The sequence below is a fragment of the Micromys minutus genome, assembly GCF_963924665.1.
Source record: "Micromys minutus genome assembly, chromosome: 16".
In the NCBI taxonomy this organism is placed as follows: Eukaryota; Metazoa; Chordata; class Mammalia; order Rodentia; family Muridae; genus Micromys; species Micromys minutus.
The window spans coordinates 20313646-20385734 of record NC_137985.1 but is presented as its reverse complement, the minus strand read 5'-3'; the positions used below and the strand labels follow the sequence as shown (position 1 = coordinate 20385734).

Below are 72089 nucleotides of genomic sequence, written 5' to 3'. Positions count from 1 at the left end.
CTTCTCCTCTTATCTGTGAAAAGTAAACAGATTCCAGATTCATCTGGCTTTTGTTTCAGAACAACAGGCCTTGGAGCATCTAAGGTGGCTCTTTGCTCCGGTGTAATGAAAGATAGAACTAGTAATTAGCCTCGTGCAAGGCCACAGTTAAAGTGGCCGATCTCCCCTTTAAGAGGACCAGCCTCTTAGGCCAGCTACGAGATTTATTCTAAGAGGTCTAGTGGGGTCTTGTTCTCAGGTTTCTTGCACTCTACCTCCTTTTAAGCTAAGAGGCTAATCATTCTGCATTACAATAAGCATCAAGTCAAGAAAGGAAAGCTCTCTGCACTCACAGCACACACCTCAGCACATCAGCCGTGTACCTGCGTGAGCAAGTTTGTCTGTGTGTTTGTGTGTCTACGTGTGTGTATCTGTGTTTATGCTGTGTGTGTCTATGTGTATGTCTCTCTTCCTCTCTGCACACACGTGTGATTGATAAAAGGTTGTTGTTTATATATATTGGTTAAATATGTATTTATGACTATATTTATGTTACATAAATGTATATTTATATGTAAATACATTCATATTACATAAATATATTTATATTAAACTTGTTTCACAACAAGATCTCTATTTTCATCAAGAGTATTCCAAATCCCTCATTTCTTCTAAATTTGTAGTTAGTCAGATCTCAATACATATATATACATATCATATATGCTATATATTTATATTTTACATAGTCATCTTATAATTTATATTATAAAATATTAATATATATACATTTATAAAATTTGTCTTAGTTAGGGTTTCCATTGCTGTGAAGATACACCATGACCAAGGCAAGTCTTGAAAAGACCTTTAACCTTTAATTGGAGGTAGCTTACAGATTCAGAAGTTCTGTTCATTATTGTCAAGCTGGAAGCATGGCAGCATCCAGGCAGGCATGGTACAGGAGGAGCTGAGAGTTTACATCTTGTTCTGAAGATAGCTAAGAGAGGGGTCTCAAAGCCCACCCCCACAAGTATGTACTTCCTCCAATAAGATCACACCCACTCCAACAAGGCTATTCTTCTTAATAGTGCCACTCCCCAGGTCAAGCATATTCAAACCACCACAATAATTATATATACATTTATATGTATACATATATAAAGACTATATTAATATATGATTAACTACATAATATAATTGATTATCAATAACAGTATTATAAGTTTTACCATATATAATTATATATTATATAGAATATATTATATACAAATATATATTATATTTTGTATTATATAGTATATAAGTAATAGATACAAATATGCATTATATATTTATGTAATAAAATTGCATATTTATATATTTTGTATTTGTGATATATAAATATGCATATACATTTTGTATATAACATATTATTTATATATCTACATTTTATACATGTTAATATATAATATTTAATACTTATTATATATTGTTACTATATAATGGCACTCAAGGTCTAATCTAGATTGTAATTATACACATTGCCATATAAAACATTATAAATATGTGGCTTGGACAGCACCCCCCTCATGCCACAGTTCCTTCCTACTCATTGAGGGACAAGGTTATTGTGTTTCCTTAGCTGGTTGGTCTCTACTCTTCGGCTTCCACCTTGTTGCTTCTGGTTGGAACGTAAACCAGTTTAACTACCGTTCTGCAAGACTTAATTCCATGCCTAACAAAGGCTCCCCATTTCTCCTTCTTTCTTGGCTGTAACATCAAACTTTCATGTGTTTAGAAAGTTTTAATTCCTCAAAAGTACAGCGATGTTGGAACAAGAACTGAAACAGAGAACAAAGATCAATAGTCATCAAGGTGTGTGTCTGGGGAGCAGAAGTGTGTCAAGGTGAGAGTTTAGTGAGTTTATTAAAAGAGTTGTAGACAAATGGAGAACATAGAATCCTGTCCATTTTTTTTGAACCATTGCACAGTAATAGATCCAGAAGGTGAAAGATGGCAGAGGTGGGGGAGGGGGCGAGGGGCTACTTTGAGGAAGCGGAACATGCCCAACTGACTGCTGTCATGTTAAACGAGGAGCTTATGGATAGCGTTTGTTCCTTGAAGATTTGATATCAAATAAGAAATATGTCTGCCTTAGAAACCAGAAGATTTTAGCTCTGGGTCCAGCACCTTTGGGTAGATCCAAGAAATACACACCAAATCTGAAGTCTTCGTGTCCTTGGAGACCTTGAACTCCATATAGAAAAACTACTGTCTTAAAGAATGTGGCTTTTTTCCCCTGAATGCTTAAAATAAATAAATAACAACTAAATTCTATTAAATTCTTTTAAAAATATTTCCGAGTAATTTTGTTTGTTAAAACCAAACCCCTGAGCTCTGGCGTCAGGACTGCCGCTGGCTGATTGCACCGGACTGTGGGCTGCGACATGGACTGTCCTGTGCAGCCCGAATGGAAGCCTCGTTGAGCCCGGCACACCACAAGCTTTTCACCAAAATGCCCTTCCAAGCATTGACCATGTATGTGTATTATGGGCCATAGCCCCATGACCAGGGTGGTCACCACGGTCATTGTCATCCTCATCACCATAGCTGCCCTGGGGGCCTTGGTTCTGGGCGGCTGGTGCCACCTTCGGCTGATCAACCAGTCAGGGGATGAGGAGAACAAAGGAGCCCTTTCCTCTGGTGCAGTACTCTGCCAAAGGGCCATGTGTAGATGACCGCCAACAGACCAGAAGTGCATGGCCGAGCTGCGCTGCGAAAAAGCAGACATGCTGCTATGTGAGAGGGGTTGACACTTGCTGCCATGGTCTCCTCAGGCTTTGTCATCGCATGCACTGACTCTAGGTCCCAGCTCTTCTGGCTTTCCTCCTCAGCCTTCTGGCTGGCTGTCCATTGCAGGCAGTGGGCAAGCCTGACCCTGCTGGGCTCATGGCCTTAGCGCTTTCCTTACTTGAATGTTCTAGCTAAGCCTGTTTTTGACGGAGCTACTACTGAACTAACCAACCTGTGAGCTGTAAATAGGCCCAGAAGCAGGTGCTTAAGCCGTTTTGCCAATTTTTAAAAACTACCAGAGGGAGCCCGCGGACCAGCTTGACTGTACTCATGCGGGCTGAGGTGTGACCGTGGAGGGTCTTCCACTGATCAGACCGCAATTGCTCTTGGCAGGGTACACTGAGGTCTTAGCAATGCATGTAGAAAGGAGGTGAAAGGCTAAGAAGCTGGGGGTGCTGGGGTAATTTCAACTTGCTTAGTCATGGAGGAAAACCACAGCTCTCCCTTTAGTTTCAGCTTTGTTAATAGCAGTTTGTGAAGATAGATGGCAGATACTTCAATGAAGCTGTTGTACTTGCTTGGAAGCCTGTGAAGAACGAGACCTTGTGAATCCTGAGGGTTGCCAGGCAGCTTAGCAGAGCAGCCTCTTGCCCTTTGGTTTTGAGCATGTCCAGTACACCTCTTGAGCACAGGCTTTGCAGAAATTGCTCTGGTCCTGTGGAAACACCAGAGCCTGTGGTCGATACTCAAAGTCTGAAACCCAGTTGGCCGAAGAAGGCAAGGTTTTGTTTTTGTATTTAATGTTTTGTGCACTGGAATGGGGGTTGGGTGTAGGGGTGGCTCTTTTCCCCACCTTTTCACAAGTGAGCTTCCTTTCTTCTTCAATGGGTATTGGGTTTCACTTTCATCCTTGGGGCTTTGTAGACAGAGCTCCCTGACCCAGCTCTTAAGGCACTGTGCACCACAGACAGTCATTTCTATGTGTGCACATAAGCATTTACAACAGAGTGGGCAGGAGTTCAAGTTCAGGGCCTGGTTCTCACAGGTAAGAGAGCCAGCAGCATGTCTCCAGGATATTTCTTATGTCTATAAACTTGCTCACATGTTAATCCCACCACCATACTAAGCATTTTAAACTATCATGAGTAACCCTGACTATGCTGGCATCCTTGGTGACAAGTATCCAGCCGGCCCTGACAGCAAAGAGCTTTCGGCTAGTCTGGAGACAGTTTTAAAAAGCATTTGAAACTAATCCATGTTCTGGAATCCCAAGGGAGGGGCTGTAGAAACACTTCATTTTGGAAGTGTGTACCAATGTGAGGTTGGGGAGGCAGATGTTCAGAGACAGTCTAAAGTGAGGAGGGACAATGAATAAGGCCATGTGTGAAGCTAGGAAGAGAGATGTCTCCAGAGGGCTACTCTGGGAGAAACAGCTAAGGAAAAACTCTCGAATTCCAGTGAGATAGCTAAGCCACATAAGAGGAAGCCAAGGATGGAGTGGCCATGGGCAGAGGCTGCTGAGGCTGGCTTGGATGTGTGTTAGACCTGGAAGCAGTGACACTGTAGGTCTAGGAGGGGAACAGAGGGTATCAAAGGATCTGCCCTGGGGTTGGCTGCCCTGGATGTCTGACTCATTTCCATTCCACATCCTTTCTACCTCAGCTTCTTGCAGCCAGCAGCTGATCAAGGCCAGCTTGTATCTACACTGAAGTTTGTGTTTCAAACAGACATCATTACATTCTTATCAGTTATACTTTTCTGGAGCTTCCCATCACCCACTTCATTGCCAGGGGGGTCTTTTAAGTTTGAGTCAGTCCATCCAGAGGGGAATGAGTAAGTTCAGGCACTGTGGGGCACTAGCGGGGGTCACAGGGAGAAGAATAACCACCTATAGAACCATTGACCAGCCATGCAAGTCTTCCCTGTCCTTGGTTATCACTGGTTACTTTTTAAAGTGTGCACCAGAGCCATACACTCCGATGGTTAATAAGCTATAACTTCTCTTCAGATTATGTCCCAATAGTCTAAGGATTGTGGACAGGTCTTCTGATGAAGAAGGCTTTCATCCGGGGAGCACGCAGAAAGTCTGAGGCTACGCCACTGAAGCAGAACTGACTCTCCTAGATCTGTTCAAACGGACTGTGCTACTCCTGTGTCTCAAAGTCACCAGTGTGTGCAATAAGTGGAAGGGACGTCATCCCTGATCAATAAGTGCTGAATGACATTCAAGTTCATTTTCTAGACCACCGAGTAAACCTTTATTTACAATACATTTCAATAAGATTTGCATAGCTATATCCCCCCCAAAGTCCTATAAAGTAGAATTTACTTGCTAAAAAGTAAAGTTTATTAAATTTATTTCAAAGTGAAATTATATGTACACACACACACACACACACACACACACACACACACACACACACACACACACATCACCTCCATGTGAGGTTTAAAATAATAAGATCCCAGCAAATGATCCTTAGATAGCCCAGCAAATGAACAATGCAAGAAGCATACAGTCACATTAGGGAAGTCACTGGCCCCTCATTGGCGAGGTGGTTACACTTCCTAATCAAGCCTTCAGAAAGGAAAGCACATGAAGACTCTAGTAGGAGCAACAGGGGTTCTCTGCCCCCTCCGGCTCCCCCACCCTCAGTTGTCTCCCTCCTGTCTCTGATCATTGCCAATATTCCAAATCCTTTTTAGAGTCTCAGAGAACTGGGTTACAGGACCTGAGAGGCAGCCCAGGGTTCTAGCCACCATCTAATAGCCGAAGGAACTACAGGAAGTGGGGGAAGGCAAGGTGTTGCTCCTAGGTACCTTTAGGCACTTGAAATCCATTGCTATAGCTGGTTGTTTTACATGGCAAAGGGACAGCCATCTCAAAGCCATAGCTAGAATTAGGTTTTGGGGAAACTGAAGAGCTGGAGCCACACAGACTGAAGCTCTCAACTCAGGAGGAATCCCATGCAGCCCGTGGGACTGGGCTGAGTGCCCAGCACATCCCACTTAAGAACAATTCACAAACATTCGCTACTTAGAAGGTCACTTTACTAATTAGCCCTGCTTTGCTAATTACACTTTACTGATTAGAAACAATGCTGATAATACCGAACTTGCTGTGAGTGCTAAGGAGGCCCTTTTTAAAAGCTAAGACTGATAATGGTGACTGATCTCTATGCCCAACAACTGGGCTGTTGTTTTTAGGACCATTAATTTGCTGTCCTGTAAAAAGTGTAAAGAAACTGAAGATGGGGTGCTAGGTGACTCACAGTCTCTCTCTCTAAACTAATAACTGGAATCCTTTCCTCATTGATACCCCTTGGGATCAAGAGAAAACTTGCTGGCCAAAGTATAGGAAGGTCTTTTGAAAGCCTGAGTCTGTGGTTGTAAAACCATTCTGCTACTAAGTAATCAGTAAAAGCCATGGGTGTGTTTTGAGTTCAGTCTTCCAGGGTTTTGGTTCGTTTAATGTACCCACTGTCTAATCAGGTGACATACGTGCTGGACTTCTTTCTATCCACTTTACAGCCATGACCAAGGAGGCACCCAGAGATGAAGGGATCGACCCAAGGTCACACAGGTCCCAGCGAGACTGGAGTAACCTTAATCCAGTCAGTGGTAGAAGCCAACATCCCAGGCCACCACTCAACTTCTCCATTCCTCTGTCCCCCTTTTAAATGAGAGGGCGGGGGAGGGGCGATGTGAAAAAGCCGGAGTTCTGCCCTTTTAGTCCAGCGCTTAGGAGGTTGAGGTAGAAGAATCGCCTTGAGTTGCAGGCTGGTCAGTAACGCCTCAATCTTTTTATTCTGATGTGATAGTAGCAGTGCAAAAAAATTAAACACTCCAGGAGTATCATCTTCTTTCATCTTTACTAGCTGATGCGGAATATCCCTCGAGACCCATTTTTCAGATAAGAAAACTGAGTTTCAAAATAGTTGGTGAGTGGCCTCTACCGTATAGAACTGGGAAGTCAGACGAAAAGCTTGGAAATCAAATTCCAATAAAACATGGGCCTGTGGAAAACTGGGTAGAGGCGATAGTGACCCTTTGTCACAATACCCCAGAAGTGCTGCAGCTGCGACAGGGACCCAACCCCCACCCCGCTCTGTGATAATGGGGGTAAAGCTGGCCGGCGCCATCCTGCAAGCTCAGTCTGATAATAGCCCTGATTAAATGGCGGGGCAGCCAGAGGAAGGCCCCGCCGCCGCCAGCGCCCGGTTCCCGCGCCGGCAGAGCAGGGACCAGCGGTGGCAGAGGCTCCGCCTCGGCGTCTGCCTCCCAGCCCCAGGGCCACAGCAGCTGCAGCCCTGGGCGTAGTCCTTGGCCTCTGGTCCTGGAGGAAAGGCCATGGGCCAAAGGTGACCCGGGTGCAGACCCCAAAAGAAGATCCTAGGGACTTCCGCAGCGCTGGGCTGGGGCGGTCAGCGGGAGCCGGACCATTTAGAGCTTCCCCATCGCGCCATCAGCACCAAGGGCTGGATCGAGTCTGTTTGGGACCCGGAGCAGATGCTAGGGATAGAGAGGAGGGAACCAAGGCCTCTCCGAGCCAAGAGGAGGCTCGGGTGTCTGCGCTTCGGGGAGTAAGAGCAGGTGTGTACGACCTGCCAATCACGGTGCCAAATAGCTCGCGCCACGGACACACCGCAGAGGGGTGCCCGGCCTTGCACAAGCCCTGCCCACGCCGGACCACTCAACCTTCCTTAATTGTCAGTGTGGCACATTTAGGGGTATAAGAAGATTCTGTGGAACTGATGAGGGATGGCCAGCATTACTAGGTAGTAACTCTCAGAAAAGAAGTACCAAAGCTGTAGAGGTTGACGGTCCATGGTTCTCCCAAGTTTCCGCACACATTATTTAGTCTTTCAGGAATCGTTTCTTTCATGAACCCAGGAAGCTAGTATGGAAATTGATAAAGGCTAGGGGCGACCATCGAGCCCACGGACTGGTCACATTGACTAGGTTTCGGGGTACATCTTACTGCACCCGTGCCTCGGGCAAATGACTTATTCAGTCATTGCAAAAGGTGTAAATAGATTTATTTTCGGACTCATGGAAAAACTGGTACAAACATCCTCAGAGTGTGAATTAATACATGGTAATCCAGTGAAGAGGCTGTGGTCTGCAGCCATTCTAGCACGGTGCTCACAGCAACAGCAGCTCTCTTGGCTTCTACAGGAAGCCGCCCTCTCCACCTCCAAGTTCCTGAGACCTAGCACACAGAAGTCAGAGCTTCACCCAACGCCTTAAGTGTGTGGTTGGAACCCTGGGCTCTTGAGCACATCTTTTTGATAAGATTTGATTATATACTTTCTAAATCAAAAAAAGGAATATGGGCCAGCAGGAAAATGTATGAAGATCCTTGATCACACACAAGATAGACTTGGCTTCCTTTAATAGCTGGTGTATTCCAGCAGTTTCCATATTTGCAGATGTGGAAACAAAGCCCTCTCTCTTCAAGGGCTTGAAAGCTGTTTATTTGTTCTTTGATGGAAATGTCACCCCTATTTTCCATATGGATGTTTTAAGAAGCTGAATTCTCTAAGTTCTCCCTTAGTTTCCCCAAATCACTCCTACAATTTCTCTCTTTCTCTAGTCCTTGTCCTCCCCTCCCCCTCTCCTTCCTCCTTCTCTTCCTCCTCCTCCTCCTTATTTTCTATTTTGTTTTCAAGACAGGATTTCTCCTTGTAGCCTTGTAGACCAGGCTGGCCTGGAACTCACAGAGATCCACCTCCATCTGCCTCTGAGTGCTGGAATTAAAGGCTTGCACCGCCAGTGCCCAGCCAAATATTTTCTACAATTTCTATATGTTATATGATTATTGTGTGTGCTTATGATCTGTGTCCCATATTGAGTTATACCGAGGCAAGACCTTTAAGATTCTGATCACGAAGCTTGACACAGTAACCACACAAAAGCAAGCTCTAGGTATATTGCTGAATGAACAAACAGTGCTTTTCGTTTTGTTTCATTTTGTTTTGTTTACTAGATGCATAGGCATTTGCTCCCTGGTGTTTGCCACAGGCTGTCTGAAGCCAGTTAACCTTAACCGGTGACTTTTGTCAACTCCTGGGGGTAGGGTTGGGTCTTCAAACAGTGGCTTCTCCAGTGTCTTGCTAAGGTTTGTGGAAGAGACCTTGGAGGCTGGTCTTCACAAGGTGATTTAGAGAAGTGGAATCTATTGTAACTGAACAGCTCTTTTGTCTTCCTGACTACTGCAAAGTGACAAATGGGAGAGCGCTCCTCCAGCCACCAGAAGGGGCAGTGCACAGTTGTAGCAGCAAAAGGAACCATCTGAACCAATTGGATGGCTTGGAGTTTAACGGGGTACCATCTCCCAGACTGGCCCTACTTGACAGGGAAATGGCTCCACGAGGCAAATGTGGCTGCTCTCTTATATGCACTTTGAATTTGTTTCATTTTAAACTCCCAAGAAATCGCAGCTTTGGAAGGATTCTCTGGCTGACTGTTGAGACAGCCATTCACCTCTGGCACCATGAGAGGATCTTCACCAAAGGCCCCGAGTGCACTGATCCTGTGTCTGTTCCCCACTAGCTGCTGAGAGGGGGCACGACTCTTTCAAAGCTGCACATTTGCGTTCGCTCTACCGCTTCTTGTCAACATCCTTTCGATTAAATTCTTAACCTTTCCGACAAACTTTGGGCCAGGCGAGACCCCCAAATGTAGAAGTGACCCAACCTCAGCAATCAAGCAAAATTTTAATGTGATTTTTAAAAATCGAAATATTTGAAATCCCTGACATTTAACTAGCAGCCAGCCTTCAGGAGCCGGTAGTGCGGTGCCGGGGGTGATGCAGTTCGTAGAAAACGGAGTTGGAAGATGCAGGGGTGGAGTGGATCCTGAGGCCACAGGTCTAGAGGCGCTGCGGAATGGGGCCAGGTCAACACTCAGACAACCCGACGACCTGTTCCAGGAGGACACGCGTGGACACGGAGGCTACAGTCTCCTTGGCTGCTGGATTCCTGGCGCCTGCAGCTAAGGAAATATTCCGAAGCCTCTGGTGCTTTATCTCCAGATCACATGGTTACTGAAGATGGACAGGACAGCAACTGCCTAATGTCCCTGCTACGTCCCTCTCCTTCCAGCCTAGGCTGGACAGGAATGCCAGATCCCAGGTGCGCATTCACTCAGCTCCGGGAACAGAATGGTGACACATTAAGAAGCCGTCTCGGCTTTGGCCTTAGAAAGGGAGCTTGGTGCAGTAGCCCCGCAGAGCTACCAGGTCCCCTGCAGATCTGGATGTTTAGGGCCACGTCCTGTGGCTTTTGCTGGGACCTCCGCCCTGGCTTCCCACAAACCGAAAGTGTTTGAAAAGACCTAATGTTTTCTCCTTCCTCCCTGACTGCAGTCTGACTGTTCCTGGATCGCTCCTTAACCAGCACCAGGCAGCGCAATGCTCCCGCGTCCCAAGGAATTCTCCTCAGGGGCCCTTTAGGGATAAGGCCACCCTGCTCTCCCGCTCTGTTTGGGGTTGTCTTCCCTTTTCCGCAAACCAAATTTACTAATCCAAAGGCTCGGTGGCCTCTTACTGTCCCTTTTAACTTGTCTATCCCGAAGGACTGTAAAAAAGATCGGGGCAGGACTTCGGGCCATTATAAGAGGGCCGTTGCCTGATTACTGAGAAGCTGATGTCCCTATTGCCCTTGACTTCGGCCTCCCAACCTCAGCTGCGCGGTGTCACCCTCTGCTTGGTACCTGGCCAGAAGCCCAGGCGCAGCTCTTACCCTCTGGGCCTGTGGACTGTCAGCTAGATCTTTGCAGGATCTGCCCCTGCAGCTCCGGACAAAGCGTTCACAGAACATTCGTTAAGTCAGAAACCTTGGCAGAAAGCAGGTCGCCGATTACTTCCTAGACAGTTGTAGGGAGTGTAGGGAGCTAAGTTCCTAAGCCCAGAGGCTATAATAAAGCATTTTCTAATGCGTTTCTTATATTAGGGGGCATTACCCAGGACTTCCAGACAATATCAAAACCTTAGATGGCTCGGCCATCTGTGATAGTACGTGGTCTCAATCTTAGGTGTACATTACAGAACAATCTGCTATGTGACTAAGAGTATGCATGCAGCTCAAATTCAAATAATTAAGCAGCTGCATCGCTTCGCTTCTGTGGGATAATTGTGGTTACTTACTGTAGGGTGCTTTTCACACATGGCACAGTTTTAAATTCACAAAGCCCCTACCACACAGCAGTAAAGTATTAGTCCCATTTTAAAGTAGATGATGAAACCGAAGCTTTGAAAGGCTTGGGAAGTTTACAAAACCACAGTGCTAGCGAGTGTTAAAAGTCAAGACTCAAAGCTTTCCTCAAGTCCAATGCCTTTTCCAGTATCTGAAAGCAGCCTGAACACACAGCCTGTCATCAGCCTGGGCAGGGTTGAGGGAAGTGTTAATGTGATTGCTTTGTTCTAGCTCCACGGGGTGGTTTTATGCATTAACCCTTGCTCCTCCAGGGTTTTTGAAGGCACCCCAGAGCCAGTTACCCTCAGCTTCCCTAGGCAGGAGTTTTGGATTACCTTTCTGTCAGCACTGGCTCCCGGTCTTATAGCAAAACATTGATTTGCACAGGCAGTGGATCCAAGAGGAGAGCAGCTCACCAGGATAATAACCCTGCAGTAATGTTTCACCTTTCCAGTAGTTTCAATGTCAGTAAGACGCACAGCTTAGGAACACCAAGCGACTCACCCCTGGTCTATGGGTTAGTTTAGGTGCTTCTTTAAATGCCTTTAGCTTGCTGGCTCCTCCCACTTGTTCACCCTCTTCTGCTTTTGAGTGATTTTTCTGCCTACAAACGTCTCAGAACTGGGATACAGTGGTACTTGTAAGAAAGTGGAAATTCTGTTTTCCTGTGGTTCCTTCTCTGGAACCGTTGTATCTTTCAGGATGCCATTCCAACTACAATCTAAGCCACTAAGGCAGTAAAGATAGTACCTCCCCATATATAAGATGGAATAGCATATTTTATTAATTGAGGTGTAGTGACACGGTGAACTATTGAAAAGTAGATCTAACAAACAAAATCTGTAACATTAATTGAAACTTTATAGCAAGGTCTATATTAACCTTCTCTCTCTCCCCCCCCCCAAATAAAAACCTCACTTCTTTAAAGAAATCCATCTTCCTTGACAAACTCTAAAAATGTAGACAAGAAGCAAACCAGTGTGAACCTTACAATAGAAAGAGTACATTGCTTTGATTAGGGCATTGTAGCTAAGGCCAGGAGAGATGGGTCTGCAGCTAAAAGCACTTGCTGCTCTTCCAGGGACCCGGAGGACTTCACTTCCTAGAACCCACAAAGAGGGCTCACAACAGCCTGTAGTCCCAGCTCCAGGGGACCTGATACTCTCTAAGGGCTTGCACTTGTATCCGTACATTTGCTAGTCAGGGGAAGGCAGCTTCATGACTCAGAAGGGTAGTCACAGGGATGTGTATGGAGAATAGGGTATCACCTTTGATCCTTTAAAAAGTAGTGTCCCAGACAAGAAGGAGGAGGAGGAGGAGAAAGAGAAAAGGAAGAAGAAGAAGAAGAAGAAGAAGAAGAAGAAGAAGAAGAAGAAGAAGAAGAAGAAGAAGAAGAAGAAGAAGAAGAAGAAGAAGAAAAAGAGAACACCTTCTAGTATGAAAAGTCTGCAGTTTTACTAATTTCTAATTTCCCCAGTATTGGCATTTCGAAGAGAGATGTTGAAATGAACAAGCAAAGAAAGGATAGCCAGGCCAGCCTAAATCAGAATGTCCTTAGATGCCAACATTCTGTTTACACGGGGATGTTCTTAATAGTTACTCTGTAGCTGGATTTCACCACAACTTTGTTTCAAGCTTTGTGAAGAGGATGCACTGGAAGAAGAAAGGGAGATGTCTTTTTACACCCACACCCCAGCATAAGACCCACCAAGAGGTTCCTAATCGCCAGACCAACTGGCTGGAAAGGAGAGCAAATATTTACAAGTATAGCTTGAGTGTGTGTGTGTGTCCTCTACAGTTTACACGGCTGCAAGGGAAGCGGATTACCCTGTGAATTTGGAGAATTCGAGTTATTTAGACTGAGCAAGGCCAACAGAACTCCCTCTGCAAACCCGTGGGAAGTCCCTAGCCCAAGTCTGCAGGGCAGATGGATGGTTCTATGTCCCGGAAAGCCAGAAAGCTGGGAAGGTCACACTCTCCGTGTCACATGGTCCCCCGTAGAGCTCCATGTCCTGACCCTGCTCTTTGCTTCAGGTCACTGTCCTACTTTTCAGAGTCTCCAGAATAGAAAACTCAAACTAGAAGAGAAGCAACCACTGCGCAGCAGCAGAAGGCCAGGTTCACATAAACAAACAAGCAAATAAACACATAAATACATAACTAAATATATAAATAAAGAATAGATAGAAAATAAATAAGTAGAAGCATCCTTTCTACAGGCACCCTGCAGCTCAGAGTTTCTTCCCAGAGCTGTACCTATCCAGCTCTCTGTGAAAGTAGATGTGACCATCAAGTAGAGGAGCTAGCACTGGGCACTGGGCAGTGTCACCAGGTTAATGCCTCTCAATGATGAGGGATTTGCACTACTGGGAGCTTCTCAACTATTTGGGAACTTCTGAGCTGTAGTCCGAAAGAGCGAAAATAATAGAGGAACTCAGTAAGGCTTCCTCTGGTGACATTCGGTCCTGCGCCACGCGCTGATCTCTGGTTCTGGGTAGCAGTGAAAGTGCCTCTCCAGACAGCGTATGCTCCCCTTCTGCGGGATCTGAGACACTGGGCTCAGGTGGTAGCGCTAGCTGCGCCAGTCTGTTAGTGGCACGGTTCTCTGTGCGTCACCTCGGGCTCTCCACCGGGAGCGCAGAGGTAGGAGGGTGCCGTGCCCTAGGCTCTCCCTCCCGGCGCCGCTCGGCCCCGCCCCGCCCCGTTCAGCCAGGAAGTGGTGACGTGAAGCCACTCTGACTGGCTGCTGTCCGCAGAGACGGCCACCGCCAGCAAATTAAGGCGCGAGGCAGCGGGCGCCTGGGCACAGTTTAGGTAGCGCCTTGCAGCGCTCTGCAGAACGGAGATCCGACTCTCTAGTTTCTGCATCCAGTGGAGTCCCAGGGCCAATCGTCACCTCCCCGGGACCGGGGCCACTCCGCGGTCCCAAGCAGGGAAGGGAGGGAGAACTCAGCGTGAGTGCTGAGGACCCCGCGTTTCGCTCGCTGGGCTTACACACAGTTTTGAGTTCCCGGCAGGTCCCTACCCTGCTTTCCTGCCGGTTCGAAGTCTCTGCGGCTCCCCTGCTTTGCTCTAGTGGACTGGTGAGGTCGCCTTAGAGCCCTAGGAACGTGGGAACGGACTCTTGGAGTCCCCAGTTCTGCTCTGCCTGCTCTCGGGAATTCTGAGCTGCGTTTCGGGTCTTTGTCTCCCTTCGGGGAAGCTGGACCGTGGTTTTGGCAGGCCAGGTCCCTGAGCAGGACCGCACGCTGGGAACCATGGAGTTCACGGCGTCGCCCAAGCCCCAGCTCTCCTCCCGGGCCAATGCCTTCTCCATCGCCGCTCTCATGTCCAGCGGCGGCCCCAAGGAGAAGGAGGCAGCAGAAAACACCATCAAACCCCTGGGTAAGTCGGGGTGCTAGGCCGTCAGTAGGGGCTGTTAATCTGTTTCCTGGGTGCGGGCGGTTAGCTCCGTGGGAAGCAGAGGTGGCTTTTTCATCCGGCCGGATCCAATGCTAAGTCTAAGACTATGGACCAGAATTCGGTCCTGGGAGAAAGATTTTTTTCCTTCTCCTCCCAAGTTTTCTTTGGGGGTCTTCAACATCAAGTAAAGATCGTGGGAATCTAGCTTTTGTTTGTAGTCGTTTTCCCCAGTTTCCTGAAATCCCGACATCAAATAGATAATAGGAAAGCTGTACGAATTTGTTTGAATGAAAACAAATTCAAGGGCAAGCAAGGGTTAAGATGCGGTGCATATAACACCCGAGCCTGCGTTTGGAATCAAAGCCACTGAGCGACTTCACTAGAAACCAGTTTAATTTTTCGATCACAATAAACAGTCTTAATATGTCTATAATATAAAGGACTATAAACTAAGGAGCCGTTTTTTTTTTTCCCCTGAGGAAGGGCGAGGCTTGTCAGGAACCCCCATTTTATACTTGCCGGTTTTCAGTCGAGACTGTCAAAGCCTCCCCAGATCCCTAGCTGTTTAGCTACATTGCCTTTGGAAAATCGGTTTTCATTACCGAGGACACTAGGCACAGATTAAAAAGAGATGAACGGTGAGGGCGAGGTCTGCTGAGCTGTAAAAAGGCAGGGCTTTCGGGAAACCCTTACAGCCAAGGGGAAAGTTGCCATCTCTCTAGGAGGCTCAGAGATAATAACCACGCACCCCAGTCATTGACTATTCTTAAAATCAGAGTTAAAGAGCTAAGTTAAGGCAATCGATAAAGAACACCACTTTTTCTTTTTCCTATCCCTTCCTAACTCTAATACATATCGCATCCAAGATAACAGTAGAGAAGAAACCTTGAGGCGCTTGGGAAACCAAGGAGCTTACACAGGGACAGGAGATTACTAAAGTCCCAAACAACAGTGATACCAAGAAAGAGCGGTAAGACCACGAAACTAGTGCCAATAAAGGCTCCCAATTTCTAAGATCCCTGAAAGCAATGTGAGCTAACTAACAAATTCCCACTCTCTAAAAACAGCATTGGCTACTGAGGCCGAAGCTAGACCGCTGAGGCTTCCACTCATTATCCATTTCACTTAGGGAAGTTCATACCTCCATCTCATTTTGGTGCCCAATAGTAGGAAAAGATCTCAGGGAAGCTTGCTGGCTCCCTGCTATCATTTCCCAATCAGTTTTCTCGAATTTTCTAAACAAAATACAACAAAACAACAACAACAAAAATTCTGCAATCGAAATTACAAATGCTAAGCCAATCCCTAGTTCCCCTCACCCCTCCCCCTCCAATCTCTGAAAGGAACCTGTTTACCTGTTTTGTTTTCCATTTTATTCTCATCCCTTACACTCACCAGCCCAACACAGCACAATTACTTAATGTATGTCTACATCAAGACTCAAACGCAAACACCCAAAGGTTCTGTTAAGATAGCGGGTTGTTGTCATTGCAAACGGTGGCTTTCCAATGTGTCTCAGGAAGCCCCGTCACTCGAGTTTGTTAATTCTACTCCATTAACCTCCTGGGCAGTTCTGTTTCTTTGGAGTCCTCTATTTCTGTGATGCTTTGAGTGATACTTAGAGAGCTTGCCTGTCAGTGCTTGGAAAGGACGTTTAGATTGTGTCCCAATTCCCAATAAAGATGTGGTGTGCATATGTTTCCAAAAGTGTTTCAGGATGTCGGTACAATCTGGTTCCTTTGATTTCAAAACAGCCGTAGTTACTTAATTAATTAAATACTTAATTACCGATTTGTGAAAAGGACATTTATTTTCTGTTAGCTGCACATTGAGAAGCATGAGAAATAAGAAACCATTTCATAGCATAAACTCAAGTACACACCACACAGGTGTGTGCATGCGCGCAGCTTGAACTGGTTGGCTTTCTAGAGAGCAGTTAGAACATGCTAGTTTGATTGGGGCTCGGAGGGGAATTGAAGTAGTTTCTTTTCAAGAGATAAAAGAAAATTGGCAGGGGAAATAAAAATAAACAAATCAACACCCTGTATTGCCCCAAAGTTAGTGTAGCATCCAAACTCTTAGCAGTTGGGCCCAGGCGATGTTTGGTTCATAGGCTGCGATATTTTAATCTACTAGTGGGTGGCAACACATTTTCCTCTCTTTCATTTCCTGCCACTCTGGAGTTGCAGTTGTTTCCCTCATTTCCAGGGTTATTTGAAGGAAAAACAGTTGCATACACATTCACTTCACGATTCGATTCTGTCCTTATCTTTAAGAAACAAATCCAAAACAAAAAACAAAAACCCCAAAAAAACCAAAAACCTGTTCGAGCCCACTCTTGTGATTTAGCAAGCTAACGGCTGGTATTTTTTGAGTGCCACCCTCTGCAGCTGCAAAGTCTAGAATTTGGGATGATTGTTCTAATAGTTACATTTTATCCTTCAAGACCACAGCCTTCCCTTTCCTCCTAATATCTTGTTCTTAAGAGAACTTCAGCCACTTAAGTAACAAATCGACCCTTGTTCTAGATAGACTCTGCTCATTTGGTTTAGCGGCCAGCCACCGGGCCAGGTCAATTTGCGCAACAATGGGTCATGCTTTTCTGCCCGGACTTTCCCAAATCCAACTGCGTGTTTTGGGTACTCTCCCCAGCTCCTTCCTGCAGTGTCCCTTGTTAGCTAGTGATAGCAGTCAGTCTTCTCATTTCCTCCAGAGCAATTTGTGGAGAAATCGTCCTGTGCCCAGCCGCTGGGTGAGCTGGCCAGCCTGGATGCTCACGCGGAGTTTGGCGGCGGGGGCAGCAGCCCTTCCTCATCCTCTCTGTGCACAGAGCCACTGATCCCCACCGCCCCCATCATCCCCAGCGAAGAGATGGCTAAAATTGCCTGCAGCCTGGAAACGAAGGAACTCTGGGACAAATTCCATGAACTGGGCACGGAGATGATTATCACCAAGTCTGGCAGGTAGCTGACGTGGGCGGGCGGGCACTGAGCAAAGGGTACCCGCCGCACTTGAGCTGCCTACGGTCACTGGGTTTAGGGATCTCCGCTTCCCAGCAGATCCCTTAGAAAAGGGCCTTGAAACTGGAAGGGAGCAGGGTCTGGCTGCATGACGCCACACGGAGATGGGCACATTGATGCGCAGCGCGCTCAGTCTTTGCTCCCGCTTAGGCATTTTGGGTTATGAGCAGGAGCAGAGTTTGGCTAGTGGCTACAGAGAGGTGGAGGAGGAAGAGGAGGAGGGAGAGAGACTCCCCATTATATTCAGTTTGCTGATGCCTGATGCCTCCCGCTTCCTACGAAAACTCAGCTGAAAACCCGGAACTCGGGGTTGGAAGGAGGCTGGGATGGTGGCCTGAGCCTGTCCGCTCCGGAGAAAGGCGGAGAGGTTGCTTAAGGTCTACCGGTGGTGTTCTAGACCCTGGGCAATTCCTGTCTGATCTTAGAATCTGACTCTACGAATCCCCCCCCCTAAGGAATGCCCGGGACTTTTGGTGAGTTGGAGAAAACAAAACAAGCAAAATTTTTACTCACCAGTAAAGGCCCCTGTTATAAAAGAGTTATAAAATCATTTTTATTCTTTTTTTTTTTTGGAGAAAGTCATGGTTTCTCTTTTTTTTTGGGGGGGGGGGCGCATCTCTGCAGGTTCATAAAAAAAAAAAAAAAAACAAGCTAAGCAAGCAAACAAAAACCAAGAGGGAAACTGGGAACTACTTGCGAGCGGTTCCAACCTTCTTTCTTTCTCCCGGGTTCAAAGAATGAATCTGGCCTCTGTCTTTCTGTCAGGAGGATGTTCCCCACCATCCGCGTGTCATTTTCTGGAGTGGATCCCGAGGCCAAGTATATAGTACTGATGGACATCGTCCCGGTGGACAACAAGAGATACCGCTATGCCTACCACCGGTCCTCCTGGCTAGTGGCCGGCAAGGCTGACCCTCCCCTGCCAGCTAGGTTTGTGACTCTGCACTTCTTGCATAGTAGAGTGGTATTAATCTTTCTGATTTATGTGAATTTTAAGCGAGTTGTTTTAAAGCACCGGTTAGTCTTCAACAAAGGGGAAGTTTGTTCATAAAGGAAAGGTTGCCTTTAATTTCATCTTTCATAATTAAACCTAGACATTGGTGAAATTTTAGTTTGAATACGAGTTAGAAATGTGGCCCTTCTAAGATACATATGTATGTGTAATATTTCTAATAGGCTACTCAGAGTAAGGTTAAGTAAAAGTGTTGAAAGTGCCCTAAAATCTTCATGAACATAATATATTATAGGGAATTGTTAACAATGTGATTATTTCTGTTTAAATTAGCACCATTTCAGCAAAACTGATTGGTTTTAACCCACAGAAGATTCACAGGTTTTAAGCATTTTCTTCCTCTCTCTCCACAATTTTGATGGTTAATCATAATTTAATAAGTTAATATTCCTCTACATTAAACATAACTAACACATTGGAGACAATCTAACTTGTTTTTTTGGTTTACCTTTGCTAATAATTATTTTTCTGTGTGTACCTTGTCCTAAAATGTCTCTATGAACGTCTCTTTGGAGAATTTTATTCAAAGAAGCATTCAGGAGGAGTTGGAGCAATAGTGGAGGTGACAGGGTTCTGTCTGTAGATGCTAATGTGGAGCATGGAGCAAGTGACAACTTCATTGTTTTGAATAAGAAAATGCACCTTTCATGACTAATTTTTTGGCAATCGATTGAAAGTTAGATCACACCCAAGGATTTATTTTAACTTACAAACTTAAGTTCCTGGGAAGTGTTTCAAAGATGTTACAAAGATGTGTCCTTTAAGATGGGTCCTTGTAAGGTCTTGTCTGTAGCCACTCCCTTAACAGACACAGTGTGATGGCTATCAGTGGTTCAGAAAGAACATCACCTTCACAAGTAGTGGGCACATAATTGGCTCTGTAGTCTCTTAAAGGCACCAGGAGGAAGATAACAACATCTTTGGCTTTCTGTTCCTAAAAGAGGCCTTACCAGATGGCCACCTTCCAAGTCAGCATATTAAACAATTAGGAGGGAAAAAAAAATACTTGTAAATTGCAATTTGTTGTTCTAAGTGAAAAAGTGATATTTCACAATAGATATTAAAATGGGTAGAATTTGGTGATTTTTATTATTTACTTCTGAAAAGCCAATTCAGTTTCGTTTATTTTCTGAGATAGTCTTACCATATGGCTCAGGGTGTGCTCAAACCCATGCTTCTCCCGCCTTCCTTTTAATGGTTTACAAACGCTCCATTTTCAATTTCTCTTTGACGCTGATTTCAAGAGCTTGGGGTGTGAATTTGATCAGATTCCTAACCATTTTTGCTTTTGCACACATTTGTTTTTGTTTTCTCTGTTCTTTCTTTTTCTCTAGTTGTTCATTCTTATTCCTACGTTTTTCTTCCTCTCTGAAGGTATGAGAAAGTGATGCAGGCCAGTAGGGTTTCAGAAATATGACATGCTGGTTTCTGTTTCTAATCCGCTCTGGATAGAGACAGAAAAGTGCCTACCAGGCGCTATGTTAACTGAAGCATGTTAAAGCAATTGATGGAATTTTAGATCAGGAGGCTGGGGAGGAGGAGGAAGGGTTTCCTGTATGCAGTTTCATGTATCCCCATTCAGTTTATTTATATTAATATTAGATAAAAGCATGAAATGGAAACATTTTAGATAATACATGGAAATTTCTGGTTGTTATTATTACAGGAAACAGTTTGCTGCATTTTTCACCTGCATAAAAGGGGGAATCTGGGAGATAGGGATGCTTAAGATGCTGGTACAAAGTGAGTTTCTACAGAACTTCTAAATCTGAGAAGACTTTTCTCAGACTGAAGTCAGTGATTTCTAATTAGGAAGAACAATACTTGCTAATACTATTTGGTAGTTTTAACAGGCACAGCATCATTCATGGCCAAAAGTAGCATACTGCTACATTTTCATACTACTATTGTAATCTTTATTTAAACAAGTTAATAGCTATGCTAATGAGATTATGGATAGTCAATATGTTAAAGAATGAACTTGTCATCGATTTCTAGATCTTTTAGTAAACTGGGATTCTTAGGAGAACAGGATACCGTGATACCCATTAATAAAATAACTACTGGATTTTTGCTTTTGAGAAATAAAACCTGAGGTGCTTTTGTATTTGAATTACCAAGGGATGCTATAATTTACAAGGCAGTTATGAGCACCCTCCTGAAAATAATTTATCATACCTTGAGGAGGAGGCCTGTAAAGTTCCTTTGGGGCCAGAGAGGACTCTCTGGGCTCCACTCCTGGCCTGTTTCACACATTTCAGCATGGGTGCAGATGCTCAGTCTTTTTGTTTGAAAGACAGTGGCTCAGATGTTTCATTCTTTACCCAAATATTTTGGAGGAATGTTGCTTTTATGACTTTCCCCTGACTTTTCAACTGAACTATTTATAAATTCCAGCTATAAGGGTCCTGTGTAAAATTGATTTATAAATATCCTGGTATATGGGTAAAGGAAGAAGAAAACAAAAAAAGAAAAAGAACGGGAAAATGTAATTTGTCTTATAAAAATTTTCTTTCTTTCTTTTCATTCATTCTGTATCTCACTCTGGTTTTGAGAGATGTGATGGGGGAAGACAGGGTTAAGATTTGCAACGTGCTGTACTTCAGGCAAGAGCAGAAGTGAACAAGTGGGTGACCTTCACAGTGAGACCTATTCCTCCCACATAGCAGCTAATCAATAAACGATAGATTTTACTTATCAAAGCTTGCTTGCTTAAGCTATCTATACATAAATCAATTTAATAACCAGAGGTTCATTTAGCTTGTTTAAATGCTTCTTTAGAAGCCATTGGTCCTGGGAAGGGATGGCATGGGGTGGGTGGTGGAGAAGCGTCCTCATAGAAGCAGGGGGAGGGGGACGGGATGGGGGCTTCTGAAGGGGAAACCTGGAAAAGGAATAACATTTGAATATAAATAAAAATATTCAATTAAAATGCTCTTCTAACAGGTACATAAATGGCTGGTAACAGAGCTGAATGCTGGTGGTTAAAGTAGGCAGGCTGGTGGGCTCTCACCTCTGACCTATGGACGAGTAAACATTTGCTATGCCCTGTATTGAAAAGTAGCCTACCATTGTTTTCGTAAATTAAATTGAGTCACTTTTAAGTTTAAATAAGTTGATTCTCTAATACTATTTTCTCATTTAAATAGTTTCTTTTTGTTGCTTTACAATAAAGCCTATATTGGAAACATAGACATTACCATGGCAGTTTTTTTTAAATACTTCTAACAATAAGATTACATATTTGATAAATGTAGACCAGTAGACCAGAGGTGAAAAAATATGAAAGAAACAACTCATTTTTGCAAAATGGCTTGCTCATCAGATGATAGAAAATGTATTCATTACTCCTAAGATCTCAGGGACATGAAGAAGTACGTTAGATGCTTTGGAGTTACCTCAGGATTTCCATTGTAATCAATTCAAGGTACATGGGACAAATAAAATGTCCCCCTTCTACGACACTTATGTGTTCCTTTAGAATCAAAATGTCTAAAATAAACACTGAATTTTATGTGTGTATTTGATTCAGGTTCCCACTTTGCAGCCAAAACTGGCCTCGAACTCTCAATCCTGCCTCAAGCCTTCTGAGTGCTGACATGACACACGTGTGTGCCAATAAGCCTAGTTCAAGACAGTTTTGTTAAATCATGTCCCAATAAAGCTCTCCAACACTCTGCAGGCTTTATGTGCATCCAGACTCCCCCTTCACTGGCGAGCAGCTCCTCAAACAGATGGTGTCTTTTGAAAAGGTGAAGCTCACCAACAATGAACTGGATCAACATGGCCATGTAAGTAGAACCTTGGAGCCTCAGGTTCCCTTAGATGGAGTGGACACGTTATGTGAATTATCTTCTCTCCTCTTCCCTTTATCTTTCCCTCTCCTCCGTCTTTCTGGCTTCCTGCTACCTCTGAGTCACTCTATGAGAATCCTGACTGCTTTTGTTAAAGATGCTCCTGTGGCTCTTTTATACAAGGGGTCTGGCATCTTCTGTGCCAAGGGCTCTTCAACACTATTGCAAACCCCATTTGCCAACAAAACAAAGACAATGTGCATGTAGGGAGGCCAGCAAGCCTATTTGGGGCTAAATATCTTACTTCTGTTAGTATATCAGTAACACTGCATAAAGAAAGTGGGGCTAGACCTCCTGTTGGAGTTTCCTAAGTGTGTTCTGGAGAGTACGTCACGTGAAGTGCAGCAGAATGCAAGGGCCTTATTTCCAAGTAAATCTACGGAGCTGCTGATCAGGTGGCATGTTGCTAGGCAGACTGGGTGAAAGTCTGCAATGCATCCATCAGGGACAAACCAAATGGGTGGGGCAACCTCTGTCTCAAGTTAATTCTCCCCTTGGCATGCAGGTGTCTCTTCTGAATACCGAAGGGTTATCTGAAAGCCAGGAGGAAGGTCCTGAGGTACTCCTCTTAGAGGAAGTCTACTTGGGAGGTAGCTCAGAGTTCCTATGACCTTGAAAGCTCTAGATGAGGTCTGGCATTCCCAGCGACCTCCCTCTGCACCAAATTCACCAAACACACCAAACTGTAAGATAAAGTTGTCCTTTTTTTCTCCCTAAAAGAAACCCAGTTTTGGGTGCACTGATGGTAGTTTTTATGCCCCCTATTGGGAGAGCTGCATAGGTGCTAAGACTGACAATCTCTGCAATTATGAACAAAGGGAGTATGGCACTCACCTGTAATTCCTGCAGGGGAAGTAAGGCAGGAGGAGGCTAACGTGGTACCAGTGACATTTGCCAATGACATTTCCCAGTAACACTCAAAAAACAAAGTAAACCAAACAACAGCACATTTTATTTTGTGTCGGTAAAGAGTTCATTGTAATGTGAATTAGGGGAAAAAGAGAGAATGTATTTCTGAGCTTCTACCAACAGTTGATAGTGTAAATAACCACTAACTAAAGGACCCTGGCCTTCTGCTAATTTTCCTTGTTAAGGCATCATTGTCTTTGATGTGATTGAACGTGAGTGTGCGCGTGTTCAATGACATGCATGCAGTGTCTTTCTTTGCCTCTCTTCACCTTATTATATTAAGACAGGATCTCCCATCCAACCAAAGCCCACTGTCTCAATCAGGTTAACTGGCAAGTGAGATCCTTGGATCCTGGTATCTCTGTCTTTTAGTGCTGGGTCTGCTGGTCTATACAACTGCCATGCCAAGTTTTCACTTGTGGATGCTGAGGACTTGAACTTAAGACCTCTTGCTTTCAGGGCAAGCACTCTTACTCACTGGGTCATCTCCCAAGAAATGTATGTGCAGATTCTCTTGTAGAGTTTATGTGAGAAAACTCAAGGTAGGATTGCATGCTCCTTTTGAAGAAATTATTTCTGTGTTTTTGCCTTTATTGCCAGAAAGAACATGGCTATTTCATTGTTTCTCTCCCTGGCTTAAAATCTCTCTTATTTTCTTACTAAATATGACTCTTTTGACTTTAAGGCTTAGTGTGTATTGGGTTTGCATCATAGATAAAAATGGCTCTAAATAGACAATCAATGAGAACATTCTAGAGACGGTTTCAAATGGCAGGACTTGGAAGTGAGCAAAGGACTTGTGGTGTCCCTTCCTCATGCTCCCAGACCTTCTTTGCTTTCATGACCACATCAGGGCGACCAGGCTGCCTTGTGACTGTGAGCAGCATTGGAGAGACACTGGAAATGGATTAATGAGCTTCCATTGTCTGACTGGTTGGAAAGTTAGTAGATCATTTCAATGTTAGCATAATTTAACTTTAAAAAAACAGAAGATACTTAGGCTTAGCGGATCTTTTTTTGTCATACTAAGATTTATGAGCTATCTGAGATATTCTTTGTAGGTCAGTCACCAGTCCTACTTAATGTGATTCGTTATTCATATTAAAGTATTTTAGGTTCCAGTTGAAATCTTTGCAGGGAGAAAGTACTTAAAAAATTCGTATTGTGTTTTCTACATGTGGAAGTTTAAGAAATATTTAGGATTGTCCAGAAAGACTTTATACTTCAATAGTAGATTATTTGCCCAGACTTTAAGTGTTTTACTTATTGATCAGCTTTAGGAGTAGTTGAATTTCAGGAATTCTGAGTTCTAGCCTGATTGTGTGATGATCTGACCTTGTCAAATTGTTCAGTTGTCAGCAGCTGCTTTTACTTACTGTAGCCTTGAAACTTGTATGGTTTAAAATGCCCTTTGTCACCAGAATTATCGTCCACTGAAACAGAGAAAGACAGGTTAGGTTCTTAGGTTCTATGATATTTAACCAGCTTCTTCAATCAGTTTGACGAAGGTTCTCTTTTATCATGGATGTACTGTTTAGTCTCTGATAGGAACATCAGCTATTCCCAGGAAGGCATTTTTCTAGAAGAACACAGTGTGCTGTTCTGTTGGTAGTTCTTAGCTCCATGAGGGGCAAAGCAGGCCTTGGAGTCTGAGGTTGTTCAGTGCCCCTTACCAAGGATACTGGCTGGAAGGGTTAGGAGTAGGAGGGGTGTTATTTAAAGTTTAAGATTTGAAGTATGTTTGTTTGTTTTTTAAATTTTGTTTGTCATGTATATACATGGATGGAAATGCTATTTGAAAGTTTTTATCTTCTTAGTGGAACATAAAAGGAATGCTGATAAACACATATATTGGGAGACAAATGCATGCTTTTGCTACTTTGAGTTGGCTCCAGATCTATATCAAATCTCATTGTCTTGAATTCCTTGGAGGAAGTACATTATACACAGAGAAATGATGGTACTTTTAAAAGCTTATTTCAATATATTTGGAAAAAAAAAATCTCTTTTTCCTTAGTTGTTTCTATTTTAGTGCTAGACCAAAAAAAAAAAAAAAAAAAAAAAAAAAAAAAAAAAAAAAAAAAAAAAAAATAGGTGGCAGGTACAAAAGTTATTTCCATTCAGTGACTTAGGGTCAACAGGTCAGAAAGTTTAGCAGAAAGACTCTGACTGTGTGGTCAGTTGTTCTTTTATTTCTATGAATATTAGTTCTAAGGTGTCTTAAATAGAAAAACCATGGCTCAAGTAACATATAAAATGGAAACTAATGATGTATAGTTTCCTCGATATTGTAAGTAGTATGTAGGCTACTGGTAATACCTACTTGGATGCAAATGTTATGTGAATAATTAGTCTGAATTATTTGGGAATAAAGACGAGGAAAAGTATAAATGTTCAGTATAGGTATAAAATTTCTAATCTAAGGTATTTATTTATGACAGTTTTTTTTTCCCGTGTAGTCCTGGTTGTACTGGAACTCACTGAATAGACCAGAGTGGCCTTGAACTCAAACTCACAGAGATCTGACTGCCTCTGCCTCCTGAGTGATGGGACTAAAGGCGTGAACTATTATTATACCTGGTTCAATTTAAGGATGTTTACATTTACAGAGGCACCACTCAAAGATGCAGATGTTCACGGTGTATCAGTTACCCTGGTGTTTAGTGGATAGTTGGTAAATGTCTTCAGCAGAAGCTTCCCTCCTGTAGTCTATCAATTCACATTAGCCAAGGAAACAAGGACTCCTTCAGCTGCAGTGTCCGGAGAGTAAGCATCACCTAGTGGCTCATGCACTGCTTACAGGGAGCTTCCTGAGAATTGCAAAGTGTTTGAGGACAGATACAGCTGAACCCTCAATTCCAAAAAGGCAGAACAGCTCTGTACATCCAAATAGCTGTCTCTGTGTTGGTGGAGACACATGGGAGACATTTTATACCTGAAAATGAATTACATTCAGCCCAAAGTGCCATAGGTCATACCTGTAATCCTAGCACTCAAGAGACAGAGGCAGGAGGATTGCCAAGATTTTAAGACCAGCCTGGGGTACAAAGTGAAACCCTGCCTGGAAATAAACAAAGCACCGAGCTAACAAGAACCAAAGGAAAATCCTTTGGTCATGTTGTACAGTGGCAAACACATTTTACTAAAGGAAAAACGAAAATACTATTTTTTAGCTGTCTTTTTAAACTAAGGGATAGTTATGGCTATGAGCTCGCAACTTCTTTTGTAACTACAGAATAGAAGATGGCCATGACAGTGATTCAAACTTAGTCAAAGAAACTGTCACAACACAGCTCATGTTTTTCAACCCTTCTTAGTTCCTGTGTACTTTCCAAGGGGGCAAGCTGTCCAGAGAGCCCAGCAGCTGAAGGGCACTTGCACTCTGTTTTGAGGATCTGCCCTTAGACACCAGCACTTTTTGTCAGGCAGTTCTCAAAGGCCTGTAACTACAGCTCACAGGAATCTAGTGCCCTCCTCTGGCTTCCCTGGGTGACTGGGTTTGTGTGCACAAACAATAAAATCAACAGCACCAGCTTTTCACTTGAGACTGCCTAGGGTGGGGAGGTTTGCTCACTTGGCTAAGATAAGAGGTTTGACATAGTAGATTTGAGATTTTATCCCATGACTGTCTAATACAATATGACCTCCTAGAAAATATTTTTATTTAAAAAACATAAATATGCATTTTATGGTGTAACTAGAATAAAACAATCCCCAAAATATTTTAGAAGACTTGTTACTATTGTTAATTTTAATTCCTTTATTTATGCGTTTGAGTGCATTGTCTGCATGTGTATTTACCAAGGTCATTCCTGATGGCTATGTGGAAGTCAGAAGTGAAAGGTAGTATCAGGTCCCCTGGAACTTGAGTTACAGATGGCTGTGAGGCACCACATGGCTGTTAGAGATAGAACTTGAGTCTCCTGCAAGACTTAAGCACTGAGCTGTATCTGCACACCCCTCTTTTATTAATTTGTATAATCTTTCTTTCTTTTCTTTCTTTCTTCCTTCCTTTCTTTCTTTCCATCTATGTATGTATGTATGTATGTATGTATGTATGTATGTATGTATGTATGTATCTGTCTGTCTGTCTGTCTATCATCTTCCTCTCTCCCTCTCCTTCTTCCTCCCTCTCCTCCTCACTCCTCCCCTCCCTCCCTTTCTCCCTCCCTTTCTCCCTCCCTCCCTCTCTCTCTCTCTCTCTCTCTCTCTCTCTCTCTCTCTCTCTCTCTCTCTCTCTGTGTGTGTGTGCATTCATTCCACAAAGCATGTATGGAGTTCAAAGGAAAACCTTACAGAAACTGTTCTCTCTTTCCATCATGTAGCTCCCGGGAATCAAACCCAATTCATTATGCTTGGAAGCAAGCACCTTTACCCACTGAGATATTTCACTGGCCCAGGGCTTGATTTTGAAAAACAAATAAAACTTGGTTCAAGGAGATGTTTTAGTTGATAATATGCCTGCCACTTAAGCAGGAGGGCCTGAGATGGGACATTAAAGGCCAAGTTTCAGCAGGGGGCCCTAGGGTGGAGACAGACGAATCCTAGAGCTCACTGCTCCAGTCTGTTTAGCAGTGAGCTACAGGTTCAGTGGGAGACATTGTCCTGTAGAAAGGGATCTCAGGAAACATCCAACATTCACCTCTGGTCTCCACATGCATAGGTACATGTGTTCACACAAACAGGAACCCCTAAGGAAAGGTATGTGCACACACACACACACACACACACACACACACACACTAAAACATGCTAATACACAGAGCATACCCTTTGAATGGCTCCTGCCCCCATCATTTTAGAAGGCTGCTCTTGTAATTTGCAGTTGTTTTGGTAAAATGTGGTTCACTGTGATGACTGTTACCACATGAAAGTGATGTGACAGAAGCTCTAATCTTAGAGGTGAACTTGAAGTTGTAGATAGTTATGTGGGTTGAGAATGTAAAAACTCAGCACTTCCCATCTCTTCACTGTAGATAATTTTGAACTCAATGCACAAGTACCAGCCGCGGGTGCACATCATAAAGAAGAAAGACCACACGGCCTCCTTGCTCAATCTGAAGTCAGAAGAATTCAGGACGTTCATCTTTCCAGAGACGGTTTTCACAGCAGTCACAGCCTACCAGAACCAACTGGTGAGTGAGTCCTGGACAGTTCGGTTCCTGCATGGGGGTTTTTCTAACACTGAAAAAAAGAAGCTTCTTTGGAGAAAGAGAGCCCTCGAACACGAGCCTCTAAGAGTGTACGGAGCCTCAGCATACCTTCTAGGGCCTTTATCCTACAGTGCAGGCTGCTTGGTGACGAATCCCTAACCTGAATCCACCCAGTGCACCTTCTTCAGGCACCCGTAGGCAGCTGCTCAGATTGCTAACACTCGAGATACTTCTTGAGACAAGCTTAGTCAAAACTTAGGATAAGGAAAATGGTGTGACTGTCTCTTTAAATAATAAGCTGTAGTCCTGTATTTCATTGACATCAAAATATCTAGTTATAACGTCAGGTTACATTTTTTTTTATAACTCTCAGTCACAGTCTGTATTTCCAACTTGAGCATTGTTTGTTCGAGTAAGATTTAGTCTTAGCAAATACTGGTCAATGTCCCACAAAGGCCAAGTGCTGTTAGGCCCTTGCTCAAACATTTTCTTTCTTCTTGGTCAGCAGAAGGTTGACAGCTTTGTAGCAACTATGATGCAGAATAGCGAGGAAGCTGCAGTCAAAAAATCAGGAAGTAGAACTCTTTTGAGTGTATGTAGTAAAAGGTGTCCACACCTTCAATCAACAGCAAGGCTGCTCAGAGCGCTCCACCTTGCTTTTGTTTGATTGGCACCTCTTGTCACGCAGTCTGTGATACACAGATATTGATCATGCGCCACCTGCTGGCTGAGCATCCAGCATGGCTGGGTGGGTCAGGCAGGGAAGACGCAGAGGCTCTGGGAAGGTGGGAGGAAGCTAACAGCACAGGTAGTCCTGTGCAAAGAACGTGGACTGGCCAGAGTCGATGGAGAAGGCTCATGTGCCTATAACTTCTACATGAGGTTTATTTCACAGCCGACTCTGCCATTTCCCTTACTTCTAATGTAGGGTTAAGAACTAGTCGAACTATTTTGGGGAATTGCAGGAAAGTCAGATGTGGTGCTGTATACAGCACGCCTTGGAAACCCTGAGGTCGGACTGTTGAGGAAAACAAGAGTGCTTATCCACACTTGGTCCTTAAAGTGTCGGTGATCGTGTCCTAGACATTGCTCAGCAAGGGGAGATGCTGTGATCTGATGACCTGAGTCAGATCCCTCCCTAGATCACACATACACACACACACACACACACACACACACACACACACACACACACAAATAAATCAAATAAAAAATTTGTTGGCATGTTTGCTAAGATAGATCAGTGTATAGTTGTTATGAAAAAATCACCTTTTTTGTATAAACAAAGTGTTATCCCTTTGGATCTCCAAAATGATAACACGAAAGCAGAGACTTTCAGAAAACCTCTAAGTGAAACTCAGTGAATAGACCCGAGGCTGCCACACCCTCCAGCCCTGAAAATCCGGACTTTTGACGGTGCTCTCACGTGTATTAGAAAGCACTCAGGAAATGATTCTTCAAGTTAGGAAGAATCCTAAAATATTCTCATGCTAAAGGGTAGTTTTATGGTACAACACCAGATGTAGGACACTTTGAGAAATTGTGTTGCTGCTTTGGGATGAAATGAAAACTTGTTATATGGAAACTTTCAATGCTGTTATCAGAATTCCCTCTAAGAGGGAGGGGTCAAAACTAGAGAGAGTAAATTACAAGTTTCTTTGTTTCATAAAACATGAAATGTGATGAATTAGAACAAATTAGGAGGGAAGCTTCTATGCAGAACATTCTAGATTTGTTTTAATAGGCAAAGGAGCAATCCTAAATAAAGACCAGCAGGCCTTCGGCCATAGTGCTTAGACCTTGTAAGGAAGGAAAGGTTTTGGTACTTGCACAACGCACCACTTAAAGGATGTTTACATGTCTAATCTTTTCAGGAATATTATCCAAGCAGAGAAATAACATTTTTATTATGCAGTATACAGCCGGGAAATTGAGGCATGTGCTACACGAATCACAGACAGTGGCTTGTTGTGCCCATCATGGACTTGAACCAAGGTGGTTAGAACTTTAGACCTTTGAGCTTAGCATCTTTCCTCAGAGGGAAAGGGTTCTTCTCCTCCAGTTTCTAGCTCTGTTGGACCCTTAGGCATTCCTTCCCAGAGAGATTCAAGATATCATCTTTCCCCCACAGTACTCACTGTTTATCTGTGTGGGGCTGTGTTCACACCAAGTATTAGTGAGTGTAGTATGGGAGTTACCATCCTCACCTAGAGGGTCAGCTGGGCCCTCTTCAGCCAATAGATCCCATGGGCATTCATGTACTAATCTCACTGAATTACTTCTTCCATCAATCTATTTACTCCGGAGAATATCAATGCTCAAAACAAAGCCTTGTAAGTAAATGGTTAGGTGAACCCATATACCCTTCACTCAGACTTCATCATTAACCTTTTCCAAGTTTGGTTCAGTCTTTCCACTCCATGTCTACTCTGGTCTGCCACTCAACACTAATGTGTTTATTTATTAATAAATAACGTGTTTATTTATCAGCCGCTCCAACAAGCATGTCCCCACAGTGGGGATATTACTTTTGTGCCCATATTGCCTTTGTCATAGCTCAGACGACTATTTATTAGAAAACACCCCTTAAAATTATGCAATAGTCAGTCCATTTGAATTTTAGTATGAACTAATAATACCTACTTCGAGCTTGTTGTGCCCCCCCAACCGGAAGTGTCAACTAAAATTCATGGTCTAGGATGGTTATTTTAATTTAAGAAAGTTCTTCCATGTTCTTCTCACTAATCTTATTTAATTCTGACATTAAACCCCAGTGGAAGTCCTGTGAGTGTTATTTTGTAGATAATGGTTAGGACATGCACCCAAGGCTACATATTTGATAAGTGCCAGACCTGTCAAGATGGTTTGGTCTTCTGGGTCTTAAGTCTTTTTTTATGACATTGCAAGGATGACAAAGTAATCACTTCCAAGTGCGATAGTTTGAAGGTTGAATCTGAAAATGTTACTGTATTAAATACGTTAAAATACTAATGAATGCAGATCTAACAGTAATTACTCCTCTTACCAAAGTTTATCCTGTAACTGATATTACAAGGGGGTTTAAATTTTAGTCACAAGAACGTGTTAACCTTTGATTGCATCGTAAAGTATAATAGGGTTAGTGGCCATCACTGCCAAAGAGCCCGCTGTTGAAGTTTCTTTCTCAATAGATCCCTGATTTAACTTCTGTAATCCATCTTTACAATGACATTTAGCATAAAACCGTCCATAACTGGGATGTGGTATAACAGGGAACTTGTGCAAATGGCTGATACATTTCCCTCAATGAATAAAACCGATACAGGTCTCCTTAGAAATAAGTTCAGGGAAGATCATTTTTAGTCTTCTTGACATACCTTTCAGCCTTCTGGAGTCAACTGTGTTTTCACCACCCCATGGAGTGTATTAATTTTCCTACAATGTACACAATAAGAGAAATAGAATGCAAAGGAAAAGCATACTGTACATGTGTACTGTCGACACTTCAAGTTTTCCATACAGGAAGAGCTAAGAAAAAGGAGGAATGATTTATAAGTTCCCACTTGGGTCCATTTCTCTCTGTCTTAAACTTTTGATGTGACTGTTGTATTTGTGTCTGCTAAATTCAAATCAAAGTTTCCCAAAGACTGTGTGTGTGTGTGTGTGTGTGTGTGTGTGTGTGTGTGTGTGTGTGGAGAGAGAGAGAGAGAGAGAGAGAGAGAGAGAGAGAGAGAGAGAGAGCTTCTTATTGAGACTAGTAGTTTTATTTAGAATTAATGAAAATGGGACCTTTTTATCCATTTTTTCCTCTGCTTTTTGCAAGGGATGATTGTATTTCTTTACATTATTAGATAAATGCTAAATACATTACACTTTCAACAAACTATTTTATAATTTAAGATTTAAAGGTCACTGGTTGTTTTTTAGCCAGCAGATCATTGCTGTGGAGTTGAAGTGTAGGTCAGGTTTCATTTCTAAATGCCTTTGGTCAGATCTTTCCCTGATAATTGGAGAAATGGTCTCCAAGGGCCAATTTTACCTTATGGCTGGGACCCCAGCTGGACTCAGAGTTCAGTGTTATGATAGAAAATAGCAACCACTGTAAAGTCACCTTTTTTCTGCACAGCTGTTGGCGGCAACAATCTGCCTCTAACTGTGCATGCATTTACTTACAGATATAGCAATAATAAAAAAATGAATTTTCTGGTTAGCATATGCATTATGCTCTGTGTCACTGCAATTCTAGTAAAAACATGTCTTCGCATGTACTTGAACATACAAACTGCAGGGTTTCTCATATATTTATATATATACATAGTGTTATTTATTATTATATATAGTGTTATATATATATAACACTATATATAATATATATATATAATTATATATATAGTGTTATTCGTGCTTGCCAATATTTCTCTTGAACAAGTGAAAAATATTTAAAAATTTTTGATTTGGGGTCTGGAAAGATTATGCCACAGTTAAGAGCACTGACTGCTCTTCCAGAGGCCCTGAGTCCAATTCCCAGCAACCACTGGTGGCTCACAACTATCTATACCAGGATCTGCTGTCCTCTTCTGGCGTGCAGGTGGACATGCAGATAAAGCACTCATAAAGTAAATAATAAAAACTGATCTGGGCATGGTAGAGAGATGGTTCATTGATCAAGAGCATTCATTTATTGCTCTTGCTGAGCATTGGGGGCTGGGACCTTGCATTCATTTCTGCAAAATTTTAATTACCTCTAATAACCCCAGTTCTAGGGATTTAGATGCCATCTTCTGGCCCCTGTAGTTAAGTTACCCACATACATGTGCTAAGCATCAGCTCACCCAGGCATACACATACACGTAAAATAAAACATACATCTTTAAAAAGTGTCTTTAAAAACCGTCTCTAATTTTGGAACAAATGATATTTGGTGGCTGATTCTTTTTGAACCCTCTCTTTATTCCAACCTTTGGGAAAGATGGCATAGGTCAGCAGCATTGTGGGCTCCAGACTCCCCATGCTGGGGTTGCACAGAGACCAGGTACAGTCGCTGCCCTTGGCCACATCCTGTCTTTCTCTCTCATAGCCCCTCTTCCCACTATCCCTGGTTTGCAAAGGGAGATAAGACTGCACCTTCAGAAGCAAGTTTTTATGTTTTTAATTTAAATACCATCATGTGACCATTTATGATATTATTATCATACCAGTGGCTCATCTGTGTGGGGAGGGAGGTAAAAGCTACATTTTAGCTTTGCAAAAGTAGTTCACATGGAGAAAAAATTAAAAAGAAAATAATGTCTTTCTTTACGGTGAAAAGAGAAAAGATAACGTAGTTGCCAATAAACCTTGGATATAGCCTGATTTTTCAAAAAGTTGTATTTCATACTTTGTTTTAATTGCTTCCTCCTCTATGTGAAAATGGAGGCTGTCCCACACTCCGTAACTCCTTTTCCTTGCTCCTTGTGTGTGTCTCCCTCCAAAGATGGAGATTTGTATTCCCACTTTGCTCTTACATGCTAAGACTGTCTCTCAAGGCCCCCATGCCAGCAGTTCCGGTAGGAGCAGGCTGTACTTGGGTCCAGGAACTCTCTGTGCCCCGCTGTGACTATGTATCAGATGAGGGAATAGGCTGGCTGGCTTATCTGCCGGTTCCTTTAAGTGCTAACAGAAGCTTTCAATTCTGACTCTTTTTGTCAGTGCTTCCTTTGGTTTCTGCTTCCCGGCCTGATGTGTGCACAGCAGAGGTGTGATACAAAGGTTTTAGTGGGTCTTTGTGTAATGATAGTAATACCATGAGCGTCATAAATCCCCTCGTGCGGATACTTAACACAGGGGACCGATTCTTACTAAAACATAAATGTTTTTACAGCGCCTAGCTATTAAGTGACACTGAACAGAAGACTGACAAAATAACTGATTTGATTCTAATTTAGTCAAATGCAAAGAAACACGGTAGTAAGTTTATATTTGGAAGGCTTCCTTTCCTGTATTTATAAAAAAGATGTGAGTATTAGCACAGTATTGGACATGGGCTATTATAGGCCATTTAGTCTTTTTATTTACTACAGCATATAGTAAGTAACATGCACATAAAGTTAACTATGAGATGCTGCCTAGTCAGAATGAGACAGCATCTTTGCTTTCATTCTTCACTTTCTGACAATACACACATGGTACACTGTTCTTTCATGTAGGTAGTTTTCCTTTCCCCAATTGACTCCTAGTCTTTCCGTAGCATTTAAAGTAATTTCACAATCTAGTTTCTTATCTACCCTTCCTGAAAAGCTACCAAACCTTTGCTATCTCAGTCATAGCCCAGTATCCCTGTGGAGTTGTCCCTTACTCAGATCGCTCCTCACGATGCGAGACCCCTGTATTATTGGGGGCTTTGGGAAATTAACAGACTATTTCTAATTCTGTGTCTTTAACCTTGGAAATGAGATCATTATGTGCCCATTCTTTTCTTTCTAGATAACCAAGCTGAAAATAGACAGCAATCCGTTTGCCAAAGGATTCCGGGACTCTTCCAGGCTCACTGACATTGAGAGGTAATGAGAATTTTCTGCCTGCTCTTTTGTACAGATAAGATAAAAAGCTGGTTGTAAGAACGTGTTCCTTTTAATGCCAATGAATTTCCATCTTATGGTATGTAGTCTCAGCACCTTTCCTTTCCAACCACAAAGTCCACTATTGTACAGCTCGTGAGTCTTGGCAACAGCTGCTTCCAGACTTCTCAAATACTGAATTTCGCAGCAGAGAGGTTTATTTGGGTTTTGCTGTGATCAGAGACTGGGTCCCAGTGTAACTGATCATTGTGTCTTACTGATTGGTACTTTCCAAAAAAGTGGGCACTTTATAGCCTTCATATCCCATTTGCCTTCCAAAGGGATATGTTTGATAATGGAAAAAAATTATAAAGGCGATTTGGAATTTTGAAACAAGGAGGTGTAATTTAATTCAGGGCCACACAATTTCATCTGTAAAATAGACTGCCATCTTTAATAGGAGAAACGTTAAATCTGAGTCCCTGTAAGAAGAAACGGTTATGCATGTGAAACTTAACCCCTTCACAATGGCAGTTGTCCATTGTTGTTTGAGATCACTGAGTGATTGAAACCCACATGATTTCTCAAGGGGATTTATACTGTTTGGATATGCTCATGGTAAATTTCCATCCTTCATCCTCATGCTAGGTCTGACACATCTGCTGATGGGAGGAACACCCCATAGGTACCAGGTCCCTTACTTATTGTATCTTCATATCTTTGTGTGACTCTACTGTTCAACGGCCACACATTTCTGCTGTCTTTTTTATTGTCTACCACATGGACGAATCTGACCGTGGCATTTTTGTCCATCTTGTCTTGGCAACTCAAACGGAAGGTTAATTATGTATTAGCAACTTCTGGACAGAAGTTAACTCTTCTTAAACCTGCCGAAGGAATAGTGTGAGTGGTTGGTATACTCCAAGGGAACAGAGGTAGAGGCTCTGTAAGGAGGCAGAGAATCTGACAGTGGGTCAGAGGTGGTGAAATCAGGAAAGCACCTTAGGCAGTTGGATGGACACCTATTGTAAGTTTCAGAGAACAGGCTTGTCGGAAAATTGTGGGCAGTGACATTTATAAAAGCCCACCGCAAATCTAAAGTGCAAAACTGTTTCTGAGTTTCTCATCTCAGATGAGTATTGCATCTAACCCTTTAGGCCCTGTCTGAGTAACTTCGAATGGTCTTTGTGAACAGATTTTAGAATAAAAATAGCCCTGTGGCTGCACACATGCTCATGAGACAGGAGCACCCAGCCTGGCTGCCCTTTAGAACAGCAGATTTGATAATGCATGTGGCCACATTTTCCATTTATTGAATAAGCCTCCTGATGGGGCAGCACTCACTTGTATGTGAAGCTAAGTGGCTGGAGATGGTCCTAAGGCCAAGAGAGCACTCTGACGTGACTAGCTGAAAGTTTGCAAGATGACCTAAGTGGTGTGAAACTGGCCAAGGTTTTGGATTTCATTTCCAGGTATTTAAGTCTGAATTTTTCCTAAATAGCCTTTGGGGATGGGACAAATCAGATCAATTGATCTTTAGAGACCTAAAGAAATTAAATTAGTCTGGAGTCAGTTACTGCACTAAACCACGTAGTAATTGAATTGTTCCTTGTAACTGATTGGAAACAGCCCTATCTGTAACAATCCTGGGAGCTTTTCTTCAGAAGAGATCTGAGAGCAAAACACATTTTTTTATGACATGATGACAGACACTGCATTTTTCTACCCTAACTGAATATGATGTAATAAATATATGACCTTAATGATTTCAAGTTTCCTGCTCTAGATTTATAACTTACTGTGTGGGACAACCAAACCAAAATGCCTTCAGGATGGGACCTGCGTCCTTAGACTTCGGTGTGGCCCTTTCCGTAACTGTCAGCTCTGGGTGCTTTGTGAAGAATCATGGTTGTTCTGGCTCTAGGTTTAGCAGGCTCTGCTTAGCTGGATATGCCCTCTCTGCCCTTCCTGCTCAGAGTCTTCGTGCAGGGTCAGAGTTCTCCTGATTTGTACAAGACAACTCACACCCTTATCACATCTGGCGGCCATCTAAGAAGCACACTGGAAGGCCTTAAGTGATGACTTAGTAGAAATCAATTTCTAGTGTTTCAGACCAGGGGAAGAAAGTGTTGCTGGCCCCACATAGTAAGTAGCCTAGGACAGCTTCCCATCGGATGCTGTTCTCCACTTCTTCCATCCTTTGGGGTGGCTTCTTATAAGCATAAAAACTCACGGCTGCTTCTGAAGAAGGAAAAATAATTGGGAAAGGTTTAGAATATTTTCTCAAAATTAAGTGTTTTTGTTTACCCTTTCCACTTGACAAAAAAAAAATATTCCTTCTGAAGTGCAGAAAAAGAAAAAAGAAAAAGAAAACTGACAAAAATGTTGATAAGGAAAGAAAAAACACAAAAGGAGCCGCAGACTTCAGCGCTTGCGCACTCGCCTAGGTACTTTCCTAGGTGAACTCCAGTCACGTGATGCTGTTTTTGACTCATTTTCCCTACGGGATACGTTTACTTTTAAATGATCGTTGTATTTTTCACTTTCTACCACAATTTTAGTTATCTAGGGTCCTTCTTTTTTCCCATTATAAAAAATGCCTGGGAGGAAATATATTTCTTTACATGTTGTCTTGATTGTTATCATAGGATAAATAACCTCAGGTAAAATTGCTGGGTGAAAACATGTGTATTTATTTATTCTTCTGCTATAGCTCTATTTTACATGTCAAAAATTTTAGAAAAGAGCTGAAGTGTTTAATAATAAGAAATTATGTAGTAAACCTTATAGTTGTATGATTTAGAAAACAACGTTCGAAATACCAGCTTAGCCATTTTTAAGCATGCTATTCTGTGACATCAAGTATATTCATAATGTCATACAACCATCATCTTTATCCATTTCCAGAATGTTCTCATTATCACAAAGAGGTGGTGCTTGATCCCACCCTACTTGTTTCTCCTCCCAGCCTGAGCTCCTGGTGGTCTCCATTTTATTTTCTGTCTGTTTGAATCTGCCTAGTTAAGTTAGTGGATAGCAACACATTCTCAGATATGTTTAGCACACAGCAAGGCCTTTTCAAGAAAGACCATTTGAGCATTAAGAATGAAAAGAAGAAAGATGAACTGCCCTTCTATTTGCACCTTATCAAACGGTGGCTATCACTTCATCTTTCCTAATAGGATAAATACAGATTTTTTTCTTTAGCCATCGGCCTGCTTATTTACTGAGCTTTTGTTTTGCTTCATCTGTATCTTTTTATTGACCTATGAAAATCATGTATGTCTCATGAATACCATGAAAAATCCTTTAAGGGAGAAAGGGTTTATTTCAGTTTACCATTCAAGGGTTACAGTCTATTCTGACAGGAAGATCAAGGCAGCTGGAGCTTGAGGCCACTGCTCACATCACATCCAGGGAGCAGAGAGGGGTGAGCTTGCTCCTGCTCTGTCCCCTTCTCTGTCCACCACCCACAGGATGTAGATCTTCTTACCCCAGCAGTTACTATCTATTCATCGTCCGCATGCGTGTCCGGAGGCACGTCTCCGAGGTGGTTCCTGATTCTTCAAGTTCACAATTAACATGAAAAATCACATTTCCAGTTTACTATTCTCATTTTTGACTCACTAAAGGATTTGTTTGGATAGGATATAAAATGGACATATCACTTTATGTTTTTTCTATGTCATATCTTACTGATACATTAATTGTTTACTTAATTATGAGTCTTCCTTGATTGGGCACCAATATGTTTTTTGAGACAGAGCTTCTCTCTGTGTAGCCCTGGCCATCCAGGTTGACCTCAGATCCATAGAGGTCTACCTGGCTCTGCCTCCTGAGTGCTGGTGTTAAAGGCTCTCGCCACTGTGCCTGGCTCCAAAATCTTATCTACACTAGGTCTTCCAGTCTTTCAAGACATTGCTTTTGTGCTTTTCATAAATTGGTAGATATAAATGAATACTCGAATGTCTGAGATGTCAAATCTCCATTTTCTTGTTGCCTTTAAACTTTCTTGACATGCTTTGATCCATCTTTCGAATCACTTGACAAGTCTTCCCCCCAAATGTCATAGGGATTTTTAATGTGTTTCTGTTGAATTTATACATAAGTCCTCATGAGGACACTGATGTGTTTGTAGGATAAGAGGTCCCTTTCAGGACTACACATGTTCACCTTCTTAACAGAATGTCTTCTTATAATGAAAGACATTTTGGCATTTTCAGGTTTTTAATCCCACTTTCTTTTTCTTGGCCACATATCTGGCTCTATGAAGTTGCACCATTTAAAACAGTAGCTACCAGGACAAGGTAGCTAGTGAGAATTTGAAGAAAGGCTATCTCAAACCTGAATTTAGAAACAAGCATAAAAGGAGCCCACAGCCCATCTGAACTGTACTCAAAGCCTTAGTAAAATTGTTGTCTGTAGCTTTGTGACCCCAGGGATACTCCAGGAATGGGCTGTACCAGCCCCCACCCAGCTTGAATCCACAGATAAAAGACACAGACACACAGTAGTTCAGTTTCCACTTGCCTTTGGATGCAATTGCTGGGCGCTGTTATTTCCTGCTTAGAAAAGAATGTTCTTACTAATATTGTTATCTCTGCATTTCCTACCTTCTCTAAACTTTAGTGGTTCAGGTACATCTCAGTCCCTGCTAAACAGGCCGAAGCTTCTCCCCAAACCCCACGTGGCTGCTTGGCTTTCCTCTTTCTATAGCACGGTGAACTCTCCTTTCCTTCCTTGTGTTTGTCTCTTTTCCTCCAGTGACCTGGAAGTCCTGCCTATTCCTTCTACCCAGCAATTGGTTCATGGCTTCCTTACTGAGAGATCAAGAACCAATTGGGAAACAGGTCTTTAGAATCACAACTTCCTCTACAGTAAACAAAGTGAAAAGGTTTCATTAAAAGTTCCAAGTATTCATTAGATATTCAAATACTCTAGGTTATTGGCTTAAATAAAAGACATTTTATTTCTTATTTAAGTAGACACTAGACTATTATAGAATCACATACATAGCTAACATTATATCTTACTAAAAAGTTCTACACTAAAGAGTTTGAATGAGAAAGTTTGCTGTGATAAATAGAATTTCAAATTAGAAATATGACTTTTTTTAAATTAAAAAATGATCAAAATCCCCATGTCTTTGGCATTCTGTCATTGTAATAAACACAAAGGTTAATTTAAAATCTTTTAATGCATGTTGATTTTCCAATTAGATTGCTGTACAGTGATTGCTGTATTATTATTATTATTTAGCAGTTATATTTTTAAAACATTTTTTCTTTGTGACAATAACTAAGGTATATTGTTGAAAAATAAGATCTCTTTTCTCCCTGCTTCACCTGTAGGGCTTTTTGTGTCTTATCCCAGTATAAAGCCAACTGTACAAGCCTTGATTTGTCCCCCCAGATTCAACCATTAGACTGGATATTGCTTTTGCTTCTCCCTCCCTGCTAAAAGCACCCGAGGTTTTACAAATCTAACCCCGAATATGCTGCCACCCGTCACGTCATTGCTCCCACATCAAATTGCTCCGGATGTAGTCATGACTGAATCTTCCTTATTCTCTGGCCAGTCACCTGGGAGGAGCTCTTGGCCCCTTTTTTTCTGTCTTCAATCAGTTGATGACTTTTAGCATCTAATCCTTCAAAATATGCCATGTTGCTTACACCACACAGATGGTCCCCTTTTCCCTAAATTATGACACTAATTTTTTACTTGATTTGTTTTGGCTCTGCCCTTTCTGTTCTTCAGTCTACTTCAATAGAGCAGTCATAATGGCTTTCTAAGCGACAGGACACTAGGTTGCCTCTCCCCTGCACATTATACTCTACTCACCAAAGGCCAGTGAACTCTATCTACCCTGTCTCCTAGTGCATTCCTCCTTCTCTCTCTTGCCCATTTGTTTTAGACATTCTGGTCTGCTTGCCTTTCTTCTAGCATGCATAGGTTAAATGAAAACGCTTAGGTCCTCCATCCATCTCTCTCCCAGCATTGAACTCGCTGCTCTCATATCTGAATGATGTAAGCCTTTGCATTGTATTTTTGATGTCTAAACTTAGTGTCTGGAAGTATTAATATCCAAGTATTATTGCTGCTAAGTTGTACTGTTGGTGATGTGTGTTTAAAAATATCACTCCATATATCTGGAAAAGTTGTAAGGGCCTTTGCGTTTTCTTAATAAAAAATTAAGCTTCTGTAAGTCTGTTGACAGCTATTTGCACAGGGCTTCTCTGAGCTGACGCTGCATCTGTGACAGCTGCTACTGAGTCTGAGTCCTGTTTAAGACAACTGTTTGCTTTGCTCCTAGTACTGAAACAGGATTATTCCATATGTGCCGAGCAGTGAGTTACATAGTTGGCATTACTGTAACTTCCAAACAACCACTTGCTAAGACATTCATGTCTATTTTACAGATATGGCAAATAAAGCTGAGATTGATACTTTGTCATTATTCACAGGAGCTGTCACAGATGAGCATCAAAGCCAGTTCAGTGTGTCAAAAACCAAGGTTGTCTAGGGGGCTTTCCAACAATTATTCACAAGCTCTATCCATCTGTCATTTCCTTAGGCTTTAACTCACCAAACAATCTTAAGTTAACCTATTGTTAATTATTAACAAATTCTTCCAGGTGAGGGGATGTCAGGTGAGGTATTGTCAACTGAGGAGCTGTCAGATGAGAGCCTGTATATAGATAGAAAACGTGTTCTCTCTCTCTCTCTTTCTCTCTCTCTCTCTCTCTGTGTGTGTGTGTGTGTGTGTGCGTGCGTTTTCAGGTACAGGTTTAGAGAACAGGCAGTTTCTAGAGGATAGCATCAAGCAGGTAAAGACCACTGAGCTGAAGCCTGAAGATACACCTAGAGGGTTCTTTTTGTTTTGTTTTGTTTTTTGTTTTTTAAAGATTCATTCATGGTGACTGAGTATGCTTGTGTGTATGGGTGTGTGCACACATACCTGAATGTATGTGTGTGCAGGTGACTGCAAAACCAGTGAGGGTGCCGGATCCCATGGAACTGGAACAACGGGTGACTGTGTGGGTGCTGGGAACGAAAACTGAGTTTTATGCAAGTGTATTATATGCTCTCAACTGCTGAGACATGTTTCCAGCCCTGTCCTTAGGAGTTCATGCCTGGATGTCTCACTTACTAGGCAATCTGATGTCTGACTGGTGCTGCCTTACCATGGTTATACTCCTTATTGTAAATGTTTCCATTGAGTGCATTGCTCACATGTGCATGGTAATCTCACAGGTTTGCTTTCTTTGATATGGTTTGAAGCATGCCCCTGAGTTAAATCAGCAGCACCATAAGTGGTATTGTTTTTGCTTCTGTAGCTGTTTATTCAGTCCACACTGCATGGTTGTGCTAGTCCAATGGTGGCAATGGTGGTACAGACACAGCAGCCTTAGTACTTGGGCTCAGAATGAATCAAGTTCCACTGTATAAAACAAGAGTCCTATGTGGAAGGCAAAGCCTGAAACTGCTGTTGTCTACAACACGGTGCACAGCCTCCTGTCCACAAATTCCCCTCTCTAATGATCATTGATTTTTCAGTAACAATTACCTTTAAATGTCAGACCATCACCTTTAAATTCTAGAATGAAACAATTGTGAAATTGATATGTTGTTGTTTTGAAATGCGAATGAAACTATAAACTTTCCTATCCTAGAAAATAGGAAATGGGGTCTTCCTTACCTTAGCCTTCATCAACCAGTAATCTTTAGACGGTCTGCCAGATTTGTATCCCCGTAGCGTTTCTGCCTTCCCTGTCTTTGTAAAACATTCAGCACAACCATCGCAGTCCTCTTCTCACACTCATTGTTTCTGTTCTCTCTCCATCAATTGAAGTTGGATCCTTTTGACTCTGAGTTGCTAGCAAACATATAATCATTGGTTTTGGAAGGCCACACGTGTGCCATCTTCTTCACGCAATGTGTGACTGATTTATGTTTCTGTAACTAAGTACCCCAGAGCACTTACATAGTATTTCAGACCATGGTTGGCAAGCGATGTCACTTTGGATCTGAGGTGAAACAGAGTGCCATGGCTTGGGACTACGTGTCATGGCTGTGGGACTGTGGCAGAGGAGACTCCTGTCATACCTCATGGTTCTTCTGAGGGCAAGGACAAGGTATATATCTTTTATAAGCACTCTCCCAATGACCTTCTTCTTTCACTGAGGCTTCACCACAGAAACCCATTCAGCTAGAAACTCCTCAATGAACTATCTATTAATGAGAACAGGATCTTTACAATCTTTTGAACTTCTAATAACCATAATCACATCAGCCTTTGGGGCCTTTAGAAATCTAAGCCACAATAGGAGTCCTAGTATGTCTGTTGTCATGCATAAACTTGATGTCATGGTATTTTTCCTTGAACTTTTTCAATCTTCCTTCTAAGTGTATGGTGGGCAACATTGTTTCTGGAGAGACATGAACTAATGTCTTCTCTCAGATCAAGAGCTGAGAAGAAATAAAAGATATAAACTGAGTCTAATTTGGTGAATTACTGGATTTTATTGGCTACTTACAGGAGTATAGATGAGTTACTTTTATAAGTAGAAATGAGTCAATGACAGCTGCATCATGAGAAACTCACCTCAGCTTATTGGATAGCATCTCTCATCAGTCCTTACAACTTATATATGATCGGGGAAGGTGGAAGCCTAGTACATCTGGTCAGTTTTAGGGACTTCCTGAAGCATGTGAGTTGTTTTCTTCCTGGGTTTTATAGAGCTTCCCTGTAGGATAGGTTGATTTATCCATTTTGAGCACTTTGCATCTTAATGAACTTCCTTCCAGAATTTCATTTACCTCAGAGGAAATTGTACACAACACTCTATCATTTACCTTTTATAGATAATGGGATAAATGCTAATGCCTAGCATTATAGTTATATAGTTTTTAGTTATAGGGGGCTTACCTGTTTCTTTCTTTATGTTTCTAAAGTGCTTCTTTAACTTTAAAGTTCAGACACAAATATTTGTCCATTGTTAGCATTTAAATATGATTAATGTTTTTGTGTTGTTAAGAAGTTTTTTTAAAGATTAAATTATTTTATGTATATAGGTACATTTTAGCTGTCTTCAGACACACCAGAAGAGGTCATCAGATCCCATTACAGATGGTTGTGAGCCACCATGTGGTTGCTGGGAATTGAACTCAGGGCCACTGAAGAAGCAGTCAGTACTCTTAACCACCGAGCCATCTCTCCAGACCTTATTCAAAAGTTTTAATTAAGCGCAGGAGGAACTTTATCCTTTCTCTCTTCCTTGCTGCTGTTTTTGGTGCTCAAAGGCTCCCCTCAGACCTTCTATCACTCGTGCTGTGCATATACAGCTTTCCTGCTCTTTTTTCCTTTCCTATGTTTCTTCAGTTTTTGTTTTGACTCTTGGCAGAATGTATCAGTCTTCTAATTTGCTTTCTGCTTTCTGGAGCATTTAATAACCCGTTGTCAGTGCCTACTAGGTTTCTCTGAAATGTGGTGATTGCTATTTTATTATTTCAAAAATATTTAACATGTTCAAAATGTTCCCATTTTATGGATCCTGGCCCCAGTTTTATTCATCTAATTTTCTTAAATGTCCAAATTAAAAAGTACAACCTAGAAGTTTTAAATGTTGTCTTCCTGTCGTTCACAACAAACCCACTTCAAAAAATACATCTTGTTATGTTCACTCAGTACCTTTTTTTCTTTTGATCGTTGAGTGTTTTATAATGTCCCCCCTTCAACCTCATTGATAGGAAAAAATGTTTGCTTGATATTAGAAATCAAGATGACTTCTGAATAAAAACGCGTGGTGGCTGGTTAGCTCTTCAAACGGAGGATAGAGAAGGCAGCGAATTCCTTGTCGTTCCGCAATATGGAAACTTGGATTCTGTGTGGTAGGGAGTTGGATCCCTTGTGTGGAAGTGGCTGGTGTAACTCACCTATCTGTCTCAGTAACAGAGCTCGTTTGTGCCAATCTCCAGCCATTCCCAGCTGAGGGAGCACACACCCTCCCCTAGAGAGAGGCAATCTGGGTCAGAGATGGTACCCTTCAGGATACCAAGTACACTGTGACCTTGCTGGCCTTTCTTCCTTTAGAAGTGTGAAACCTGCTGCCCATCAACTAGACTAAGCTGGGGCTTAGATGAACCGAACCACAGGTTTCTGGTTTATTGATCTCAGGTAGCATTCCTCTTTATACTGGTGAATGGCACATAGGTAAACATCTCCATTCTCTTTCAATTTGTAAGTGAAATATACAAGTATGTAATCATGTAATCAGCACTCTTCTTCATTCTTTGGGTTTCTCTTGACATGTAAGTAGGAAAGGAAATAAAATACATAAGTTTATATTACCGTGTTGCTTTAGAAGCCATATTGAGAATTTTAGAAAAACTATTCTAAAACCATGAATAAAAAGTACATCGAATAAAACGTTTAAATATGAGTCTAGGACAGAAGCCTAGTGAGATGTAAACATTTTTGTTGGAACACAGTCATGTTTTTTAGTGTATACATTCGATGTAGCTTCTTTGTTACAATCACAGAGTTAAGTAAACAACATAAGAACCACAATGTGGGGGGGGGGGCATATTGGTTATGTAGTATGGCTTTAAGGGGCTGTGGAATGTTGACAGCCATGTGACTACCCAGGAAGCAATCGTATCTCCTTCAGGTGATTTTTTTCTTTTTTCCTTTTCTCTTCCCCTTACCCCCTTTTGAGATAGGATCTCTTAACAGGAGCCTTGAAGCCCATCTTTTTGCTGTAGCTACTGAATGCTGGCAATACAGACATGAGCCAACACGCCGGGCTTGGCTTTCCTTTCATCGGAGATAAATCATAACGGCCTTGCTTTATTCTGAAGTCCAGATGGTGATGCTGGCAGATGTCTGCTCGCATCTCTTTTATGTTTTCACACTGGCCGCGAAGATGGTTTTAGGGTCATTTTAGCACTTGTGGCTCTGGCTGGAAGATGACAAGGGCTGGGTGAAGATGACGAGTGTGGGGCGGGAGAGCGACAGTGTGGGGATGGCACTTGAAAGACCTCCTGAACGTTTGAAAGATCTGTGTTGCTTTTGCATCTTTTGTAATCTTGTAGCTCAGTTATTATGAATAACTGAAATATAGCTTTATTATGTTATATATGGTTTGCTGTGTGGCACATCTCCAATGTGCCTGCACTGGGATGTGGTATCTTTGGGAGGTCACATAGTTATTGTATCATCAAGAGTGATTAATTTTTTTTCCCTCTAGAGAATGAGGTTTTATTCAGGAAAGTTTAGGTTATCTACACAAAGAGTGAGTGGTTATAAAATAAACCTGTCTTCCTTGGCTTATTTTCTTGCTTTCTTTACCACACTGTGGCCTCTTTTTCTTCTGGGCACATTCTTGCCATTAAAACATGATATTGTCAGTTGATGTCATCTGCCACATTAAGAAGCAGTATGAGGATCTCTTCAGACAGATCTGATCTTGGCCCTAGGAAGGTGAGCACGAATCTTGGTTCTTTCATTTCTTAAGACCACAAGACAGATGAACATCTTTTCTTTATGGACAACCCAATCTTAAGTACTCTGTTCTAGTGGAGAAACAGAAAGAGGCCATGTACCTTTCTCTGCCTTTCAGAGGACCGGGTACTTGAGAGCCTTTGAAGAATTGATATGTAAGAAAGCATGAAACAGGTATTAAACCATTCCTATACCATTAAACAATTAGACATTAAACAATTAAACATTAACCAATTAGACATTAAGCGATTAGACATTAAACAATTAGACAATAAGTGATTAGACATTAAGCAATTAGACATTAACCATTTAGAAACCCCCTTTTTCTTTGCTTCCATTTCTCTCTGTTGTGTGGGCAGAATTTTCAGACAGGGACTCTCTGTAGCAATGCATCTCTGTGTCTTTCTTTTACCCATTAATGGGACACAGAGGGGAAGGTGGCATCAATTCTGAAACTTCTCTTGCTCACTCCTCCCTATACCAAGCTTCCTTCCGATGAGTTGCCCTTTGAGGACAGTTCAGGACTCTTTCCATACTAAGTTCTAGTGCATTTCTATGTTCACTTCATTGTATCGCTGAGAGTGAGGCTGATAAGTTTAGAAGTGGGAGGACAGTCAGGGCTGAAGTGCAGTCGAAGGACTGAAAAGATTTTTTCTCTCCACAGACCTTGTCCAGGTCTCTGGAAGGTGAGCCATTTCTAGGGAGCTCAGCGGGAGAATTGGATGAATGCTATACTCCGGAATCCTTCTGGCTGTCCCACACTAGAGACATTTCCTTAAAAAAAATCCACTTCCACCCTGTTATTTGAGATATACAGTCGTTTTCCCCACAGCTGAGACTTTCTGCAACATGGTTGTGTTTCCTTAGTTCATCGCTACTTTCAGCATCCTCCTCTGCACTTTCTTGCTTATGTTTGTAATTCCTCCTTAGTGCTGTCGAGCTCTGAGAAAGAGAGGACTCTGCAACTCAGGGCTCGCCAAGAGGCCATGAATGCTATAAGCTGACAGTTGTTAGCCGAGTACCTGACAGAATTGTTTTTCTTATTTTTCTTAGCTCTGGAAAGAATAGATTTGGGCCAAAGAGAATATTGTTTATATCTGTTTCTTCCTCTTTCTCTTTCCCTCCCTCCCTCCCTCCCTCTCTCTCTTTCTCTCTCTCTCTTCTTCCTTCCTTCCCGCTTCCTTCCTTCCTTCCTTCCTTTCTCTCTTTCTTTCTTTCTTTCTTTTTTTCTCTCTTTCTTTCTTTCTGTTTTAAAGAAGGGAACCAGTTGTGGCTGGAGAAAACAAATGTAACCTCATTCAGCCTGGCAAATACCATTGTTGCGGTTTGTATCTCGGTGTGCCAATTTTCCCAGTCTTTCATCTGTATTTTGGTTGTATTTGGAACTGTTTTTTACAAAACATGTGGCAAAATGCTTGCAACATCTTCAATAAGTATGCCTAAGGGTTTATCGGGATTTGTTTATAGGCTGAGTTCTCTGCACTTTACCTAAGAGATTATTCTAGTCATAGCTGGGATCTAAGGAAATGTAACAGCATACAGCTCATGTGCTTTTCAGTGGCTCCTTTTCTTAGTTAAGTAGTTAATGACAATACAGAACTAGAAATATATATTACTAAGGAAAACAGAACCCAATAGGTTTTAGTCAACTAAATAAAAATCAAGTCTAAAAGCTTTCTAAAAGATGAATTTAGAATTTTTCAGAATGGATTAAATAATATATTTCAGTTCTCAGATTAAAATTAATGGTTTATAATATGTCTCAAATTGCATTATCCCAAAGTTTTAATTTATTAAGTGCTTTATGGAAGCTACAGATATTGATGTATTATAATTTATAATGTATCTGCATAAATCTTTAGTAAAATATTGTGACAATAAGTTATTTATAAAGACTTAATGAGACATATGACAAAGGACAAATTAATGAACAAGAAAATTTTGAATATTTTGTTCCTATAAGTTAGACTCATTTTAATGTGTTTGACATTTCCTTTCTGAACCCACTTTTTTAAAAAAAGGAATCAGGTCCATATTTAAAAGAGAGAGTTAGACTCAAATTAATTTTTTCTCGAATGTTTTTCTGATTTATAAGTTATAGAAAAGTAAATTTTATCAAGGCATGGAAAGCTATAGGAGTTGGAAATGTCAGTTTTATTTAAAATAAGTTTGCTTACATTTAGTTTTTAGAACACAGTCTTGAAAAAAAATTTAAAAAAGAACACAGTCTTGAAATCAAACATAGTTTTAAAATCTCTACATATTGATTGAGTACCCTTGAGTCAGGTACCAAGGTAGATGTGCATTAACTCACTCACATAATCTAATAATGATAGCAATAATGACATTACATCAAAGTCCTCCTTTCAGAGACATTGACGTAGAATGGTGAAATAATGTGTCAAGCCTTCGGGGACAAGCTGGGAGTCAAGCGGCCAAGTGGCCAAGCACTGAGCAAACACAGTCCCCAAGGCTGCCCAGGGCAATGCTTTTCAATGTGGTTCCAGCCATTGACAACTGTACCACAAGGGACTACACCACATGCTCAGGCCATGCCCCAGAGGGATGGACCTGAAGCCCTTGGGTGAGCTGGACAGTCTGTTTTGAGTATGTGTTGGTGACTTGAAGGCCTTTCACACTGAATACTCCAGAACCAGGCTCTGTCCTCTCCCTTGTTTTCCAGGAGGCTGATGCAGGAGAGGGTCTTGCAAATGTGCTGGCCCTTAAGCAGGCAGGTGCAGATAAGGAGAGAGTTCAGAAGAACAGCAATACAAAGAAGAATGTGAGGGCAGGGGGAGGTTTGGGATTTCTGAGCATTGAGATATAAACATTTTACTGCCATGGGTCAAAGAAACCATTTCCATTCCCAGCAGAGTGTGCTGGTTTCTCTTGCTGAAACTCTGAAAACATTCTTAGGATGAATGGTTTGCAGGCTTAGGAACAGTGCTGCAGGAAGAACCAAATCCTCGCCTCCATTTTCTGTCTTGACGTCTCTGTCTGCTGTGTCTCTAACACTTGTTCCCATACTTGACAGTCACTGAGCAGTCAGAAGAAATCCGCTGAAGGCCAGCTAGAGCAAAGAGGGCATCCTCTAGCTTAGCTGAGTCTAGTATTAGATGTTAGAAACACTGCTGGCCCAGGGTGGTACGTAGGTAAATTCAAGGCACCTTGAATTTACCTGCAGTCGACTGGAAACTAGTCTCTCACACTATGATACAGCAGAACCGAGCATTACAAAACAAGTGTATAGTATGTGAATCATTTATCCACCAGCTGAGCTCCTCACTCTTCATAAGATTGAGTCTTAGAAACCCTTCTGGTAGTTCTTCAGGCTAAACAGTCTTTGCTCCTTCCTTTCTGCGACACTCGCTATAAAATAAACATCACGGGCTGTCTACTCTCCGTATCATCTCTGAGGAGATGGATCTGATATGCACCACTGTGTTCAATCACTTAAAAGGTAGTAATACAATTAGACCAGCCTTTATATAAGAACTGCTACTGCTTCCAGTTCACTTCCAGGCCTGACACAAGTAAATCACTTTGATAAAATCCCGTTTCCCTCAACTCCCGGGGAATAGCATAAGTAATGATACCAGTGATCCAGCAAGGACAAAATGAATATAATGTACTTTCTATAGAAAAGCAAAATGTTTCATAAGACAGTGATTCATCGTGTCATTTGGAAAATGAGTTTTCTTTTGTTGAATGTAGAAGATGTTTAGGTGATGTCCTATCGAGGCACTTTTAGAAGATGTTTAGGTGATGTCCTATCGAGAACCACACACGTCTTTAGAATTTAAATGCTTGCGTGTAGCATCATATGTGAAACTTGTAGTAAAAGGAATACATTTTAGAAATGTACTGCAGTTTCCTCTTATAATCATTCTAATAGGAGGTAGTTTTCGGTGCTATTTAAGCAAGTTCTCTTCCATATGTACAAATAATGACCGGTTTCTTTAAAATTTTTGTTTTAAACATTAACACCACAATTCATGGCTCAGACATAAATGACATCAAATTTGATGTATTTTATATTGTCATTATATTGGGTTATCGAGCTAACTTGACTTTCTTAGTGACCTAAGCTATTCTAAAAAGAACCTCTGCCTGATATTATAGTAGAGGGAGCCCCTGAGTAAGTGCTATTAGCTCTTGAGGTTGCTAGCTTCAACAGTGCCAGAGTGTGGTCTGTTAGGATTAAAACCACCCTTGATCTTTGTTCTATTTGATTAACATGTATTAGTTATCTCTATTAAGTTGGCTTCAGTGTTGTAAGTCAATACATATAACACACACACACACACACACACACACACACACACACACACACACACACACACGTTCCCATACATGCTCACACATGAACACACGCACACGTACATTAAAACCAGTTCTCTGTTATTCTTCATCCTACACTGCCTTTCACCAGCCTCTAATTGTCATTCTACTGTCAGACCCCTTTCTCCTGTTTCTGCCACACACGAAAGCTCACAGAGCTTATGTTTCTATAACCAGAGTTTCACTTAACATCATGTCCTCTAGCTCTATCCATTTTGATGAAAAAGACAGAATGTCATTTCCCCTTATGATTGCATACTAGAGCATTATGAATATACACCACTAGCAGCTAGTTTTTACATTTCATTTTATAACTGCAATTTCTACAATATACTGTTTATAATAACAATTCCACATGTACCTGCATATAAGTTTATTTACATAAACATATGAATCTGTGAAGTAAAATGTTTGGACCCCAGTTTACAAGAAATTTGAGGTTGAGGCAGTAACAAAGCAAGGACTAAAAATGTTGTTGCTTATTTACAACCTCATGGATTTATTCATCCAGTTAACAAATGGCATTAGAGTTCATGGCATTTGTAATATACTGTGCAGCCTCCTATGACTTTTGTGTTGATATGAATGCTGAGTTAGCTTGATCATATAAAAAAACTGTAATATAAGTCTTTATTCATGCCATCCATGAGAATAGATGGTGTAATGAATCTTAAACTCTGTAGGCAACAAGATCCACTGGCTAATTGTTGCTAAAGTTCTGGCTAAACACATTTTTATGTCTCAGGCAGTCTCAGGGCTCTTCCCATGTAGAGGGACCGGGACATCATGTTACTTGTCCTATTTGGTCTTCTTGATTTCTTTCTTCCTGTCTACAGCCGAGAACTGTAATGTGGCTTCCTTTATCATCAAGTCTGCTTTTTATCAGTTGGTATGCAATCCATAATTTTATTCATGAAACTGGGCAAAGCCTCCTCCCGAGAGTAACATATTTCCCGCTCTCCATTCTGAAGCTAATGCATATTTTAAATAAACAGGCTGATATAAAAAAGTAAATGCTGATATAGTTATTATTTTATTAATTCAATATAGTAAGTCCCCAAAATGCTAATGGTGGATATCAGTTCTGATTTGCCACTGCTAAGCTATGAGAACCACATGGTATTTTTATATCTTACAATTATTTTAAAATAAATATACATCAAAAATGCAAAACTTAGAGAACAGTACTTGGTGAAAAGTTTCTACCCGTACCTCCCCTCCTTTCCTAACCTCACCTTCCTGCTGAAGTTACCAGTTACTAAAGCCTGTGCCCCATCCCTAGAAGCTGTGATTGAATTACTCTAAGTAAGAGTCCTGCTTTGGGATACCTAGAAGGGCCTCATGAGGAACTCTGGTCCAGATAAATGCATTGCAACAAAGGCCAGACACAAACAAAATACAGAAAACCTTACACAACACTGAACCTGAAACAGCAAATGGCAGTTTAACCCTTGAGGACAAAGCAAATGGAGAGACAAGTGACAGCTGCTCACTGCTTTGAGAGGGTTTAGACAAGTGGTTCTCAACCTTCCTAATGCTGTGACTCGTTAGTACAGTTCCTCATGTTGTCATGACCCCAACCATCAATATTTTTATTGCTACTTTATAATGGCAATTTTGTAGCTGTTTATGAATTGTAATATAGATATGTGTTTTCCAATGGCCTTAGATGACTCCTGGGAAAAGGTTGTTTAATTCCCATTGTGAAGTGCAGGTTGAGAACCATTGGTTTGGACCATAACATGGGGATGGAAGAAGAGAAAGGAGCTTGGATGAGCCCTGAGAAGCCAGTGCTGTAGAGTTCTGTGATAGGAGAATTCATAGGACAACTGAGGGGGAGAAAGAGGCAATGAATTAAAGGAAAAAAAACCCCTACATCTATAAAGAGTCTTTTTGGGTGTTCTGAAAGTTGCTAAACACAAATATGTGAAGAAATTTCCAGAAGGTGGAAGCTGAAAGTACCTGAAGGGATGGCAGGATACAGACCATGGATTCACATGGGAATGAGTTCTACTCAACAGGACACTGGGCAAGGCTTCAGAACATTCATTTCATGAGTGAAGGAAAAAATAGACCTTGGTTAGGTACAGTCCCATCTAAGACATTGGAGGAAAAATAACTACAAACTATTTCCAACTAAAATAACCAAATCTCACAGCAACGTTTCAGACTGTGTACCAGAATGTGAGGACATGTGACACCTGGGAAGGATCTAGGCTGAGTCTAATGCCAGCACAGGAAGAAAGGGACCAGCAAGCAAATGCATGAAAGAGTATGACTGGCCATGAGGGCAAACTAGCTGAAAATAATGTAGTTTATGTAATGCAGATATTATAATAAAGATAATCAGATAGTTGCCATGGCTACATTTCATATATGCAGACATATGAGGGATAAAGAAAAGATCCCTCATCAAATTCTGAAATATGTAATTGGAGACCCTGGAAGGTCACGGGAAAAGAAATACCATATTTCAAAAATTAATAACAATTAAACACACAACCCCAAAGGTCCAACAAGGTTGAGCTCAAGAAGCAAAAGAAACAGTGAAAGTTAGGTCATACTCAAATGGCTGAGATCAACAACACCAGGGAGTATTGAAGGCACTAAGGGGATTAAAGACATTACATCAGAGGAACAGGACAATGACAGACTTCTTGTGAGTATGACAGTATTTGAAGGACTGAAGGGAAAAGTCTGTTGGCTAGAGTGATAACAGCCACCAAAAATACTTATTAAAAGCAAAAGAAAAATAAAGGTCGTTTTCCAGACGCATGAAAGCCGAGGAACTCGCCACCATGAAGTTGCTCTATCGATTAGTGAAGGAATTCCTCAGGTTAAATGACTGTGCTGGGTCCCATTCTGGATCTCCATGAGGAAAGGAAAACTGACATAAATGCAGAGGACATAGACAGATAAAGTTTACATAGTGGGGCTAGAGAGATGGTTCAGCAGGTAAGAGCACTGGTTGCTCTTCCAAAGGACATGGGTTCAATTCTCAGCACCCACAAGGCAGCTCACAACTGTCTGTAACTCCAGTTATAGAGGATCTGGTACCTTCACGAAGATGTACAAACTGGCAAAATACTAGTATATATAAAATGAAAATAAACAGATCATTAGAAAATGTTACTTAGAAAAAACAATCCTAAAAGTTTACATATCATTTAAATAATTCAAAAAACATAACAATATTGAAGGAAATTTATGAAACGTACAGTGTTTTAAAAGATGGGCACAGAGCTAGAAGGGGTAAATTCAACATACAACTACAAGTTTGTTAAGTTCTGAGGATGGATACAATCTTCTGCCATCCTTGGAAGGTACAATATCGCCTCAAGGTAAATTGTGACAAATTCAGTATATGAATGTGGAGACATTCACTATTAAACTAGAATAGGAGGTAAAGAGAAACCATGAAGATGTCACCTTAAAGGAAAGAGGGAAAGGGAAAGAACATCTAAGAACAAACAGCAAGCAAAGGAGCAACAGACCAAAACCAAAACCAACCAACCAAACAAAAAAAAAAAAACAACAAACCAAACCAAGCCAAACCAAACCAAATGAAATAAAAGAAATGAAGCAAAACCAAACCAAGACAAACCCAACACAACCCAATCCAACCAAACCAAGTCAAATCAAGCAAACAAAACAAAGCTGCAGACAAAAGAAGTTACCAACAGCCAACCAGGAATGTCACTTGCATATATGCTAAGCACCCTTAAAGAATGGCAGAGGCTTTTGGGTTGGGTTGGTGCTCATAGACTGCATTATATTATAAAGAGATGAGGTGAGAGTAAAGTCATAGAAACCACATAACAAGCTAACACTAAGAGAAGCAGACTACCTGGGCATGGTGGCACAGCTGGCACAGGTCTCAAATTTTAGCACGTGGGGAGTGGAGGGAGGTGGTTTGAGAGTTTTAGGACATTCTGGGCTATGTGAAATCCTGTCTCAAAGAGAAAGTAAAATGCAGAAAAAAGAGAATTAGAGCAGCTGTACTAATCAAAGTGGTTTGACTGGGATAAAATGTCACCTTTAGGGTACTCTCTTATGCCTGCTTATACATTCAACATCAGAACCCCAGGTCTACGGGACTGAAAAGAAAAGAGACAAATAATTAGAGTAGGAAATGTCAACCTCTCCCTCAGTAGTTGAACAAGCAAGTAGGCAAAAATGAGAAAGAAGTCAGAATATTTGAACAGCTCTGTTAACCAGCTTGACACAGTTTACATTTAGACAGAACCTTTCTCATCAGCAGTGGACTTTGCCTTCTGTGTAAGTAACAGACAAGTACTGTGAAGACTGAGATCTGTACTATAAAACGAGGCTCAATAAGGCCAAACACAGGCGAGTTGTATGAAACATACTTCTGACCACAAAGGATCTGTATGAGGAAGCATCAAAGTGAAGAAGCCGTGAAAGATCCCTAAACATTTGGAAACTACATAGCAGATGTAAGTAAGGGAAATCTCATGATGGCTACAGAATGCTTTGGTTGAAGGAAAAGGAAAGCGTGTGAGATGCTGGTAAACCACTCCTGAGTAGTATAGCCTTTCTTTAGAAATGAAGAAATATCTAAAGGCAATGACCCCCCCTTCTTCAATCTCAAAAAAGAGAAGAAAAGAAAACTAGGTAAAAAAGAAAAAAATCAGATTCTAAGTCATAGGGAAAATCGGGAGAAAAACAGTGAAACATTAATGCAGAGATTAATAAAACTGACAGTCCTCTAGTCAGACTGACCAGAAAAAAACACAGTCCCTCTAATTAATCATGATGGGATAACATTACTGTATAGTCTGAGAAATCTAAAATCTCTGGGGAAGAGACTCTGCATGAAGCGTTGCCCAAATCAGGTTGGTCTATGGCATATTTGTAGGGAATTGTCTTTAATTGAGATAAAAACACCCTTTCCCCTTTAAGTTGTTTTTGTCAGAGTATCAAAAGATAAGAAGCTAAGACAAGGAACAATAAAGGATTGATATCATATAGTTCAATAATCAGCACACATACTGTTTCAACAATTTGAATGAGTTATAAATTTTTGAAAAAAATTCAAATGAGGTTTGATAGCTGTAAATTTTTAATTGACATTTCCATAAAGGCTAAGATGCTCCCCTTGAAATATGTAAAGAGTATACAACAGCATAAGACCCAAGCGCTTCTAGAGAACAGTAATGAGAGGATATGTTAGTTTTAACAATCAACTTGACAGGACCTACATCACTTAGGATAAGCTTCTGATCATGACTATGGGGAGAATTATCTTGACTGCATTAGTTGCAAATTCATCCACTGTGGGTAGCATCATTCCCTAGCTGGGATCCTGGCCTGGGTAAGTGAAGTAGTCTGCATGTATCTCTCTCTCATTTCTGATTGCAACAATATGACCTGCTACCCCAGACTCAACCTGTCTTTACTTTCAGGACCTTACCCTTGAACTCTGAGCTAAAATAAAGCCTCTTCCCCTAAGGATGCTTTGGTAAGGGTATTTTATCATAGGAGCAGGAAAAGAAACCAAGAATACTTTAAAAACAAAACCACAAGGACATCATTACCTTAACAGAAAGACTTAAGATAGTACAAAATAGAAAATCAGATTCTAATATTTCTTTTTGAATATACATGAGATAATTCTTAAAATAATTCTAAGAGATGGAGTTCAACAAAAGGATGTTAATGTGACCAACTAGAGGTTCCTCAAAAACACAAAGTTTGCTTAACAGTAGATCCCCAACCAATTAAACCTAAAAAACAAAACAAAACAAAACAAACAACAACAACAAAAGATACACTAAAAAGAGTTAGAAATTATTTGATTATCTTAGTAGACAAAAATCAAAATCCAAACCAAAATGCAAAATTTGTTCTGATTAAAAAAAAAAAAAAACCCTCTCAGCAACATGGAACAAGAAGAAGCCAATACCCAAGTTTTATGAGGGATGTCTACACAATCCCAGGGGATTCATATTGTCCACAGTGTGAGAGAACTCAGTAGCTGGCTCTGACCAGTCCTGTTCAGTACTTCACAGGTAATTATGAATGTACAATAAACTGTGGGAAATTAAAATAACAGTTCTTACAAACAGAAGCAAACAATTGGAATTACTTCAGGTCATCCATAGCATGATTGCACACAAAATGCAAATCTTTAAAAGAGCTATTGGGACAAATGGGAGTGTTAGCAAAGCTACAAGATACAAGATCAGCATGCAAAAAATACATTATATTCAATATAAATAAAAAATTAGAAATTGAAATTAAAAAACACTTAGTAGAACATGAAGTGTTTTGGGATAAATGTGGCTCAGATATGTTAGACTTGTATATTTAAATTTACTTAATTTTAGTGCTTAATAAATGGAAGAACATATTGTACGCGGAGTGAAAAAGACTCAACTTCTTAAATGTCAATTCTCTGTAAAATGATGGGCATCTCAGACACAATCTTAATTAAAACTTCAGTAAGCTTGAAAAATAAATCAATAAATTTATATGGAAATAAAGGAGCTACAATAGCCAATACTTTTGAAAAAGGAAAATAAGCTGGGATATTGGTAAAAACTCATTTTAGATTTTAATAGAGGAACAGCAATTAGGAAGGGAGAGCTTCTGTGGGAAGACCGGCAAATAGAGATTAAGAAAATAGCAGAAAGCTCAGAAGTGGACACTTCCCCATTGCCTGTTGGGAATAAACCCCTCACACTGTCCTGGGTATGTAACCTTTTAGAACCCAAGACACTGTTAATTAGACATCATTTTTCACAAGTGTAGATACACGTATGTGAAATTTCAAATGTTACATTTTGAAGAGGAAGTAGGACATTGGATTTATTATTTCTTCAGTGTGCAATTGGATGATTGGCTTCTCCTTTCTCATTCTGCACAATTAAAAATATTTTTTTGGCTCCTTGGTTATTAACTTGGTATTGTCTTTAGGTCACAGCTATATTTTTTGAAAGAGGTATTTGCACTCCTGGAAGACCATGTACAAAGACAATGTATCTGTTTCAAGAGGACCTTAATTTTCTAATGGCTGCCTCTGTTCCCCCCACACAGCTTTTCTGTAGTCTTTAGTCAGCACAACAACAGTTTACTACATGTATTATCCAAACTGTCCAGATAGCCATATGCTCTTCACATTTGTGTTGTTAGTGAATACAGTCACTCCATTACTGATATTATAAATTTCCCCCCGCATTTTGTCATATTCTGATCTAGTACATTTGAATCAATTCATACTTGTTTTGGATCATCTGCTGGAGTTAATAAGATTCATTGCCACCCTATAGTAAATTCGTTCATTAATTTTTTCTTAATTAATTTCCATGTTCCCATGGCCATATTTCACTGCTGTGTCCTTTTTATGTTTAGTCGTATTTATTTGCTCATAGGTGCCTGAACTCATGTCCCAGAGGTCTCCGCACAGCAGGTGAACACACAAGGTTCAAACGTCATCTTTCTCTTTGGCTGAGAAAATAGACACATGCATTACCCTTAAGCCCTTCTCTGATGTGACCCTGTGCTGTGTCCCTGTGCTCTACAGGGAGAGCGTGGAGAGCCTGATCCAGAAGCATTCCTACGCCAGGTCACCCATCCGCACCTATGGAGAAGAGGACGTACTGGGGGAGGAGAGTCAGACGACTCCCAGTCGAGGTAAGGCAGTGCACCATCTGGAGATGTGGAATTGCTGGAGGCCAGAGCACCTGCCAGGGACTGACAGGGGTTGATGGAGTTTCTGAACCTCTAGGAACACGAGCCAACAAGTGCCTTTGAGCCTTTTCAGAAGGTGCAGTCTACAGTGCTGGTTCTCATACGTCTTATTATTTTGCTTGGATAGCTTCTGCACCTGAGGTGTGTTTTGCCAGTAACAGAACATAAAGTCTTTGGATCGGGATAATGTTGGGCTTTTCTGTGATGTACTGCCAAAAGGTCACCAACCACACTTGGGGATATTTCATACTGTTCTTGAATCTCAGCTTAATTATTTAAAAACGAAAGTTATTTTATTAGGGCCAGTTCAAAATGAAGAACACTTTTAAAAAGGATTGTTATGACAAAGGGTCATCAGTGGCCCTAAAAATTGAAGCAAAAACAAAACAAAGGCCTTGGGAGATGGCTCAGTGTCTTGTAATTCTCCATATTTGAGGAAGCAAAGACCCGAAAATCTCCCAACCTGTCCTATTGATTGAGTTCCAGAATAGCGAGAAACTATATTTTAAAAGGAGGCGCAGTGGCACCTGAGATTGTTCAGTACACATTGCAAGTGGAAGCGTGCTCACACAGAACACTAAAGAATCGAGCAAAGTTTCCCTGGGCAGAAAGCTCAGAGAGAAGTCTCAGCACGTGGGAAACAAGGATAGAAAGACTGGGGAGACAGGGAAACCAGTGGTGTTCCACCACAGGGCTCAAGATGTTCACACGAGGAGAGAATCTATCCTGAGTGTGTCTAAAATACCAACTAACATTATCAGTGAAAGCGCGGGACTTTATAACTCACTGAAAGGAAGCCATTATTACCTGGAAAATTCAGCAGCATTCCCTCCTGTTTCAACTTCTGAGTACCAGTGAAGAAGAATTTACTTTTATGGTTCTCATAATGGCTTTGGGAAAAGGTGGCTTTGCTAAGACATAGGCAGCTTTCTTTAGAGAGGTGCTGCTAATAGTTGGAGATCTTTAAGGAAATGAGGTTGTATCCTCAGGCAAATGTCACTGCTTGGCTATTCTGGAATATGTAGGCCATGCAATCTGTTGAGTATTTTTCTGTTTAGTATAGTTTTCCTTCCATATTGGAAGCAAATGAAGTCTTCTCATTTAGAAAGTTGGATCCGCCCTCTAATCAATCTGTTGTTGGTGTGTCTTTTTGAATTGCCAATGTAGCGGTTTGTTAAAAAAAAAAAGATTAATAGTTTCACCAAATGTTCGAGAATTTCTTCAGAATATAGTATATTGTGATCTCATTCACCAACCCTGTCCAAATGCTTTCCAGATTCGCCCTCACATTTTTAACCATTCAGCTTTGAGTTCTTTTCCCTATTATATTTTATTTATAATACTTATAACGTTTACATTATTTATATTATTAGAATATATAATATCATCTATAAGTATGTGAGTGTTCTGCTGGGATGAATGTATATGTACTATGTGCATACCTGGTGCCTGTAGAGGTCAGAAGGGGGCATCGGATTCCCATGAGAATGGAGTTACAGAGTTCCTGATGGTTGTGAGCAGTCATGTGGGTGCTGAGATATGAACCTGGTTCCCCTGGAAGAGCAACCCTGTTCTCAACTGCTGAGCAGACTCTCCAACCCCTTCTTAAAAGCAAACAAACAAACAAATGTTTAATTTGTAATGCCTAACTACTCTTGGTTATGGAGCATTAGTATATATATATTTTTAAATAATGTGCTCTTCAGCTGGGTGTGGGGCATATTCCTTTAACACCAGCACTTGGGAGGCAAAGGCAGGCACAATCTCTGCGAGTTTGAGGCCAGCCTGGTCTACATAGTGAGTTCCAGGCCAGCCAGAGCTGCAGAATAAGACCCTGTCTCAAAACAGCAGCAGGCACAGCTACAACAGCAGACAATACACTGATTGTTAGTTCTTTATTAGTATACTGAAGTAGCAACGAGTCTAATGAGTGTTTTTCTTCCAGGATCAGCCTTTACAACATCTGACAATTTGTCTCTCAGCTCCTGGGTATCATCATCTTCCAGTTTTCCTGGGTTTCAGCATCCACAGCCCCTGACTGCTCTTGGCACCAGTACAGCATCCATAGCTACACCGATTCCGCACCCTATGCAGGGTTCCCTGCCACCGTATAGCCGCCTGGGGATGCCTCTGACCCCGTCTGCAATTGCCAGCTCCATGCAGGGCAGTGGTCCTACGTTCCCCTCGTTCCACATGCCTAGATACCATCACTACTTCCAGCAGGGGCCCTACGCTGCCATCCAAGGACTTCGCCACTCCTCTGCTGTCATGACGCCATTTGTATGATTCTTCTGAGAGTCTAGATACAGAATGTACAAATGGCTATGAAAATGCAGGAGATGGGTGGGCGGGTGGGAAGTGGGATGTTGGAGCAAGAACTCTCTAGGAAACACAGGACTCATTAAAGAGCAGAGCTGGACTCATGAAACACCTACTCATAAGGGAGTACACTATGGGCGGGATTCATCTGTGGTTGGATCCAGGAGAGAATCTGTGTGAAGTTTAGCCAGCATACTTGTACAACTAACACGATATCAGTTTACCCAGAAAGCTTAATAAGTGGTTAAAACTTTTGTTGATGCAGTACGGTATGAAATCTGCGTGTAGAGGTCTCTTTCCACTTTCAACAGGCTTAACGCATCCTCCAGAAGGCAAAACTATACAGCGTATTGACACGGCTAACTCAAGTCTGTTTCTCCCAGAAGGAAATGGAAGCCAATAGTGATATGTTTGTAGTGCTACTGACTGTTTAAGCATGTTTAGTTTCCTTTGTGTCAGTTCACTGCAGAAGGGCAGTGTTGGTATTAGTACATCCTGTGGTGTGACTGAATTCGGAGTAACGCCGCTGCCAAGTCCCTGATATAGCCACAGGCCATGATGCCATAAACTCTCAGTCCCCATCCTTTTTTCCTAACAATTCTTTTTCTTGCAACAACTTTGCAGTTATGTAGTGAAAACCCTCCATATGCCATTTTAAAGCAAGAAGCTCTGTCATTATCAAAGGCGATGGCTTTGCGGGGATGGGGTGGGGTGGGTGCATTATCAACAAGCTGCTGACATAGTGACTCAGGACCCATCCGGAGCCCATGCATGGTGACGGCTGGGGCTCTCCCTCACACAGTCAAGATCTGGTGGCTCTCTTCTGAGGGGAATTTCTCTGCCGTGGGAACCAAAGTCCTCTTTGTCTCCACTCCAGTGCAGGAGGACTTTTGCATATTAAAATGCACTGGGTCAAAATCTGATTTTTAAGATATAAACCTGCTTTATATTGAAAGGGATTTGCCAGCCGCCATTCTCCGTATGTACTGCTCACCAGACTCTCATGCACGCTTGTGGGTGTGAATGTGCCCCGGAGCTGGCTTCCCCTCTCTGACTGGACTGTATTCGCAGACCTCTTTCCATTTTCCCCAGTCTCCAATATAACACTGCATGTTAATTCGATGACTCCCTGACAGAAACACCAACAGTTCTTATCAGCAAACAGAGCTTCATCCAGGTTTTACTCTCTTCCTAAGATTCCCTTCTCTGTCTAGAGCTTATGTCTTCCTTCTCTATAGACACCATGTCAGGTTTGAGCAACTTGTATCTTAGCGTTTACAGTCAGGGTAATACATCTGGTATTTTGCAATCATACATTGCCCCAATAGATTAGATTTATTAAAGCCATTAGGCTTCCAGCTTTGAAGACAGTGTGTTCCGCCTATAGAAGGTAACCAGTTTGCTTCTTGTCCGTCCCAGGATCTCTATTTCCTATGTAGTTTTTATTCTACTCTCTTCTTACTTCAAGAGTATTGAATGTGCTCAAAGTTATGGGAAATAGCGCCCCTGACAGTAGAAATGTATTCAGGCACAAATGCCACACACTTACTCCATCACGCTGCAGTTTTCTTTGGTAGCTTTAATGTTAGGCTTTTCCACATGGGATGACTTCCTAGGCCAATTCCAGTGTATGAAGCAAGGCACCAAACCCATGAGTGAGAGATGCTGGTTTTAGACTCTGCACTTGATATTCTCCTCCAAAAGTCCATCGCTTACTTACAAAGAAGCATGAACTGTCCACGAAGCTATTTTAAACTCCCACGTCAGACACTGCAGGTGAGTCCAGCTTGTGTGTCAAGTATCCACAGGCGGTTGATTTCCAGGCAAAATATAGATGTGCATTTCTCTTAAAAACTCATTGTGAGTCATGTTTAAAATAAATGCCCATGGAGCTAGGGTAGGGGATTGATATTTGGTAGTTGGCCTCTCGAAAAGGAGTCTTGGAACAAAGCACTGTTATTTAAAGCAGAAAAAACCGAGGCACGATTGTGCAGGGTGCTTCACATCTCTCCACACTGTGTGTTGAGATTCTAAATCGAGATTCTAAATGCATACCCATGTTTTTTTTTCCCCATGAGAATGAATGGATTGTTTTAATATCGCTTTTATAGTTTTTCAAACCAGTGTGCCTCACAGTAGTTGTTTTTTTAATTGCTGTTAAATATGATCTTTGCTGGTGTTTCCTGACCTTATAATTTTGCTTGCAATTAGGCAACATGAGGGTCCAACTTACTGAAGCACATGATGAACAGCAAAACAGGTTCTTGAAAACATTCTCCCTAAAAGTCTTCACCAGGGTTTCCCCTGTTGGTAATACATATATCAGACAAGAAATGGCACCATGTAAGTGCCTGGCACTTGAGCCTGGGGCCACCTGTGCCTTTCTGAGTTATTCTGGCTGTCAATTTTTATTAATCCTTGGTGAGTTTATAACTTAAATTCCCAAAGTCTGTTTCACCAAAACTGATGACAATAATTAGGTTTTAGTTGATAAATCCAACTGAATAATAGTAACCAAGATTTAAAATTAATTTGAAACAATTCAGGGCTTCCTCTTTATGGATGTTACATTTTGAGGAAGATTGGCCAAACGGAGTGCTGTAGAAGAGGGCTGGTCAGGCTTGTTTACTGAGCTCTAACAGACTTGCTTATAACTCAGGAGGGTCTCACACTCTGGTTTTAAACTATTCCTCAACAATTCCAACTTGATGTGTGCTCATTCCTTATTAAGTGAACCATCCCACCTGGTTCCTGTCTTTAGCAGTTCTTGTGGAAATACTCCCAGTTGTGTGTGACGTATCAACAGCTGCCAGGTGGCTTTGTCTAGCTCAGTGGCTTTCTGCTCCACTGCTGTCACTGTCAACTTACAGCACTGGGTTCTTGTCTAGAAGGCTATCAGCATTTGTGACGAGTGCTACAAAGAAGGGTGCTCATACAGGCTCATCATCTAGCAGAAGCCTTGTGTTAGAGCTGCACTGACGTCCGGGGCATTCCAAGTTCTTACCTCCCCAACCACAGGATAAATGTCTGCCCCTTTGCTTCTCCAGATACAACAGTATTCTCCTGCATCCCCGAAAAGCCCCAATAACAAAAGGAAAATGAATCCTTTACAAACTCAAGGAATTGTAGTGAAATCTCATGCCTCACACTGCTTATGAGAATTTTAGGGAGATGTTAGGATATTTATCCTAATTGTAAATTTCTGAATAACCTTTCAAGCTACATGGTAAGGGCCAAAGATGTTGAGAAAAATCACTAACAAATAATATGATGGGAGGATGTCACCTCATTAGATATGTGGGTAAGCTTATCACCACTGAGCAGGCTGAGATACTGTGTTTAGATTCATGTTCTTTCTCTATCCTACCGACTAAAAAAAAGCTACTTTCACTATGAATTGGGCTGGGAGCTGATAATTATTGCAAGCAAAACAATACTCACTCTGACAAAGCAGCAGACAAAAGATATTTAGTTTGTTGATATTTAATTTGTTTCTCTATAGAGTTATTGAAGGAAGGATGAGTTTTATGTACATTTTCATATTGTTGTAGGCTGAAAGTCATTACTATAAACACCAAAGGTAAGATTACACTTTTCAAACATTAAGGAAGTATAAAAGTTCCTTTGTCATAGCTTCCTCTTCTATACCAGTAATAAAATACCAAACACCTTTCATCTGCAAGCTTAATCATAGAAAGGCACATTTATAAGTATTTGGCGTGTTAATAGTACATAAGTATTTTTTAGTTTTATCTGCCTCCTCTCTCTTTTTCATATAATTTCAATCTCTTACCCCTTTAAGAAAGCATCCTGCAAAAGAAATTGTGTATTTGTGTGTGTGTGTGTGTTTGTGTGTGTGTGTGTGTGTGTGTGTGTGTGTGTGATGCTGAATCTGGACAAAAGATACAATTCGTTGTATTTTACTTTACATTCTTTTATTTGCTAAAGTATGAGATTCTGTAACACCTGCTTTGTAGACTCTTTCACTGTCTCCCTGTTTGCTGTGTCTTCCTTTGATTAACCAATTGCGTGGAAAGGTCACTGTAATGCAGTGTGTGGGGAGGGGGAAGGGCATGGGAAATGTTTTATGGGGAAAAATTATAAGCCTAATACTATGAAGTAACATTTAATGAAGTTCTGTTTAAGTGCAATATATTTATTTCTGCCAGAAATGTATTATCAACCTTATGTAATATTTGATGCATAACATCTTATTTGTAAACAGCTAAAATTATATATTATCCCAAATTGTACAGAAGCATGACTGTGTGGGTATTAATTTTTGTTGTTGTTAACAATGGTGTCATACATACACACACACACAGACACACACATTTACACTTTTTATTATCTATACACTGTGACTTTTGGTGTTTGTGTATTCTCACCTGATTAAAAAAAAAGAGGGATAAAAGACAGTGGGGTTCACCTAACCATTTCCAGATACAGCTCTGGGTTATGATGCAGTGCTGCAGGCTTGTTCTTTAAGGAAGACTGTTCCCATAGCCCCGCCTTTCTCCTTTCCTAGTACCCAATTCTCTTCACTCACTTATTACATTCAAGGAACCCCCAGGAACATATGACTTGATGTTTCAATTGACTCTGAACTTGAGTCTATGTATTTTAAAAACCCCTTCCTTCTCTAAGCCATGAGCAATGGTATAGCCAGTGACCTTACAGCAAATGGGCTGACCAAAGCAGGACTAGCCAAATTCAAGGTCTTAGTCATATTTCACACATCAGGCCTTCAGAATACATGGTGTTATACCTTCTGCTTTATGAAAATGTGTTTCATTAACCCAATAAGGTAACCCAACAGACTATGTTGAAATGAAAACTCCTTGCATGCAGAGGGGTGCTTAGTGTCAAAGCACTTGCTACACAAAGTTTGAGGACTGGAGTTTGCATCTCTTGCTCCCATGAAAATGTTGAGTAGGCATGAGGCCACCTATAATCCAGCCATTAAGAGGCAGAGGCAAGATACAGCAAGCAAGTTGGCAGCTAGATTAGCCAAACCAGAGAGCTTTGAGTTCAAATGAGAGACCACATTATCAATATAAAAGGTGGAGGGTAATGGAAAACTATCCTTTCATATACACACACATCTTACACATAAACCTCCACACATACATATATAAACACACACATGTGTATCAGACACATGTGCAGAAAAACATTTAAAACCTTTTTAATAGACAATATTAAAAGATTGAAAATGGTGGGTACAGACTGGGACTAAATATTTTTCTTTTCAAAATACAAATGTGATTAGGGCTTTTCATTCATAGTACAGAAGAGATTTTTAATGCAACAGAAATAGGCAAATAAGGGTGAACAGCCATTTTCTAAAAGGATACTGAGATGGAAAATAATCATGTAGAAAGTTGAACATTACATGTAGTTGGTGATCATACATTAAAAAACCACAGATAGCACTGGACAGCAGTCACAATGTCAAACGTTGGTAATGCTCATCCAGCTGAGAAAAGCAATGTCTGTTTGTTGCTGGGAGAAGCAAAAATGGTGCAGACATAATAATCCTTTGCATTTTTTTTTTGCACAAAGCTAGTTTCCTTCTATCATATTATCATTATGCTTTCTGAGCTACTGTCCAAATGATCTGGTTCTATTCTGTACAAAAGTTTTCATGTGATTTATAGCAGCTCTTTAAAAATAATTACCGAACCTTGAAAACATCCAAGATGTGCCTCAGTAGGTGAGCATATGAACAGATTACGGCATGCCAGCATCCGCAGCATAGGCTGTTATCCAGTGATGGAAGAGAGATGCGTCAGGCTGGGATGCAGCTTAGCTGTGGAGCACTCGTCCACTGTGCACAAGGCCTTGGGTAGTTCCTCAGCGATGTGGCAGGAAAGGAGGCTCTAAGAGAGAGAAAGAAAGAGCAGGAGAAAGTGGAAGAAGATAAAGCAAAGGGAGCGAACAGAGAAAGAGAGGAATTAGAGGAGAGGCACTGTCCCACTGTGAAAAGACACGGAGGAATCGGAAATGCATTTGTTAAGCCAAAAGGATATCGGGAAAGGGTTATATACTTCTTATTACAACCTTGTAACCAACCACAAAACATTCTGGATAAAGAAATATTATCAACACTGTAGGCATGTCAATGCCTTCCAGGTTTGGGGAGGAGAGGTGGGTAGGGAGTGAGCGGATCCAAACAATTCTGCTACCATACTCAGATGGTGAGTCTGAGAAATTATGCATTTGTTAAAACACATAGGGCTGGACACCTCTAAGAATGAACACTACTCCCAACTAGAGACTGGTTACAAGAGCTCATATACTTGACTCATCAGATATAACACCTGAATCCTGCTCATCTAAGATGTTAATAACAGGGAACAAGTAAATAAATAAAATGATATGCACCCGTACAGTGGAATGAAGAACACATTACCGTGTGGAGAGACTTTGAAAACATGATGCTTACTGAAACAAGCTAGCCAGAAATAACTGCACACTGTATGATCCTGTTCACAGGAAATGTCCAGCACAGAAGGATCTGAAGAGAAAGAAAGCCAAGAGGAGTGGCAGACGGTTGTTAATGGCTGTAGGGTTTCTGCCAATCATAGTAGAGTGTGTGCTGAAAGAATGACGCTGGCCACACAGCAGTGAATATACTGATGTTACTGTATTGCATATTCGAAGCATGCATGTTGAGCTGTATGACTATTTGTCATGAAAGTCACTGTCACAGACGAACACACATACACTCACACACAAGAGGTGCATGCCCCCTCCTCGAAAGCAGTATACCTGTATTTTAATTCTGTAGGTTTAATTCATTAGCTTTCAAAACTTTAGAATATCAGACAAGTTTTATGTACTTGGAATTAAGGAGAGGAGCACCCTAGAATATTCTTTTCGCCTTATTTCCCTCAAATATTAGTTATTTCTGATGTCTCAAAGCTTTGACACCCAGGTCATTAAGTTATAGTACTTCATCTTCACCCCCCACTAAAAAAATTCACAGCTAGATCTTAGGCTTCCCAGAAGAAAATTATTCCAAGCCTGGGATAGCATCAATTACTGCTACAATTTACAAGACCTTCACAGCATCTGTGACTTTACATGCAGTCTCCTAACTTTAGAAGTAACTCTGTGAGGTAGATGCACTGTTGCTGTTTGAGGCATGAAAGATGAGTTTAGATTAATTACTCTGACATGGAGATGCCCTGTAACACTGTGAACAAATACTCCTGCCTTATCAGAACTTTTAAAAGTTCTGTTCTCTTGGTTCATTTTCTGCTGTTTTCACAAGGATAGGAGTCTGAGCAACTTTTACACAAAGAGGGTTACTTGACACAATCTTGGTGACTGCAATGTGCACGCAGCATGGAGTTGGCATCTGAGTAAAGCTCCTCTGGGCTGTCACGATGCAGCAGAGAAGTAGAAACAGAAATATCCATGTGCAGAAGAGATTGGTGAAGACAGGTTTGCCTTGATGTGTCTGAACCACATATACACACTTCACTGAGAGTATCCAGTCTGGGGTTGGGAAGATGGCTCAGTGGTTTAACAACTTTTAACATATGAACTTGTTTTGAGGGTGAGTCAGTATCTCTATGGAAATAGACTCTGCTGTCCAAAGCAAGGGCCTGGTAGTCTTGCCCCATAGTGATTAACATGGATAGTCAACTGGACCATTAAGATCACTATTGAGGCACACGCGTAGGAGTGTCTGTGAAAGCATTTCCAGAAGTGATTAACTGAAGGAGGAAGACAGCACCAGCTCAAGAGCTGAGGTCCAGATGAGCATCTATACCCACGTTTCTTTTTTAAAAAAATACATTGTTTTTATTTTTAAAAATATTTTATGTATTTATACCCACTTTTCTGTTTGTTGGTACTGACATGAGCAAGCATCCACCACTTATTCTAGGAGTCAAAATAAGTGTCTGTTCCCATAAGTTTAGAAAAGCATCTGGAAAGGCACAGCAGCAACTTCTCAGAGACCACACACAGGTATTCTGTCAAAAGCATATCTTCAATGACAGTTTTTTTAGTAGGGGCAATGTGTAGAAGAACTTTAATATAAAACAAATGAATTTGAAATTATCTAGAAATAATAGCCTTCCAGAAGTGCATATATGCCCTCATCAATGTGCCTAACCGAGGCAGGAGGACCTCAGGGTAGAGACAGGCTCAGCTGAATGGTCAGCCCTTTTGGGTAACAAAAATGCAATACACGATTAAACAAAAAGATTGACTTTTATTTTTGGACCCATAGGCAATCTGTTACAGAGGAATAATTAAACATGGAAACGAAATGATAACCTATAATTTTGGAATGAGATTCAGTTATACAGCTCACATAATTCCGAGGTACTAAGAACTTTGTTATCATCTTTGTGAAAAACTAATTGTGGAATTTTTATCAATAGCCTTTCTGCATCTAAGGAGATGATTGGGCACATTTGGTCTTACAGTCTGCTTATGTCTTGTGTTACATTTTTTTTTAAATTTTGATTTGAACCAAATCCTGTATCTCTGGAGAAAAAACAATGAGACCATGGAGGATGACCTCTGTAAAACCTTAATTTTTTTTATTGACTTAATGTCTATGAGTGTATCATACACAGGTAGTACTCGAGGACAGCAGAAGGAGCTTTGGATCCCCTGGAACTAGATTTACAAATGGCTGCAAGCTTTATATGTGTACTGGGAGCCTAATCCAGGTCCTCTGGCAGAGTAACCAATGTTCTGAGCCATCTCTCCAGCCTCATAGGAGAAAATATTTTTGATGTGTTCTTGAATTCAGTTTACAAGTTCTTTAATGGAGAATTTTTACATCTATGTTCATAATGTTCATAAAAGATATTGGTCTATAATTACCTCTTTTTTTTCTTGTGTCTTTATATGGCTTTGGTATCAGGATAATTGTGGCATCATAAAAAAAATTAGGAAATGTTATCCCTGTTTCTATTTTAAAGAATGATTTAAGGGGTATTGGCAATTTGGAAACCTAAACACCGGTCACAAAGTAACTTTTATCTTTTGATAAATGCAGTAAAATTGTTTTTATTTGGTTTTGCATTTAGAGTTTCTCTAAATTTCATATTTAGTGCACTGGTCTTGCATAAGGCTGAATTTTTTTTTCATGTTAAAATCCAATTTTCTAATGATTATCCCTCCCCCAGCAGATATTAGCTACCAATAGCTCCTCCATAAGTAGTGGGACCTGGGGAGGCCCCTCTCCTCTAGGGAAAAATGCAGATATAGCCTAGTGGCTGCTCTACTTGGCACAGTGCACTTAGAAATAAGAAGCATGGCACACATGCCCCAGAAGTAAGGACACTGAATTCTGAAGGAGTGTGAGTAGCTGGCACTTGGCCTGCTTGTGAGTACTCTCTATGTCTCATCTCCTTCAATGTCCTCCTTCCACATAGAGACCCTGGTGGTATAAGTGTTCACTATCCAGTAGTCAGAGGTAGTGTGTGAACCAATCATAGTCTATAGGCTTCCATTATATACAGGGTTGTTCTTGTGCAATAAATAGATGCTGGTCCCTGAAACCCTTGAGTGGTTCATCTCCATACACTTTACTGACTCAGAGGCATTGCTGTCTTGTCAGGGGATGCCCATTAGCATAGATGCCACTCCTCCCCCATTTATGCTAGAATTCTGGCATGCTTGGTCTTGGCCAGGTCTTACGCCAATAACAAGAGCTGCTGGGAAGTTCTACAGACATGTCATATCCGGAAGATAGCATCTCACAGCTCTCCAGACCACCCTCCACCTCCCATATTCTCCCTGCCTCTTCTTCTGGCAATGTTCTCTGAGTCTTTGGGTAGGCTGGAGGGTAGGTGGATCATGTGGGCTAGTTAGGGCTGAGCATCACTGTCTCTTATTCTCTGCACTTTGGCCAGTTTTAAGCTCAGGCATTGGCCTTTTCAAAGTATTTCCTTTAGCTTCTATAACGACTTTTTTTTTTTTAGCATCTATCTTGAGTTTTACTAACCCAACACTGTCTACATAAAAAAAAATCCATTCTTCTAGACAGAATAGTATTTGCTTCTAATCCCAGGATTTGAGAGGCAGAGACAGGAGTGTCACCAAAGCATCTAAACTGATCTGATTAACAGGATGTAGTTGTTTAGAGAAGGAGTAGAGAAATGTTGGTTTGATTAAACAACAAAACCTTTAAAATACTGATTTATAGGCCACTATTGCCCTCTGCTGGTTATACAACTTAGTTGCATTTTTTCATGAAAACTACAAACCTTACTGACCACTTTATCTAGGCAATGGACACAGTCTAAATGCCCAGGTTGCAGAAGAACAGGTAACGAAAATGTGGTACATATTCACTATGAAATTTTAGTCTTATCTGAAGAAAAATGAAATCTTGACAGTTTCACATAAATTAAAGGAACTAGAAAAGATTCAGAGCTCTTACAGCCAAATGCCCAGATGTGAGTATATATCCTGGAGTAACTGTAGAAAATTAGAAAGTAAAAAGGAATTTTTGGTTCAGGGAGCAGTAGAAAGGGGAATCACTGGGTATAAATGATCTGACAGGGGAAATTTTAAAATTAGGCTTTGAATAAAGGGGGCAATAGATATGGAAGGATGGGGGTAAAACAACATTAAGGACATTCAGAAGGGTCATAAGAACCACACGGCAACTTAAAAAGCCTAAAATACAGGTAAGGTGGCATAAAAACACCCACATATTGTAAATAAAAATTTCTACCTGGGCTACCAATGCTTTTTCCAATGACCAAAGACCATCTAACAAGAACTCAAGCATCAGGCATGAGAAGCTCTCTTCTGAGTTGTGGGCAGGGCTGTCCAAAGGACAACCTGTAGGCTTTTGCTATTGCTCTTGGTTATGCCACAATGATGGAAGGTAAGTCGCTATTGCTGAAGATGCCTTTCATTTCATAGGCTCTACCTGGGCTACCAACGCTTTTTCCAATGACCAAAGACCATCTGTCCAAAGGACAACCTGTAGTCTTTTGCTACTGCTCTTGGTTATGCCCCAATGATGGAAGGTAACTCGCTATTGCTGAAGATGCCTTTCATTTCAGAGGCCCCAGAGCTGGAAATGGCCTTAATGGCTCCTTCTGGAGGACTAGCTTTCGTGATAACATAAGGTACTGTGCAAGCTTCCAAGCAGGGAGGCAACCAAGAATCCTGCCCAGCTATGATGCCCATGAACCACAATCACCAGCATGGCACAATAGCTTTAAGACTACAGTAGTGGCACAGATGCCTTAATGCCAACCAGCTTGTCTGTAACAGAAACCTAGCCAGTTTCCTGGGGCTAGTGAGGTTGTGGATTTTGGAGGAGAGCCGACAACTGGCACTTTCCTAAACTAGTATAAGCCCTAACTACATTCTAAATACCTGTCCTCCAACCCACAGAGAAGTGTACTCAT

General features: G+C 41.4%; 1 protein-coding gene and 1 pseudogene across 2 annotated transcripts; both read left to right on the top strand.

The window, feature by feature from the left end:
• Positions 1–2495: 2495 nt before the first annotated feature.
• Positions 2496–2758, top strand: LOC308430913 (stannin-like; annotated as a pseudogene). The gene has a single exon. The product of its transcript is annotated as a stannin-like (transcript).
• Positions 2759–14203: 11445 nt separating this feature from the next.
• Positions 14204–60654, top strand: TBX20 (T-box transcription factor 20; the record flags this gene model as incomplete). The annotated part of the gene is made up of 8 exons (XM_080930032.1): positions 14204–14330; positions 17062–17311; positions 18134–18298; positions 22063–22171; positions 28120–28278; positions 34738–34814; positions 58202–58311; positions 60314–60654. 8 exons carry the CDS (start codon positions 14204–14206, stop codon positions 60652–60654), a joined length of 1338 nt encoding a protein of 445 aa, XP_080786158.1.
• Between the last annotated feature and the right edge of the window lie 11435 nt (positions 60655–72089).